The sequence below is a fragment of the Labrus mixtus genome, chromosome 22 (genome assembly GCF_963584025.1).
Source record: "Labrus mixtus chromosome 22, fLabMix1.1, whole genome shotgun sequence".
NCBI classification, from domain to species: domain Eukaryota; kingdom Metazoa; phylum Chordata; class Actinopteri; order Labriformes; family Labridae; genus Labrus; species Labrus mixtus.
In genome coordinates, this window is record NC_083633.1 from 6,487,925 (window position 1) to 6,549,589 (window position 61,665).

The window sequence follows — 61,665 nt, forward strand, 5'->3', positions numbered from 1 at the left end:
CTTGATTTCTGCTACATTTAAGTGTGAAAAATTGCATATTCTTCCTTTAAACAGATAAAAGTGTGAGAACGTGTGCAAAGCACGTTAAAAAGTAATGTATCTAGCCTTGTTTAAAATGTGTATTGCGGTGAGAATAAAATAGTTTTTGTTCGTTTTCTGAGCCTCAAACTGTGATTGGCTCAAACAGAGGAACGCCCCACAGAATATGACAGATTTCAAATCTGAAAGCCACAACTGATAATAGTTCAAAACTTGTATATAGCCTGCACCTGTCCAGTGTTTTCCTGTGCAACTTTGTATGAAACCATCTTCTGTTGAGAATCATCAGGAATGGACAGCCAGTCTGAGTCTTTGCAGTCATCTTCAAACGTACAGCTAGGAGGAGAAAAATTAAGTTTTTAACAAGTGTTTATTTGCATGAAGACGTCAACTGCAGATGTTGTTTCTCTGACCTTTTTTCAGATCCGCACCAAACACAATACGGATCCTGTGCAGACCAACACTCCTGCAATGTTTTGTAAGTGCTGCACTTTGACACTGGAACACGATTTATCTATTAAAAAGAAAACACAACACAATACAAAGCAACTTAGCAACACTTTATAATATAGCATGCATATGTCAAAAAAAGGTACCACAAATAAATCCAAAAGAGAAATAAACCTACCTGGTTTTGAAATGGCACGTACACATGTTTAAGATCCACCTGATCGAGATGTAATGTCTGAAACACTTTGCGGTCGTCACTGGTTTTGTAGAGCACTCTGGAACATGTGGTCTGGTACTTCTTGTCCACAGCAAGCTGAAAATAAACGCGTAGCTTTGAGCTGCTCTGCTGACAGATATACTTGGAAAGTTATTTGCAGCCACAGTTAGCGGCGGCTGTGATAATTTTTTTTCACTTCTGACACCATGAAGTGTTCAAGTTAACCCTGCATTTAGTGTAGAAAAAGTGTAAGAAAAAGAAAATGGCTCCAAGTCCAGCGACATCAACGCAATATTTATTACAGCAGAACATTATTTTTTGTTTGGCATCGAGGCTCAGAAAATCTGTGGGAGCTGCTCAGGGTTGGGGTACCCAGAACCTTATTGGTGAAAAATTGAAAATGTTAACCTGAGGTAGTGTGTGAGGGGTCAAACTAGGATTTTTTTAGGATTCTGAATCCATTGCAAGCATGTTTTTGCACAAAATCCACTCCTTGGTGGTACATTGGTTAGTGTGCGAGCCCCATGTATGGAGGCTGTAGTCTTCCAAGCGGGCGGTCCAGGTTCAATTCCCGCCTGTGGCTCCCCTCCCGCATGTCATTCCTCACTTTTTCTCTCTCTGATTTCCAACTCTATCCACTGTCCTATCTCTCCATTAAATGCACAAAAAGCCCAAAAATAAAAATCTTTAAAATCCAGTCCTTGGTGGGAAAACAGCCACGCTCACTGATATCAATGTCTCGAATACTAGTTAGAAAACAATACTGCACCACAATGTCAAATTAGAGCTTCGATTGGGCCCGAAATATCCAGGCTGACCGGACCCAAGCCAGACCTGGCCATCCAATTTGCTGTATCTATGGGCCTGACCCAGAAGAAAACCCAACTTTAAGCAGCTCTTAAGGATTTTCTGAACACATTGGTGAAGAGTTTTCTTGGTATTGAATTCATTCCTATATTTATTTTACTGTAATGCTCTCCTTTATGGTCTACCAAAGAATATTCATTCAGCTCCAATTAATTCCTGTGATTTTAAAAAGGATTGTATTAGTTTATTAAGCACTGCATGGCCTTGCACTGGACTACGTCTCAGAGATGTTTTTAGTTTATGAACTAAAGATCCTCCAGCTCTTCTCTTTAAATTATTCCACAGAGAAAAACAAAGATTTTAGGTGACACTGCTTTCAGCCACTACGCTACAAGGCGCTGGGACGGTCTGCAGAGGATCTGGAACTATCAATACTTTTAAAAGTAATGTTAAAAAAACATACCTACTCAGTCTGGCTTTTATGTAGGCTAATGGTTTTATTTCTTAGTCGTATCACTATTTGTATTTGTTTCTTTAATCTTTTATTTTCTTAACTATTTTTATTTTTCACTCTTTACCTTTTTACATATTTTTTTATTATTCTTCTTGGTGAGCATTAGTCTCTACTTCTAAATCCATTTTAATTTTTACCATGTTTTGTCACTATTTAGTGTTTTTTCCCTCATTCATCAGCTGCTGTAAAGCCCTTTGAATTGCGTTTGATTTGTATGAAAGGTGCTATAGAAACAAAGCTTGATTGATTGAAGCATCATTATTGAACTGAACTAGATTCCCCTCTCTGCCCTCTTTGCTGTCGTTTAACTTCTCCCAGTCTGCAGTAATGTTGGCTTCCAGACTCTTCTTCTTTCAAAGTAATTTCCTGAGATAGTGAATGTTCACTTTTTACGCTCACCTTAATGAGCTGCCCATCTCCCGTCCCGATGAAGAAAACCATCCAGTTGTTCTGTCTCACCGCCAGCACAGAAGTCATGTAGTTCTGCTTGAAGATCACCTTCTTCGGCTTCAGTGTCTTTGGCTTTAAAAGAGTCAACAAATACCTCATCAGATATCACAACAGTGTTTATAATAACGGCCAATTACGACTCATTAATGTCAGCTTCCGTTCATCGGGTTGTTTTTATTTTATACTATATTATTATTATATATATTGATAAATATATATATATATATATATATATATATATATATATATATATTGATATATATATATTTTTCAAAGACATATAACATTACTCAGACTCATCTAAAATGAATTAATATCTAAATGGGTGATATGAATCTGCAAAAACAGTCAGGACAATTTCCTGACACGTTCAATTTTTTTTTTCCATTTTGAAATAAGTCAGCAATGCCTTGTTCCTTTCGAAAAAGAACTGACAACCAGACAAGATTGCACTTTGAATTAACTGTCAATACTTTTTACTTGATTATGAAAATGTTTTTAGATGCAGAAACTTCCCCTAAGATTATTAGTAGTAAATATGATGCAACAAAGTGAGCTTCTTTTCCTCCGTGCATTTGTTTCTCTAGCTTTTTAGAGCTTGCTCATTTATTTCAATAAGGATTCCAATTAATGATTATGCGGGTTCTTTTTGATTCTGGACGTGAGATTGCTTGCACTTGAAATGGAAGATTGTTTCAGTGTGGTGTGATAAACCTGGAAATACTAGCTCTGTGTTGAGACAACTTTTTATGCTCTATTGAAACTTTTTGTACATTATGACGAACCTCCTCCTCTTTCTTATCACGACAGTCAGAGCAGAAGTCCGGGTCCATATCTTGCTCTCTGGTGAGGTCAGGGCTGATGTCGAACAGCACCAGCTCGGTGTTGGTTTGTCCTCCGTCCACACTGAACACGCCGCACCAGAGCACCGGCGGACCGCCCGGGATCACCGAGGAGGCGATCAGTCTGAGTCCTTTCTCTCCATCAGAGACTCTGAGAGTTGCGCCCCGGAGCGACTTCAGAGTCTGATGTTTACCTCCTTTGCCTTCAAGCCAAAGGAGACGGACTTTGTTGTTTCTGTCTTTTGAGGGCAGATTGGAGAAAAGATAGATGATGGAATTCATCTGAAATCCATCCACAAACTCCACATCGTCTTCCCGTGTGATCGCAGGATCTATGTCTTCGCTATTAGTAGAAAATATTAGTCCTGGTTGATTGTTATTCGTGTTCCAAAGGTTCACTGCATCTGACAAAGATGGGCAGCCTGTCTTTGTCGGCTCTTTCTTGTATTGCTGCACGGCGGTGAGAATGTAAGTCTCTGCCCGGGTCCGAGTCTCCACACTCACCAGGAGGCTCACGGACGCACTGCTGCGCCACAAAGAACCTACCTCGATTTCTTCCCAGTACAGCACATTGGCAATGTTCTTGAAGTCCAACAGTTCACAATAACCGCACCCCTTATCAATAACACCGCAAACTATCACATTTTCGTCTGCAACATGCGGCAATAACATGTTGACACTGAACGTAACGTTCCCCTTATCAGAAGATCGGTTTAACTTCAGCTCAGATGTGCCAGGAATGTGTGTCAAGAATCCTCTCTGGCTCAGACTCCGGACCAGAGTCAGGTCGTGGTTTAGTTGGTACAGCATCTCCTCAGTAGCGATGTAAACCGTGCCATTGGCCACGGCGAAGTGACGGAGGTCTCCCTTTAAGTTAAATCTTCCATCCTCCTCCAGGCACTGAGCCGCTTCTCCCCAAAGAATTAACAGAGCAGGCAGGATGATCATCATCGTGCAGAGATGGCAGCTTGTCGCTCATACACTGACGGTCCTCATGACACTCTGCACTGCTATAGAAAGTCAGTGGAGTCGTGCGTAAAAGCGCAGTGCGCCTAGTTAAAAGGAGAAGTGCAAAAAGTAGGAGGGCGCGCGCCAAGCGGAACCAAAAAGTGACAGCGTAATATTCAGAGATATGATGATTGACATAATTTTACTTTGTTGTATTTGTCCCACTCTTATCTCGTTTTTAATGAAAGTCATGAATGTATTTATTAAGTGCGCTCCTGGAATGATTCCAAGATTTCACTTGACTAATCCGGTGATATCCCAGAAGAAAATAAAGTCCGGGGAATCAGGTTGAGGACATAATCACCCCCATTCAGCATCAACGCATCTACAGCTGGTCTGCCTTAGTCCTGGACAATGTAAAGGTTGACATCTAGTGTCCCCTCTTAGAAGTGCATCTAAGGTTTGGAGAGGAAGCGGTGCACTGTGCCATGTACCAACCACCCTTAAAACACATTTATAAAGTCTTTTGTTTGTCCCCCATCTCAAACATGTCAAATGCAGAGTCCTAAGAGAGACAGACAGCTTCAACACAGCTTTAAACCATGCCTAGGAGTTACATGCGTTACAGTTTATAACTGAACAGAAGTGTGCAGAAAATAACTTTTTAATATCAATAAACTATTTGATTTACAACGTAAACATAACTTACTCTTGGACATTTGTCAGATAGATATCATTAGATCCTGTGCGACGCCGTTTTACGTCTTTTGCTAGCTGAACTGTGTTACACCTCCTGCAAAGTCCAAAGTTTTTTTTGGTCTTCCATCATGAGCGATTTACTGTGGGGAAAAGGCTTGTTGTGTGAAAGAAGTGTCCTTAAAGATTGTACACAGGATGTATCCTGCGAAAGAAGTGCCAGACAGATTTAAACTCGACATAGATTACTCTTGTGTTATTTGCAATTCAGTGAAGGAAACTATATTCCATTTGTTTTTTTTTCAGTGTAAACATCCAAGCTCATTTTTGGACAAGACTATGTAAATATAAAAACTGGAACAGATTAAGTTGACGTTGTGTTATATTTTGATTCAAATGGATTTTCTGTTAATGTAATTTATATAATTCAAATCCTTATAATCCTTGGAAAATTTCACATCCACAAATCAAAATGGACTACCTCGAAACCCTGCTTTCATCGTTTTCTTGTCGAACTGAAATAATACTGCACCTCAATTGAATATGTTCAAAACAGATATGTCGTATGTTGAAAGGAATTTTGTTTGAATAAAAACTCATGCATTAGGGACATCGGTCTCCCTGCTGGCTTGTTCAGAGTTTCTTATATTTCTATTTCTATACATTGTATATGGAATGATTAAAACTATGACTGTTTGTCAAACCTCTTTGGTGCTCATTTTTTTTTAAAGTCCGTTGCTTGCGTTATCGCCTACTGCCGCTAGAGGGCGACATCTCTCTTCAGTTTGGACATATGGAGGCATGCAGCAGCAGCAGCAGCAGCCTGGTCAGGGGCAGCAGAGTGTCGACAAATCCAGCAGCTCCGCTCCGTATATTTCCACTGACCCTCCGTCTGAGGGATTCATTCATCCAAGTCAGAGCTGCAGCGTCCGTTCAGACGGGATCACAGTCTGTCAACAGGTGCGCTGTGTCCACATCTGGGAAGGTCAGACGGATCTTTTTTTTTGTTGTTGTTCAGCGGAACCTGGCAACTTTTGGTGCGTTTTAATTTCTCTTCCTGATCCGCGTTGCACTGCACTGCAGCGTGCATTCAGCTTGGTGAGTCTTGAGTGCCAGTGTTTTCATCTCAGGTGTAGACTACGTTATTTTTGGGGTAGAGCACTGCAACACTAGTGAGGTTAATATTCTAAATATATAATGTAACAACAACGGGAGGTAATGCATGAACTGTCTGTTCACTCTGAGATTGAGCTGTTGAAAAAAAATGCCCATCATCTTTGTGCAGCATGACATTTTTTAAATCCTGCTCTTGTGTTAAATCATTTTCACATTTTATGTTTCCAGTAGGATGGACAGTAATGAAGTGATGTAGTATAAAAGCCGGACTTCTTCTTTGACTTAAAACTAAAGAAAAAGGAAAGATAAAATAAAGTGCAGGTTTAAGTGTGGTTAACAGTTTTCCCAGCATGCCGTATTATCTTACTTTGCTGCATCTTCTGCCTCATCCTTCCCCTGTTGGGTCCGTGGACGTAATTGGCATTCATGAGCCGCTCCGAGTGTTGCGCAATAGCACCACATCTCAATGGGATTGGGATTTAGGGTCAGTCAGCATGTCCTCCTCCACCGGTGCTTGCCAAACCAGGGTCCAGGGAAACCCAGGGGTCCCGAAGAAGCTTGTGTGGGGTTGATGCCAGCAAAATGAAGATGGGTTTTGAGGATGGAAAAGGAAACCGCAGTGTTTTACTACTGTTGCTTACAAAAAGGTCTCTATTCTAAATATTTGTCCCACCTCAGAAGAGTCGTTTGTTCCCCCACAGAAAGAGAAAATCTTCTCAGACAGGAGTGTTTATAAGAAGTTTTGATTAAACAATGGTCCAAAGTCCATCAGTATGAGGGCTGTCTGTCAGAGACCCGTCTGCAGAATGTTTTTAACTAAAGAGCACAGGGAATAACCATAGTATAGACTTATTATATGACTCTATTGCTAACTTTATTGTAAGGCCTATAGGTCGAGAGTAAAGTAACTAAAAATACCTTTCAGATTTGTATCATTCTTACTGGTTTCACTGGTTTCCCTCAGAGGCAGTGCACCAGTCCACTGTATGTATTTTGATGACAGGCCTGTGGGTTTGCAGTCTTTCTATAGCCTGTGGTGCAGCAGGTCTCCTCCCTTGGTTTGGAGCTCCGAGGTCTGTAATCTCCCTGAACCGCAGCACCACCACCACCCAGATTCATTTCTCAGGTTAAAAATGACACAAAAACCAGCTGGGCACACGCACTGGGAAAAAATATACACGTGCCTAGTGCGACAGTTTGGAAGGAGTCCCTTTAGAGTAGAGGTCAGCGAGTGAGAATAGCTGTGCAGAGGGCACAGGGTTCATCACATGGACACTGGACCTTAATACTCATCTATTTTGCAAATATTTCACATATTTTAAGTTACATAAGAAGTTGAATTATTCCGTTATATGAAGCTGTAAATCAAACATTTTTTAAAGTAGTACCAGTACATTTAGTTTCCCTCATTTGACTGGTTGAAACTTGATTTCTTTTGAGCTTTTTCTGTGGCCTCAGTTTAGAATTTTTGTCCTCTGTACAAGTTTGTTGTGTGCTTCCTTTAAATCAAGTACCTGCTTTTGATTTTAGTTTATCGTAGCTATATGTTTTTTTGTATGACTTCTCTTAAAAGTGACATTTATCAATATCTTAATGTGTTCTCATTCTCAATTCTTCACACTCTTAATGCCTTACCAAACATTTTGCGTCTTACTGTGATGCCATAGGTTCCCTCCTTAAGCATCTGAGTATGAGATGTCAGCCTTTCAACTAACTGACATGTATAAACATCAGCTGCGATATTAGCTGAATGTTCAAAAATATTCTGTTAAAGCTCCTGTGAGGAGTTTTAAACGGGTCATGAAAAACACTGAAACTGATAGTGATGCTTCTAAACGCCAAACAAAAGCAGAAATGACCATCAGGAAAAACACCGATCATTTCTATATAGTAGTTTTAAATGGTTGTAAACGCCGCCGCAGGGTAGGTGTCAGTCTTAGTGAGTTACAGCACACTGCTGCTACAGCCATTCTTTGCATTTTCCACGGCAAATATTCTCCGCTTGTGATCTAAATGATAATTTAAGGGAAGCAGGATGAGATTTTTTAATCAGAAAACACCACGCGATGAGCAGAGAAAATACTATGTTATGCTTCGTCCACAGGGGGCGCCAATCAACACAACCCAAACGTTCCTCACAGGAGCTTTAAGTGGAAAGGTAGATGAGATTGTTTGGATAGCAGTCGAAGATTGAAGGTTGGGCCAAACAATGCCAGGGTTAAAGTCCTTTATGAAAAGATTACTATTGCCTTTATTTGATAGGATGGATTCAGAGAGACTGAAAATATTGCGGGTGAGAGCGAGGGATGACCAAACTTGCAACCAGTGCGACGAGGACTGCAGCCTCTGCACATGGGGCGTCCTATTTACCAAAAGAGCCAAACCAACACCCCACCCTTCTAAAACCTTAACTCAAAAGCTGAATATTTTTCCAACACTCAACCATGTAGTATGTTTTTGCCGACACCTAACCATGAAGTTTTTATCCCTAAACTTAACAAAAGTAACATTTTAAGATAACACGATAGAGACTTCGAAAACAGATGCTACATGTGATACTCCATTGCTACGTCTGTGATAAATCGTGGTTTTTGATGACCTGGGATTTTGATGAGCACTGCAGACATATCACAAACCCCTGTACCTGCCTGTCCGGCATACATACTGTAGGTACAGATAACGCTAGAACCGAGCTTATTTGCGAACATATCCAGCAGCAAGAGATTTTTCTCAGCAGTTTTTGAAAGCTTCGTTGCAGATCTCTCATCGGCTGAGAAGATCAATATCAGCTTGATTGTGGTTTTGAAAGCAGTTCCCCGTTGCATCAAGACACAACACATGTGGGTGTTTTCACTTTTGATAACGCTATGATAACAGAGTTTCCAGCCTTAGCGAGATAGTGGTGATATAATCACCTCGTCAGACCATGCAAAGATGGCAAACAGGTATGCCACTGTTCATCAAAATACTGGTCTGTGCCTTTAACAGTTAAACTGCTGTTGAAGCAACATATTCAGGGACTTAATATAACATTGTTGTGACTATTTAGAAGTGATGCTTTGTACTGTGTACTTTGAATAAAGAATATGACACAATACAGTAATTTATTGCCCTCTAGTGTGGGAGTCTTTGAGTGCTGTAGTTGGCAGTTTTTCAACTTGCTCTCAACCCTCACATGGAAAGTTCCAGATGTATTGAGCTATTTTTTTTTGTGAATCCCTTTCATGTCTGAGGTGTGCGACTGTGAGACAGAGAGTCATGGCGGTGGGTGGAGTGGGTGGAGGCCACTGTGAAGAGTAATGACCACGTCAGTGCTAGGGAGACACTGCTGTGCTCCTTTCTTGCTGGTGTTTCCTTTCCCTTCTGCTGCGTGGGAGAGCAACACTGCAGTGGCGCGTGTCTGCTGACAGTGATATGTGTGTGAAATATAGACTCTGTTGTAATAAAAAAAAAGAGGCGAACAAGCTGTTACTATTCCATTAATATTCTGTTTTAAATTCTACTCAACGTCTTAACTTTTCTTCTTTAGGGGTTTTCAACCTTGAACCATGTTTCTGGTACATTGCTAAAAGGTTTCCCTTGTGACTGCAAATGTTACAAAACACATGGTTCATCACGGACCGACTGATTTAAGAACTTAACATAAAATTGACTCATGCAGATCAGGATGTTTGTGCTCTGGAGACACGTGTTTAGCTTCTTAAAGTGACGGAATAAAAGCTCAGGATGTAAACATTAGGTCGTTTTGAATGTCAGTAGAATCAGAGTTTTATTGAGGTCCATGATTTTTTTTAAATGTCATTGGACATGTCTTGGCATTTAGCAGTCTGTCTGGTTCATTTCTAATCACTGTGGAGAAGCCAGTGGTCAGTAGGGTTCTTTATAGGGTCTTGTAGGCAGCTAATTGGCTGAACCTTTTCAAGGAGGATGAGGAATATTCCAAAGCAGTTTGTAATGGTTTGACATTAAGAGAAAGCTGCGTCTTTTGTAAGATTAAGATGACAACATAGATACAACTCTAATGTTTGTATGCTAGATATGAAACTAACATCCGTAGCAGTTGCACAAAACAGCCAGCGTTTTCCTGCTAATAAGTGTGAAAATATGGCTGCAGCCGAGACATAAGACCCGCCTGCCGGCGGCGGTGAGGACGAGGAGCCGGGGCCGGCTCGAGCTGGGGCGGACTGGTAGTCTCGGTGCTCTCACTGTTTGTCTATGAACACAGACATAGAGTCTGTTTTCTGGAAGGAATTTCCAATATGCCAATTCCTTCTGGAAGAAATCTCGGAATCAGTTGAGGAAACGGCCTTATGTGTTTCTGCCTTTTCTCGGCCAAGAACCAAGACCAACTTGAAAATTTATTTCACATTTCTACTACATATATGACGCAATGTCAAGACAGATTCATGTTTCAACGGGTGAAGTATCCCTTTTAAGAACACCCACAAAATGACTTGTTTTGTCGTTAGTAAGTCAGAGACGGGCATAAATGCAAGACTTGTGTGATGAAAACACTTCGTTTTATCTTATGAGAAACTTAAAGGTGCACTACAGAGTTTTGGTAGAGAAATGTGAAAGTTGGAGAAGTGTACAGATTCTGTGGTATATGTTCATAACTTTAAACACAAACTGTCTTCAGAGGAAAATTTGGTCTCTTGAACTGTTTGAAGATAAACTGCTATACGAGTAGTTATGGTGGGGGGCCCGCAACAGTGAAACCGTAACTCTCCTGGTAGCTTTTTAGCTCCAAACTGCATTCAGGGACCCATTTTTTCCTTTGAATAAGATTTGCATATTTAGTTCAGAAAATATAGCATAGCATTCTTTACTTCTCCAACTTTCAAATTTCACTCCCAAATCTACAGAGTGCACCTTTAAGAGGCTCTAGCTAACAAAGGTTAAGTTGTGGCCTTCCCTGCATGGTGCACAATGATTCACCTTAGAAGGAAAAAACCATATCAAGTCTCTTAAGTGCTCGAAACGCCTCCAAACTAAACTGACAAGATGGAACAAAATGTTGCTGTTGTCGCTGTTATAACCATTACCACGTCACTGCAATATCATGCACTGTTTTGACAGTGCTGTCTGGTTTTGCGGAATTGAGTACACATTAATAATATTTAAAGACGCCGACTGTTTCCTTGCTGAGAGAGACACAGTGATGGATGGTCGACCTCCACATGAGCCACACCAAGCGGCACACAGCAACACCATATATGGGCATGTGTGTGTTGGTCAGAAGGAATAAGGTTAGCTTAAACTCTGAATGTGTGTTGGTGCTGCAGTGGATGAGAAGGGAAGGAGCTGGAAGTTTGCCACTTCATAACTTCAACCAGTCTGAAGCTGGCTAACATGTTTTTGGCACTGCAACACAGACACACACATTTTTTGCTTTTATTTATACAGACAGGGTGTACTGAAGGTCTGTTTTTGGTTTTCTCACATTTTTCTTGGTATATTTCATTTCAATCCTCAGCAGAAGAATGAGTGGAGACATTTTGTAGACTGGTTTGAGTAATGACCACCGATGATAGATCATCTCTGAAACATGGCTGATACATCTCACAAAACATCAAATACCAGGAATGTTTGGATGCCAGTTGTGTCACCCTTCTATGATTGAATCAACGTTTCCTTATTGTGAAGATAACACGGCTGGAGGGCAGTTTGAAATCAGGACTCTGAAGTCTCAGCAGGAAGTGAAGTGGGAAAATGTATCCCTGTAAACTTCAACGCACAGTATGTAAAATACAGGGGGCTCTCAATCAAAACAATAACAAAAGATGACGTCGAGGCTAGTGGGGAATCATGGGAGTGATTCTCTGCAACGTCCCATTACAACTATAAAATTAAGGATTTTTCTGTCTTTGATAACTGATGGAAATATTTGAGGTAATGTAAGTTCACCAAAAACAATTATATATAACATTGGTTTTGTCCATTTTTTAAAAATGTAGATATTTGAAAGTAAACGTTAAACGTAAGCATTAGTGTGTTTTCAAAATTGCTTCTATTAAATCCAAAGCTGCTATTGGCAACCAATGAGAGAGGCCATATAGGATAGAATTATCACCCTAACCAGCTTTTTATTTGTGTGGTTAGTTTGCACAAACTGTGTTATGGTACAACATTTGTCATTGATGGGAATATTGTGAACTTAAAAAATAATCTCTGGTTTGCATTTGAGGAGGAACACTAAGAGCCTGCAGCAAAACAGAAAGAAACCAAAAATAAGAAATTGAATTGAGCCCAAGTGTTCCAACAATAGAAGACTTTTTCACTGCTCGCATGCAAACCTGAGGTCGCATGCAAGCTCTGACCTGGGGTGCCAATACGGGCTGTAATGGTGAACATATCTAGCTAGAAGGATAACCGTTTGTGAACTTATCTGAACACAATGTGCTGAGGAAATTGGTGACGTTCATGTTTTTGTTGATACCCGTCTTGAGAACATGGGAGACATTATGTTAGAATGAGGACAACGACAGTAGGGAGACATGAGAAGATATGAAATCCTGGGCCAAAACGTCAAAGCAGAGGGGTGCAACGGGTAAAGTGGATCAAACTTCAGACTGCTATGAGCTATAGTCAAAAGGGTATAAGAAACCGTTTAAGAGGGAGCTTCCCTCTGAGCTTCATTTTGTTCTTTGAGCTTCTATGTCTGCTCCTTGTTCTTTTTCATCACTGTGTTTTTGAAAATTAACAGACAGAGTGAGAAAGAAAACAACATACTAGTGTTTTCTGAGTTGAGTGTCTGAGACTCTTTGACGCGAGGAGTTCAGTGGATCCAGCTGCAGACTGGCTACAGTAAGATAAGGTCGAGGTGGAGCCAGTAAACCGATCTGATACCATAATGTCTATGATGACAGAATGAAGGAATCACTGTTTTTCAACGAGGATGTAATTTTTTTTAGTCAGACTGGTAATGAAGATTTGAGACAAGACCAAGACATTTATGGATCAAGAACAAGTGAGGACCAAAACAAAGGCAGGGCAAGACCAAGACATACCAGAGACCAGAGTGCTCTGAGACATTTAGGGATCGAGACCAAGTGAGGACCAAGACCATAAATATCACTGAAAAATCTCACTCACTTCGACTGTAACACCGGGAAGGTTCCTGCAGTAACCGGGGGATAAAAATCAAACTACAAATGAATTGACATTTTTTGTTCTTTTAGAAAGAGGCGTTTTCTTGGAAGCACAGTATGACTTGGAAAAACATCCTATCAGTTTAGGTCTTGACCAGTCTTGGTTTCAAATCTGGATTCCACCCAGTCTGAGACCGAGACAAGACTGAGTAAAAATGCTTGACCAAGACCTTAAAAAAAAAGTCTCGAGACTAAGACCGATTTTGAGTACTACAACACTATGAAGACAACTATTGACAAATAAAGGTTTTAAATCAAGAGATACTTTTTCTTTATTTCTTAGCCAATACAGGCAGAAAAATGAAAATTGATTTTAAGTAAATTTAGAATATTAATCCCTTGACTTGTGGTTTCTAGTGTTTCAGCTACAAGTGTGATGTTCACATGGTCTTTTTATTTTAATTAAATGTACGATTTAGAGGATTTAAATGTGGGCTTTTTGTGCCTTTATTTAAGAGACAGGACTGTGGATAGAGGCAGAAATCAGGGAGAGAGAGAGTGGGGATTGACATGCTGGAAAGGAGCTACAGGTTGGGTTTGAACCCGAGCCGCCAGTTTGGAAGACTTCAGCCTCCATACATGGGTCATGCAAACTAACCCCTTGTCCACCTGCACTTTGAGGTTCACGTATTCCAGTGCAGTTCAGCCTCTGAGGGAAACATGAGATTTCCAATCATCAATCACTTCTCCTTCTCAGGCTGCTGCAAGCCGTGCATAAATGTAATGAAATCCCAAGGTTCAGCCTCGTGTGCTTATCATCGTATTAACTCAGTCAGCATTGCCGCTAATTGGAAATGAACCATTGGAGGGCCAGAATGTCTCGGGCTTCCTCTGGAGCCTCTTAGATTTCAATGAGACTCTACTGTAGGTATTTCTGGTGAATAGTTGGAGGGCAAAGAACAGTTGGTTTAGGCAAGAAGATTAGAATCAATTATCCAGTGAGACAACTTCACAGAGGGTTGTTTTCTCATGAAACAAACCTGACTTTGGTTGTTTTATCTGGTTGCAGTTGTGTTTTCCTTTCAAACGACTCGAGCTCTTTAGATGCTGACAATCCCTCCGTCATCTACTCTCTCTCTTTCACATCTCTCACATGCCTGACACCACTCGCCTCTGTATTTCAAGTGGCTGAGACAGGTGTAAAGCGGAGGTCTTCTTGTTTTGGGACCTGAGTGTCTACACTTATAAGACTGGTAGGTTAGAGATATGTGAGGCTCCTAACCATCTGATTAAATCTCATAAGCCAGAAGACCACAGCAGCAAGGACACAGTCTCTTTTTATAAAAAATCTTCCAATTTGATGGATTTTATTTGCTTTTCAAAATGCACAAGACTTTCACAGTGTGGATGTTTCCATTAAAGTAAAAGTGTACTAAAACAACCTAAAGCCCTGTTTGCTTTGTCGTGATATATTGTACTGGACTTTGAGGCTATTTTAGTCCAATCATTCATATCCTGAAAAGTTTTACTAAGAATCACGTTTAACTCATAAATGGTGATAAAAGAAACACATCCTTCAAGAAATGCGACCAGCGTGAAGCAAATTACAGAATTCAAAAATCGAAAAGAAGTTTAATAAACTTGCCTTAACGATTAAGTTGTTAGCACTGCCATCAAAGCTAGGAGTCGCATATGAACTGGTCCTGCCTGTTTCCTCAGACGCTGCTTCCTTCTACTTGGACGAGAGGATGAATGGCTGACCTCGGAGCTCACTGATTGGTTCCCTGATCCTCCCTGATCACAACTGCTGTCATGGCGAAAAGCCCGGAGGTGAAGCTGGCCGTCTTCGGCAGAGCTGGAGTGGGAAAGTCAGGTAAACTGCTTTGTGTGTGTGTGTGTGTGTGTGTGTGTGTGTGTGTGTGTGTGTGTGTGTTTGCATTTCTCACATGCATGGTGTTGCATGAGCTTCTCTCTATAGTCTAAAGTTTCCAAAAGATTTTACCAAAACGTTACCAAAAGAACTGGAAAAAAGGCTGATGTGACAGATTTGTCGTTTGGTGCATGGAATGATCTTACATTCATTTAAATGAACATTTACAAAGTCTAAAATTTGGCTTTCATATATCGGCAGGTTTCGTGGACTTTACTTTATTCACATTTTTCTGCCTCATTTGTTATTACTGCGCTCCATCAACCTGTCAGTGCTTTAATACTCCCCATCATTTCTCCCCTTAATCAGTTTGTTTTCATAGCCGACATTACAGTAGGAGGTTGTTTTTGGTCTGGCTTAAATATCTTACAATCTACACTCCCACTGATACGTCAGTTGTAGACATCATTTTGGTTTCGGCCGTCCTCTACAAACAGCACTTCGCTCTGCCTCAGTTGGCTGTCTGTCTGTTTTCTCCAGTAGCTAACACAATAACACAGACCATATGTTTCCTGCGGACTACAAATCAACAAAGATTGCTTCTCCGTCGCAAAAGCCTGTTTGGAAACATGCTTTGGGATCTCTTCCATGTCGAAAGAGGCCATTAAAATGCCTGAGGAGGTCAGCTTAAGTACTTTACTGAAAAGTATAATGACCGAGGAGTTCGTAACCTTCAGCTGAAGAGTGCGGTTGTAAAACATGGTGTTGAGGCCGGCGATGGCTGACATGCATGTCTGAGCCCTTGTTCAGGAATTCAAGCTTCAATCTATGACTTAACTCCTTGAAATAAGAGGCGTACAGTACAGTTAGCCCTCCCTGTCTCCTTCTGATGTAATGAAGTTCACTCCACCAAAACCTTTCAGTCATCCTTGTGGCTTGTCATGCCCTGACCTAACAATCTGCCAAACCCAATTCCTGCTAAGACATTTGCCATTGCTTTTTGCATGAACTGTGTCGAAGCGTTTTCTTTCTATTAATAAAACAGCACTAACATGGCTGATGATTTCTAGTTAAATATTGAATCACATAAGTTGATAGTGCACCACAAAGCATCCAGGGCATGCGCTGAAAAAAGCCCCATCTTTCAGCCGTCATACAGTATGAGGTCAATTTGGTCAGATAGCATTTCCTACAAGAACTGAAAGTGACAAATACATGCAGGTACTTACAGCCTGTTATCAACCAAAGGGGTTCATGTTGAAAGACCTTTCATGTTCACACGGGTTTCCAATTCCAGTTTCCAGTATTCAAAATGCTGGAGATGTACATTGGCTCTGGCACAGGAAAAAAAATGATTGCAGACATCTGTTGGTTCAAATCAAGCAATGATTGAGTATTTCTAACCCCAATTTTTAACCCCACTTTTATCTAGTTCCAGTGATGGACATGTTACCTGCTTGCTGGTAATTCACTTTAAACACCAACTGTTCATGTGAACATTTGATTTCTACATACTTGATTCATCCAGCTCTGATCCAGCTGCATGACTCCTGTAGCTGTTTTTTTTCCCCAGCACAATAAAAGGCTGGCACAAAGACAGAACAGACAAACAACAGGACAGCAGTCATTGTTGTCATATCTGAACTCCATGTGGCCCTGGTGAACCCTTCAACAATGAACACCTCACATCCAAACATAGGCCGTTAGTGGATGGAAGACTACAGATGCTAATTAATTGGTCCTCTTCTACTGTAAGTGTGTGAACATTATGATTCAGGGAGTAAAATACACTCAACTAAATCCACAATATAACAGATATATACCATAATGTAAAAACTCTCTAATTCTTCTTGAATAGAAAATATTTACTTAAAAAGAAAGTACAAAAGTTAAAACTGTTAATGTAATTAAGGAATTAAAAGAGATAGTACCACATGGAGTAATTTCTCTAATCATAAATGCTTTATCACATAACTATAGGTCTGTTATAAATGATAGCATAGCGCTTTATTCTTTGTCTTGTATTTATATTAAAGCAAGATTTTTCTGGGCTGCCCCTAAAGCTGATGTTCATTGAAGACTTTTTTTGGTAAAGAACTGGATTTTTATCTTAAAAGTCACATATTATGCAAAATACAATTTACCATGTTTCTCTAACACTAATATGTGTCCCTAGTCTGTCTACAAACCCCCCAGTTGTGATAGAAGTCCATCCTCTCCGTCTTTTACCTGCTCCACTTTTCAGAAAATGTGTGCTGATTTTCCCTTCATGACACCACAAAGGGCAGTAACCCCTCCCCCAGGTGGGTGACACTCCCACAGCTAGGTCTTTGTTCTGCCCTCTGAGTCTGCCTTCTCACCGTAAACAATAGGGCATGGAGCAATAATAACCCAAGGCACACAAGCCCCTCCAGAGAATAAACAATCCAAATAAATGAAAGACAACCCCTTGAATTTCCCAAATGGTTAACAGGAGGCTTAGACTTAACACTTAAGTAAACAAACATGCTTTCAACTAATGATAGGGCTAGATGGAAATTGAAAGGACAAGTAATTCAAATGAACCCTACAGGGATATGCACATGTGTCAAAGTGAGTTACAATGTTGTCTTCACCACAATGCTCCATGCTCACCGAGCTGTCAATGGATTACATCCTCTAGATTTAATCCTTTACATGTACCATTGTCTTAAGGGTGTTGTTCAGACAACGGTTATCAGAGGCAGCTCCAGCCTGGCAGGAAAGTGCTTTACACCAAAGACTAGAAATGTTTGCCAGATTTTTGTTTCTTGGCAGGTTTTTTCATTTGAGCAGCATTTCATCAAAAAAAACAAAAAACGTATACAAGCTTGTTGCTAGTCAGACTCCATTCCACATTCTCTTCACCAAAAGTACTTTTGTTTAGACTTTGGACACTAGTACTTGTGCATGTGATGCTAACAGTATATCAGTTGGACTTCAGTGTATTTGTGCTTTTGTAGAGATTATTTACCTCCAGAAGCTGATTGTAAACCCCCCTGGATGGAAAAATGTGTTCCCAATAAGACAACCTGCTGGGAGTCTTGGCATCACTGGGAGTTTGCTGGAGACTTTGTGAGGGTCTGACCTGGACTTCTGCAGAGCCATCCAGCCCTATAAAGAGCAGAGTATATTACCTCAAGTGTGGCTCCTCTGGCACTCTGCAGCCTTTGGTTTATTGAGCAGTGAAACTGGGGTGAGGAAATAAGAGAAATTATAGCTATTCCCTTTGGCTTAACCTGGCCCCTGCAAAACAAACACGTCTGTTGAACAAACATGTGCAATGAGTTGATCCCGATAGATACAATCTTTGAGCAGAAAGCTGAGTAATTACTCCCACATCCATTTTGAAAGATAGAAAGGGAAAAAAACACGTCAGCTGATGATTTACTAATTTGGGCTGGACTGTTGAGAGTCAATATCTTCGATTGGATTCATGCTCTACCTCATATTGTTTTAGCACCATTCAGTGTCGTAAGGAAGACAATATTCATAAATTTTATATGCTTGGATTAACACCATGAAAATGGAATATTGATCTCCTACTGTAACTGTCTGACATTATTCTTGCAAGATATTGAAGAGTGACAGTGGTTACTGTTTATATTGTACAAAATGGCAATGTTGTAGTCAAGACGGGAGATGTACTTCTTTCAACAATAGATCTTTGTTGATGATATAGATGCATTACAAATCTATATTACAAAGCTGTAAGCAGCACAGAACACAAGACAGGCCTTGCTGTCTTTATCATAATATCATCAGACTGTCAATATTAACCACGTGAAGAAGGTCAACATGGTGGTGCATTTACCAGCAAACCGCCAGAAAATGTGTCCCAGTAGATGTTCCAGACCAAACAGAGATTAAATGTTGAGCTTACATTTTGTTTGGGAGGAGATAGACATGACTCCATGTGAATTGGACAGTTGTTTTCCAACATGTTTTCAGCTAAGCAGTGCCACTTCTAAATGATTATTGCTAATGGTAAACTAAATCCCTCCAATCAAAACAAACTCAATATCCTTACTTTAAACACAAAGTCAAGGGGGACGCAAGGATACAAATCAAACACTTGCAGACATTGCAACAGTTAGGCAGTCAGTTGTTTGATATTGATCATTTGAAATATGGGCCGCTGTGGCTCAGTTGGTTGAGTCGACCGTTTGAGTCGATCGTTTCTCAGGTTGGGGGTTCCAGCTCCTGCAGCCACATGTCCAATGTGTCCTTGGGTAAGAGACTTAACCCCCAAGTTGCTCCCACTGCTTCGTCGGTGGAATATGAATGTGTATGAATGGGATTAGTTACTTCTGATAGTCTCTAAACCTAGCAACTTCTGCCATCAGTGTGTGAATGTGTAGCTGTGACATGCAGTGTAAAAGTGCTGTGAGTAGTCAGAAGACTAGAAAAGCCAAGTTTACCAAGTCCAAATCCCAGTGGTATAGAAGGTTCCCCCGGAAAATTCCACAGTGGCTCTCTAGTGTCAGATATTCTAACATTAGTTATGAACTAAAAATTAAAGGGGATTCTTGCTCCTACTTTCTGCTAGAGTTCAGTAGAATATATTATATATATTATTATAGATTATAATACATCTTGGATCTCGTTGTGAAAACAATGGGACACATATAAGCACATGCAGTAAATAGTGTGTTTAGATATTGTTTGGATGTTCTAGGGGATTGGGAAAATGTAATTTACTGGGTGTGAAGCTCCAGCTCGTAAACATCTTGTCTGCTCGCTCCTCAAACATTCCTCCCCTCAGCCTGTCTGACTGCCAGAAAGAAAAACAATAACAAAGGCCCAAGCCAACATGTGTCTGCCTCAGAAATACTCCTTACCACCTCCGCGCTGTGCAGGGACCATGAATCAGCCAAATGTATGCGTGGGTCTGAAGTATGATGTAAACAGTCATTCAGAGGGCAAGAAGCCACAAAAACAAACACAATGCTGGACAGAATTACAGCTACTGTGTTGGACTGAGAAGTTACTCTCAACATATAAATAAAAAAGTTTTTCCATTATAAATGTTGACCCTTACATTTAGCTCTACTTCTAACTGATCACTTCTCAAAACAAACTTTTTCAGCTGAAGGCTCCTGAAGTTCTACTCTAGGTTCCTTAGCAGCTATTCTTTATCATTTAGAAACAACAACTGGAAATTCTGTTGTTATGTTTCACCGGCCTCTCCACCTGTATCCAGAGATCGGTAGTTTAACCAAACGGAGGTCACACATGGTTGAAATATGTCGTACAGCAGAGGTATTAATCCAAAATAAACAGGTTTTTGCCTTGATTTATTTGCAATAAATTGGTCTAAATGATGCTTTAATTACAACATTGTGATGCAAATTAGTTTGAAGTCAAGCTTTTTCAGGGATGGCAGCAAGATGGCCAACTTTTCTTTGGCTCAACCATCTTTGATACAGTGTCAGGTTGTCAGCAGAATTTCAACTATGTTATTGAAAATGCCAGTGATGCAAATTAGCTTCTTCTTCTTTTTTTGCCTAGCAGGAGTTTGTTCCTGTATAATCCTTTGCATTGTCAATGTTTTCCAATACACCAGACCTATGCCATCATGGCCTATGTGCATAAGTTGTCAGGTTGAATTTGAGCCAAGAGTTAAGCACATGCAATAGTGATTCTGTGTGGACTTTGGAATAAATTGGATTAATATTGTATTTTATAATACGCCTCTGATTGCTTCTTAAGTCATACAGTGTATGAAGAAGACGATGTACAAGATAACAGCTTGTCTCTAAATGGTTTTGACACTATAACAATGTGCGTTCATGATAACACCTCTGAAATAGGCTTCCCGCTGAAAAATGGCACAGCCAACCTTTTGCACTCAAATTATTGTTGCACTGATCATGCTGCTTCCAAAATCAACTTCCTGCGATGCCTGTCGGAGGAAATGAAAGTCCTGGAAAATAATCAAATAACATCAAGCAGGCCTTCTCCCCACTCTGCATGGCCAAGCAATTAACGGGATGCAGAGGCACGGCGACAGACTGCTGCTCAGGTTTCCAGGCACATGTTTGTCCTTTAGCAGCAGAGAGATCCTACAGCTGTGAAGTTGGCTGCCTGTTTGACTCACATTCTGTGTTTGGGACCAATAAGCAGCAGTTAGATGTGACTCATCAAAAGCATTATGCTGTATAAGTGCTCTAATCAGCATGATAGAGGGAGATTTTACTCCTTTAGACGAGAGATCTGAAAAGGGCCTCGAGAGGCTTCAGTAATTGGAGTTATGTGAATGTTCAGATGAGGTATTCGTCTGCTTTAAATAGGGTGACATACTGTATGTACCATATTGTGTTACATAAGACTTTCCTGGAGGCTTTTTTTGTTTTAATTTGTGCTTATTTGTTCAGTTTGTTCAGACTCAGAGCTCATGACGTTCTTAGGAGCATGAACTGTATAAAAAGATGGATGAAACTCCAGCCCCCTAGAAGTGAAGCCAAAAGTTTTAGAGATCCATGCCTCTGCATCCAATTTATTTGTTTGGCCGTGCAGAGCGTCGAAAGGCCTGCAGTATTGAAGAATCCGCTGACAGATTTGTGTGCGCTGCCATCTTGCAGTGGCCGCCATTACTGCGGTGGCGTCTCAACGTCTGCAGCTGCTGCTTACTGTGAAAGCAGCATTCATATAGTAGGATTTCAAATGTTACAGCTGCTGATGAAGGTACCTTAATCAGGTGATCTAAGGTTTATTTTGATTTGACAAATTAGACATCGTTAACAAGAAAAACAACATGATTACACAATGGAGAAATATTAGAAAAACTCAACCATTGGTTCCATGTTTGTGATGAAGTGCTGTGTAACATAACAGTGTATGATGCCAGCTAGCTTAATCTATTAACTGCTGAATTTAACCATCAAAGACTAGTTGCGTTTTTATAGATATTGAGCCCATATTAAACTTTGCTGACTCTGTGTTTTGGTTAGCAGAAGGGTCTTGATGTCTGCTTCCCTAGCCAGATCCCTTCCTACGTCAGCCTTAGTCTCAGGTTTTTTTTGGCTTCTTTAGTGCAATGGAAGGAGATGGAGACACAATGTCCATAAGTCAAATTCATATATGAAGAACCCCTCTATTGAGAAATGGAGGAATGAATGAATAGAATTCATATTCATGTCACCGTAGAAAGGCAGTATCAGAAGTTCAAGTTGGTGAGTGTTGTGATAACATCTTGTTGGGTTGTATCCCACGAGTTGATTTAAGTGGAAAGTTATTACATCGCATTTTGTACTTTCAAGGTTTTTAACATTATACAGAAGGTTAATGCTACTTTGAGCTTCGTTGTTAGTGAAGAGCTCATCTGGTATGACTTGGGGCAACTGCTCGTCCTTCAGCCAGCTGTGTCACAAAGAAGAATACTGACATATTGCTTTTCCTACATTAGCATATTCTAAAGTGCTAATTTAATTAGCTAGTGCAAACAGGTTGCTGTTATGGACTATAAATGACTTGATTAGGTCAAAATAATAATGCACAGTAACTGTGACTTTTATTCAGAAGTGATTGAATCCTGAATGATCTGACTGATTTAGAGTAGCTCATATGTATAGGTTGTATGTCCTCTCACTCTTTATTCTCACGGTAATATACTTATCTGAATAATGACGGATAGGAGGTTAACCTTTGGAATCGAGTTCAGGTCTCCAGGGGCAAGGGAAGAGAAACTGTTCGAGAATCGGGAAGTGCGGGAGAATCCAGAAGGCAACAACTTGAAGAGGTGTTTTATCAGGGCGTGAAGAGTCTTGTGTTACGTTTTTGTCTCGATGTAAACATCGGATTTAGTCAGTGTCCTCAAGAGAATGTAACTGTGAGTTGGTTTAGCCCTTGTCGCTGAGTCGATGACTCTTTGCAGAGCCTTTTTTCTCAGCTGCTGTGGAGCAAGCGTACCCCACCAGGAGGCTGTGGGTGGTTGCAGTATGCTTTCAATGGAGCGGTGGTAGAAAGGCACAAGCAGCTGCTGAGACAGGTTTGTTCCCTCAGGAGGTGCCCTCAGGAGGTAGACGCTGATGTGCCTTCCTTACCGGAGACCATGTTTGCAGTCCATGTGAGGTCCAGAGAGATGTTTGTAGAAACGTAATGTGGTCACGCTCTCCAATCCTCTGATGTAAAGGGACGAAAGATCCTCTTTGTGCTTACGGAAGATAACCAAACGGGTATAAAGTGCTTGTTTATGTTACACTAACAACGAGCAGGAACACCACTTTTTACCCGTCATATTGAGGCTCTCAGTCTGTCACTGTGTTATTGCAGCCTGAAGCTTTGTTAAACTGTAAAAGAACTTGAATTCCCTCTGTGTTGCTGCACTTTACTCGCCTTTCCCCGCGCTCCTTCGCTTCCTCCATTCTTGAATTATCTGCTACCCAAGGCTTCCTTTTCTCCTCACAAAGGAACAGTGTGTGTCTGTCACCCACATATATGTGTTTGAGCACTCTGAAGGCTATTTGTCTGGTTTAATATTCAAACCTAAGACTATTCACTGCTCTGCACACACACTCACAGGTTGAGCTAAGAGAGGTTTTTATTTCTGGACTGAAGAGCCTTGTAGCTCATGTTTTCAGCCTCTAGACTGTATAAATAGCAAATTAATCAGTCTTCCCTTTACAAACACAAAGATGCAGTGGAACCATAAAGGGTGCTGATTGTGCCGCAGGGAGGTGGGCTTCTTGAGTGGTAGTGCTTATTCCTACTGTTGAACTAATTTAAGTGCACACCTCTGACTCTCCAACGCCTCCACTCATTGTCCGTGCTCTGTCTGCCGCCGCTGTCCTCAAGCGGAGTGAGTCACCGCTGGTTATTTCCCTCTTTGCTTTTACCAGTGTCGCTCACTGAGAGATTAGGAGTGCTTTTAACATTTCATGTTAGATCCATTAAGTTTCACTTCCTGCTTCTGAAGTAATCAGCCAAAGTTCAGTTTAATGTTTAATATTCAGCTCTGGTTTCAGCACGCTCCCCTCCTACCACTCAATATTTCTTAAGATCGGTTACGCAACACTTGCTTTCTTTTAGTCATCAGCACTTTGATTTTAAATGACTTTGCAAACATTTGTTCATCATAGGAGTGCCAAATGTTAAAAAAGATAATTGGTGAGTGGTGGCACATTGTTAATTTCCACGACAACAAGCTGAGCTGCAAAACCATAATCATTCAAATCGGTTGGGAAAAAAACTCTGAAAGAATAATTAAAATGACTCAGCAAAAACACAAATACGATGCCACAAAGGGAAGATGCCACAAGGAGGGAGAAAGAACAGTGACAGGCATTCATCTCCTGTTATGTAATACGACACAGACAAAGAGAAGGTACTCAAAGGTAACTCCAGTTTATAAGTACTAAAGGAGGAAAACATTTTCAGCTTCTGTCACAAAGTAGACCAAAGATTGTAAACACATTTACTGAGGTAAATGTAGATGAAGTGTATTAGGGCTTTCCATGGTGGCTGGTGGGGCCAGCAGATGATGTGATCCCACATGTTTAGATAAATTGTGCTACATTTTTGGTGGCATTTTTTTTCCTTTTTTTTTTGATAGGGCAGCTCAAGAGAATCAGTAAATGTTTGGGAGAAGACAGTGGAGTATGACAGCAAAGGCCGAAGTTGATTTGAACCCCCGGCCACTGCAAGAAGGACTAAAACCTCTGTACATGTGGTGCACGCTCAAACCTTGAGCTAAATTGAACTGTTATATTATTTTAACAGTGTGAGAGACAGTAAAGCTCATCACATATCATATCTACCTTGTTTCATAGGGAGAGTAGAAAATCAGTGTTGAATTATTTTCTACAGAACATATCTTTTTTTGGTGAATGACTAGAAGTAACACAATTTCCACAGTGATGTGCTTTAAACTTTGCAGAGCTTATAGATGCTTTGGGAAAGGCCACTGTATTAAAGTGATAATACCCAGGTGGAAAATCTCAGTTGTAAAAACGGCACTTTCCTTGTTCTGAGCAGCTTTTTGTACAGTGATTCATCGTTTTGTGTGTTAAGATCCCTTTTCAAGGTGTGGTTGCCCTCTTACGGTGTCACTCGTGGCTTCAGATGAATAGCCCTGCATTGCTATTGTAAGAGACTAAATTAAAGGGATGAATGTGGTGTGAGAATCCTTACGCCCTTCCCGTTCTAACCTAGCAACTGCAAGCTTCTGTCCACTTGCATCTTCAGAGACGTGAAATCAAAGCCTCTCTGGTGTCCCATTTTACCGAGCCGCAGGGCCCTGAGGAGAATGACTGACTCTCTCTCTCTCTGCCATTGTGTGTTGATGGAGCTCGTCCAAAGTTTAGAAAAGGGGAACTCTTCTGACCTCTCCAAGGGATGCATTGATCTCATCCTGGTGTAGGATATCGGTCCGATCCTGACCCAGATAGCTAGATTGGGTATCAGTGACAGTAGGCCGATCCATGTTGCCGATCTTCAAAGCCAATCTATACACCTCAGTTCTACAGCAAGCACTTTGTGTGCTACGTCACTAGCATCAGTGCACTGGTAAGGCTCTGCGGAGCCAATATAGCATGGAGGATGCTAGCAACAAAGCCCAAGTAGTTTGAATGAATTTCTTGTTTGTAACGCCAACAACTTCAACGACTACAAGCAACTTGTACACAGCTCATGTTTCAGGGGGTGGTGGTTTAATGATGAGTTTAAAAAAACAAAGAATGCAGAAAAAACAAAGGGGTTTACTTTGTCAGCAGGGTTGCAAAGACAGGAGAAACTTCTCAGTGATGTTTTGACATCACGTAAATCATTTCTAAAAGTGTTCTGATTCTCAGTCTCATCCTCACAGTGAGGAATACAGGTTGTTAATTTAACACTGGAATCGGATTGGATCTGTATCGGTATCGGTTTATACCCAAAGCCCAGATATCAGATCGACATAAAAAAGTTGGATCGGTGCATTTCTAAACTCCTCTGTCATTCAAAGTGAACTTAATACATAAAGTGCTCTTTTATGCTTTAAGTGGAACAAATAAGTTCCAGTACTTTCCTTTTTCACAAACTGGTGTTTGTCTAGGCCGGTATGAGCAAATCATAAAGCATTACAGTCTGATTTTTTACACTGGATATAAGGATATTAGGACAACAGGGCAACCAATTTTAGTTCATCCAGTAAAACATTACTTACTGGAAAGTAGAATTTGAAGAAATTAAGGTCCTCAGTTCAAGATGCCCTTACTTTCCTTGCAGAATCATGTGTGCTTCTGCTTCTGTGTAACTTTTTATAACCCAGAGGGTGGACAAAATGTGCACATAAGCGATGCGTAAGTGACTTTTTGACAATCGTTAGTCTATATTAAGCTCTAGTACTATTTATCTGTCTAATGTCTCAGCGTTAGCTTTGTCCTCAGGTGTTCCTGGAGCTTTTCTCTCTCTCAATATAAATGAATTAAGTAGACAAACTGATGTGGGCATCTGGTGTTTTTATCTCATATTTATAGCAAATCGAAAAATTGCTGATGGCCAAACTGGACAAGGCTAATTGCTTAATCCTTGAAAGGCTCTAATAAGGTTACTTGAGATTAAATCTTTTCCATTATCTTGTCTAGCCCCTGTGGTCAAATAGTTATTTCCCAGAGATGATTTTAAAGAGTCATTTCCCAGAGATGGAGCTGATAGAAAATTGAGTCAAATCTCGGTGAAAAATGATGAAATAGAGGGACATTCAGCTCTGGGCTCTGATTTTCTGAAAGGAGATCGTCTTATTTAAATGAGGTGAAACGGCAAGTTCTGAAAACACACTTGTTATGTTTAACTATAGCAAATTCTTTAAAACCATAAGAACAGATGTGATGTGCTTTCAAACATTAATGATGGACATTTTGGAAAAATATTCTTTACTCCCACATCCTTTCTCCCTGCAAACATTAGCCACCATGACATTTTTGGTGTGCTGTTTTAGTACCAGTCCACACATAGGCGGGTATTTTTCGAAACGTAGGTTTATCTGTGCGCTTTGGCCTTTGGTACAAATTCAAACTGCATTTAAGGTAACTGAAAACGCACGACTCTACCAACTGAGCCACAGCCACCTGATGCTTATATGCACTCCCACTATGTTGACGAGCAGAGGCGCCTGAATGGACAACTTTGTAAATGAAATGGTCATTGCAGGGGATTGGCGAGAACATTTTCACATGTCAAAAGGTAAGGACATCGCTTGCTGACTTGGCGTGCTCATGACAGCCGTGACAGTGCGTTTTGAAGTGGACAAAGATGTTTCTGAGAATGTAACGTGTGGAGACGGGATCCATTTTTTGAATCCGAGTAGGAAAACCTCTTCGTAAAAGAATACCCGCCTACATTTGGACTAGGCCTCAGTCATGACTAATCTAGCCTTGAGCAGAAACGAGCAGAAGGCCACAGAGATCATGTCAGATCACTCGTCTAAAACTACCAAAGCCCAGTCATTCGTTTCCTTTCTCTCTCTCTTTAGTCTTCATTTCCTGTTTAGGCTTTAAAGGCTTTAAATGCCCACTGAAGTAAAGAGGGGGTTCATTTTTTAGTGTTAGCATTATCATGTTAGCAAACAAATGCTTGTTGATGCATGCAACATCTATGTAGAACCAGTCGGAGTTGTGGTTCTGGTGAGCTTTGTAGGCTTTTTGGCAAATAGTAAATAAAATGGTTCCCTTTTTTGATGGAGGAGATCTCCAAAACAAAGAACTGCAGTCAGCTTTCTCATCACTATGAGTAGCATCATTTTGTAATCACACTTTATATAAAGTATTGAGAAGTAGAGGTGGGGGAAAAAATAGACACCGAAAGATTCCCGGCCCTATTGAGAAGTGCAACCCTTTTAACATCATAAATGTTTTGAATTCTACGTCCATGTTTCCGTTAAAATAAATCTTGTTTCATATAAAAGGACTCTTAATTCTCTTACAATCTGTCAACACAATGCAAAGAACAACATCCCCACAACGATACCAGCTAAGCTAATTACAGAGCTCGTGGTTGCAGTAAATCCCTCTGCATTAGAGATTTATAGTGGAATTTATTTCATGGCTCAGGAGACAAAAAAAACACTCCGTCTGATGGTTTCATTGCAGCTTGATTTATAATGAGAACTTGGCTTGAGGCAGAAAAAACAATCTTGCGTTCAGAATGCCAAATTGTGACACGGGGAGTGTGTTCACTGCACAACCAATGAGGAGGCTACTCACACTGATATTTAGGGCGATGTTTTCATTATTACTGCTGAGTTGTCATTGAGTTAAAAGCTGATTTTTGTTTATGTAGATTCAATATTGTTATATAGCTCAGGTTCTTATTCAATTGGTATTTTATGAACAGGTTGGGGTAAAGGATATAAATTGGTTGATTAGGTATTAAAAGGAAACCTCTCAGCACTCATTGGCTGTACATGTGTAATATAGGTTTTGTAATAAACTAATTCATAGCTAATAGTTAAACATGACTACTATTCTCAGAAGTGCAGTTGCACTGATTATGCCCACATCTCCTTAATTTAAATGTTGTAAGATAACCATCTGCTCAGCTCAGTAACTAATGAGTTTACAGGGAGAGAGAAGAAGAGTGATGAGTCGTGGAATGATAACTTGCTCGATCTAATTTTATCTGGAGAGTGAGACATGATGACATTATTGAAACACTGGATTTTGTATTCTGGGAAAGTCATAGTCCCCTAATGATGCTTGTTACTCACGCCTGTTATTTTCTCCTTAATGGTAATTGCACTGTTTTCAATTCTTCTGGATCACGCTGATGATCAAATTTGTGGGGCGTTGCTAAGCAGCATGAAAAGCAATGACTCACAACAGAGCAAAGCGATAGCCAATGGCTCCATTTGTCATTTGGTAAGCACCTTCCCCTTCACTGCTGCAAAGTTTTCGTTGTGTTTTCTTGTACAATAAAAGTAAAGTCTATCTATCAACCTATCTTCAGTCACTGTTACCAAAGATATCAAGCTTTCTATTCCGACAAAGCTAGAATGACTTTGATGATTTTAAACGATGGGCTTTTGATTTTAGGCATAGACAAGCAGGTCCATCCTGTCTGGCTATCAAAGAGTGTAGTTTAGTTTGTTACCATTGTTGTATGGGGTTAACATAGGTTTGGGACACAGAATGTACTCTGGCCACCAAATTTAGGGGTTTGGCTCTGTTACTGTTGTTGTTATTTTTGCTATGGGCTAGGTAACAATACACAATGGCATCCTGCCACCTAAATTCCCTTTGTAATCTTTGAGTGTTTTTGATAAATATTGAAGTGTAATATAAATGTTGCTCATGTATTTATTTTGCTCACACTTTGCACTTTTGCCACTGCACCTCAAAATTGAAAAACCATTATCTGGCTAAAAAGAGAAACACAACTGAACCTAGCGCCGCACAAATGGAAATATTTGTATCCAATTAGTCCAGACAGTGACCTCACCACTCGTGGGAGATGTCATATTTATCGTTGCCTTGTGTGTTATTGTTACTCCTCTCACTTCAACCTTCCCACATTCTTTCTTAAAGGATATTAGCAAAATCCCAGAATAAATATGAATGGAGTCTGATTTGCGTGCTGTAATCTGATGTGAAAAGGGTCTCAGATGATGAGAAGTCTGACTTAATACTTTCATATTTGGCTGCAGACAGACATTGAATATGCCCCCTGGTACCTTGGGGAGTTCCAAAAGTCCTCGTTCCACATGCATGCACACATTTCCTTCAACTTTACATCAGCTCAGCGTTTCCAGGAGGTCTTGGTATTGGGATGCAGAGATGCCCCAGGGATTGACTGGAGGTGAAAGAAACTCTGGGAAAGTTCTCAGATAGGAAACATTGGCCTGACCTCTTGTTCAGGAAGTGGTTTTGGTGTTTTTGTAGCTAATTTGTTTGCCTGTTTGAAGCATCTGGGCTGTTACTCCCTGATAAGTGTGTGGAGAAGCTTTCATACTACAAAGTGGATATTTAGAGAAGAAAAACGACGATGGAGAAGCAAAAATGTGTTTCCATCTGCCCTCTCTGGCAAAAAAATAAAAGAAATGGGAACGTGCAGCTGCCAGCATTTAAACAGATTTATCACAGTGCTTTGAAGTGACTACCCCATTAATAAAAAAGTTGAATAAATCTCTGCAAACTCTGGACAACACCTATATTTTATCCTCTTTGGAAGCTGCTGCCCTTTTCAGTTCACTTTGAGTTAAACCTTTTCAAATTGATATACTCCAGGAACATTTTTTTTTATAAATAATGAAGCTCTACAGATGTTAATAACCAATACTATAGCTTTGAAAACACCGGCTCTGAAAATAGACAAGACCATAGTGTCCTTCACAACTCTTAATTGCCTTTTTAACGACTGAGTGGATTTGCAGGAAATCACAAATCAATAATCACTGCACCAAGCACATCAAGTCTGTACTCAATTTCCCTGGTAAGAATAGCAGGATATTGATTTGAGAGGAAGCCTGCAATAAAAAACAGTGATTCTATTGTCATTTAAAGCAGTAATGAGTCTTACAAACTCAAAGTGCTGGCATGATTAGAGGAAAGAAAGTGCAAATGTATACAGTTTGGCTGTACAGGGAATAAGGTGCACAACATATTCAAGAGCCCTGTTAACATATTTCAACTTCCTGGTCCCTAACAAGCATTTGCGGCGACATCATTTGAATCTTCTCGTCTGCCAACAGCACAGCAGCAGGTCAGTGGTTGTCTGCATTATGTCTGACAGAACTGCAATAAAGCCTCCGAAACAGCAGGTTAATGATTCACCTCCTTTCAATCTACACCCAACATATGAGAACAACAACATTCCCTGCCTGCAGAGGAGCAAATTCAGAGGTCTGATGACATCAATTAGCACAACTGAATACCTTCGTCACTCCGGAAAAGCTAAAGACTGAATTCTTTGTACAGCTAAATAAGATGTTGCCAGGATTCATTTTACGAGGTCATGCTGGAGAAATTCTGTCTCTTATGTGTTTTTTTGTAAAAAATTTTCCATTCTTAATATTTCTGACTCATGTATACTGACTCGCGTAATAGAGAAATCGTTTTCCGTTAAGTGAATGAGGATTCAGTGAGAACATTCTGTATGAAGTATAAATAGTGTACTGCAATAAACAAGACATGTTTTAAAGGCAGAGTGCATTAACAGGAAACAGAAAAATCAAATATAACCTCTGCATTTTTGTATTATCGTCATTTTTCTAGGTGTCTGTTCAGCTACTTTTTGCATTCATAATTAAAGCAATATTCTACTTAAATTGTCAATTTAATATGTGCAAAATAAAACGGTAAAAACACACAAAATTGCATGAGTTCCACGAGGGCCAGAGGCTAATTGAGTTAATCTGCTTGCTGGCTATGTTACCACCTACTTCCAACAGCTAAGGTATTGTAGCTTTTGTTAAGGTATTAAGACCTTGGACGGTTAAAATCCAGCAATCTTTGTCCGATAAACAACAAATTCTATAATCAAAGATTACGTCAGCAGTAGGGGTGTTGAAACTGATCGTTCCTACGATGCATCAACATGTGGACATGGACGGTTCTGCAATGCAGTGACGGAACATAATCGATTATTGTGTACCAACGTTGCTTGTAGATTTTTTTTCAGTCGCAGCTGGACCTACACAATTTATGTTGACATGGATTTCTAAAATAAAAAAAAGGAGTTGATATTTACCTGACTGCTTGCCTTCATTAATGGGAAAGGAGCCATGTATAGTAATATAGAAAATTGAGGATGTGATGTGATGCACTGTGATATCAAATTGAATCAAATCGCTGACAGGATAATCAGAATGGGATTGTTAAACCAGTGAGGATGCACAGCCATAGTAGCAAGCAACAGTTTTTGCTAAGTGATTGCAACAATCTATTGCACAACAACCTAAAGACATCATAACATTTATCCAAAATCCAAGGTCCCGTTTTAGTGAAAGCATTTTTTTCCCTATTTATGGCCAAATAGTTTTTTTTTTTCGATAAAATGCTGGTTTTGAATTCTCCACTGTCATGTTCTTCCATCAGACCCGCTCTAACAACCCCTCCTTCCAGACTTATCTGCACAGCTGGCCTGGGCGATATGAACCGACTTGACATGAATACAATAGGTAGGCTAAAAACTTGACTGCAGCTGCACAGCACAGGGAGAGCTCTACTTTTCAGCCAATAAAAGAGGTGTTTTTGTTGCTGAAGGGAACCAAAGAGCAGTGGGAGTCCGTCTGATGGCCGTGGGGAATCAATAGAGACTTTTACAATCAGTAACACAGCACAGGCTCAGAAAAGGTCCATGGGCGCCGCTAATTGCTCTCTCTTTGTTTGCTACTAGTCCAACATTCTGCCGCTAATGTGATTAGGTCACTTTGGACAAAAGCAACTTTGGGCAAACACCTCCCATGGATGATGTGTTCAATGTAAATTTGAAACCCCAGAATGGGTCTGTGAGATCTGGGTTGGAGAATTTGATAGAATCCGATCATTATTTTTGCTCAGCCTTTTTTTTAAAAATTTCTTTGGAAGAAAACCAACGTGCAGCTTGGGAGTGTTAGAAACACAGGAGAGATCTCCTCGAGAACATACCAGATATTATATGGCAACATCTCCTGAGCAGCAACAGGGAAAAAACAATGTTCCAATGTTGAGTCTGTAGTCCCTGCTAGTAATCATATAATGAGGTGGAAATTATTCCATTTGGAAATACATGATTCTGTTACTTGTCAAGTGAAAAAATCTTTCCTTGTGTCAGTGGGTGACCGCAGGAGACGTGTCAGCACAGCCTGCTTTTAAAAGAGTTCTTTCTGAGCTCCCTTGCTTATGCTGCATTGAAACCTGCCCCCAAAACGGTTAACCCTTTCAACAAACATGCAGCGATGTCAACTTTCATCCACATCAGGGACCATTCAAGATGATCATTCAAAATCATGAAAGGAGGAAAAATATGACCCATTTGTCATCTTTATAATATATATATATCTATATAATATATACAGACGTCTATCGTAGTGTTTTTTCCGATCTCTTAGTATGGTTCAATTGGATTTAATTTAGCCTCTTTGGGGGATTAGATACTTTGTTTTAAGTGTTAGCAGAGCTTTACAAAGTTTATGAAGTAAGGTGCACAGAAAAGCTGAGATGTCCTTGTTAGAAACAAATGATGTTAAAATGGTTAAACTGGTTTCATTTTTCTTTCTCAGTTCCATAAAGTGAAGTAGTTACTTTGGATTCAGCTACCAATTTGTAACAGATCAAAGATTTTAGCGCTGGATCGTATATCTTAATGAGTCGAATCATAGCCCCCTATAGAGAATTGGATCAGATCGTCTCGTGAAGGAAAGTTTCACTCCTCTTATATATAAAATATTCTGAATATATGAAGTTTCTCCTGCAGTGATGTATGACAGTGACGGATGCAGAGAGGCTTCCCCTTTCTTTTCAATCAGCACAGTCATCAGCTTTCCTGTCACTGCACACAGCCAGGGAATTGCCTGCCTTTGTAATCTGGTCAGCTCTGTTATACAGTCCACATTATTCCCTCGGCAAACCTTTAGTGAATTTAGGTCACAATGTCCATATTGATGCTTGTTAACAAAGGCTCCTCTCTTCTATGTGTACATTTCTTGTGGCAGCAGTGAAAGGCTGGAGATACAGTTACCCCTAATGAGAAAATGGCCTTCACACCCCATTGGTTGTACCGTCCACCTGGAATCCAGGCCACTGCAGCCCAAACACGACTAAATAACCTCAGTGGGAGACTGAGTGCCTGACAGGAGAAGTGAATGTGCCCTGCAGAAGAAACATGCGTGCCAGTCTGCCTTCTTTACAGCATGACAAATTATCTGCCGCTGCTCTGCTCTCAGTGCAATGGGGGGAGTAATTGAAAGTTGCATGACACACTCCTCCTTGGGCTGGAAACACATTAAGTGTGTTAGGAAAGAAAGAGAAATGTGGTTTACTGAGGAGCTCACTCAACAATACGAGGTTACAAGAGGCCATTTAAAGAACAAAAGAAAACTAACAAGGCAATGGGCCTGTTCATGCCACAAGAAAGACCTGCCTCTCTCTCTACATGTTGTTTAGTGGTCATCCGCTGGGCTCATGCTTATGGACAGATTGATGTAATATTTCCACAGCTAGTCCTCAAGTGTCATGGATAAATAGTAACTTGAGCAGCAGACTCTCAATCTTCATCAAACACCGCCCTGAGCTCAATGCCAGGACTTAAGTCCTTTAGAGGCGTAATGAAACGTTGCAGTGACACTCTGGCCTACATAATGGGTTTTCCTTTTCTTTCCTTGTCATGGCTAATTATGAGCTGAAAAACAGCTCAGGGTCAAGATGGATGTTTTTTCCCTCCCAGTTCAAAGCCAATGCCGTTTCCACATTGTCCCTTTTCTACACAAGCAGCAGCTCAGTAAAGCTGACAAGAGGAAACAGATCCATGCCTGGAACTCAAGTGGACCACTCAGGCCCATTGGGAGTCACTCAGGCACATGACAGCCCCGGCAGAGAACATGGTTGTGTTAAGCAACACGTGGTTGTTGGTTTTGTGTTCGCAAACAATTAACAAAAAGGAAAATAGAGTTCCTACAGGGGTCTGCCGAAGCCTAGAAGTGTGTTAAATGACTCAAAGTTTTAAAAGTATGGGCAGAAAGGTGCACATACAAAAGCAACGTCATTACCATTTGTCTTTTTTTGACATGGTTGCTTGACCCATAGACGGCACAATGTCCAGTATTTGGCTATTTGGTTTCAAGATAGACTTCAGTCCGATTTCTAAAGGCATATCCTAGCTTCTTACACCTTCACTAACCTACAGCGATTAAGGGAAACTGACCAGATGAAGTGGCTATCTTTATATGCAAAAGGAAAGGATGGGAGTGTTTGTTTCTTTCTTGGGCTCTTTGTGACTTTGTTGTAGAGATAGGACAGTTGATAGAGTTGAATGTCAGGGAAAGAGAGGGAGTGGGGAATGAGGTGTGGGAAAGGAGCCACAGGTTGGATTTGAACCCGGGGCGCCCTGAACCATAAGCGGGCACTCTAACCACTGTGCCACCAGCGCTTGGGGAGTGTCATCTTAACCAATATGCATCAATGTCCACTGTGTTTTGAGGAAATAGTAGGAATTCAAGTCATACTGAAGACAGCCATGTCTAAGAATAGATACCTGTTGCCTACCTTTTTATGCTAAGCTAGGCTAACTGCATCATAGCTCCAGCTCAGTACCTCATGCACAGACATATTAGTGCAATGTCTTCCAAGTTTCTGTGCCTTAAATTGATTAAATGCATCTCCTAGAAAATCAAAGTAATCTTTTGAATGGTATATTTTCTTTGATATACTTTTCCAATAAAATAAAGGAATATATGGTGAATATGGGGGGTTGAACATGCCCATTGTGACTTATATCATATTTTTATATGAGGTCATTGACTGGAGTCTGAGTATATTTGCTCTCTCCAGAAGGACTGGGAGTCTCAGCTGCATCATGTCAGCCCATTAAACGAACTAAAGGAAGAAAAGCTGCAGTGTTTATTCAAACAGCTGCTGAACTGAGGCACTCACCTTCTGCAGGAGGTGGGAAAGGGCACGAGGCTGTAGTTGTGGAGTACGGGGGAATGATTATTTTAATCAACAGCAGAGGAGGCATGGGTGTTTTTGTGACTCTGTTGATAAGACAACCCTTACTCGAGGGCTTATTTCGGCTTCTCAATGACGCAGGCTGGCAGGATTTTCTGCCACATTTTGATTGGCAAAATCATTTTTGAATGCAGCTCCTGTAACACAGTTCCACAGTTTTTAGTATCTACATTTAAAATATGTGTTTACAGGTGCATTGACTCCCACATGCAGCACACAGACATTTTAATGTGTAGCTGTGTATGACAAGAAGGTAATGACCTCCTAATTCTGTCTAAATAAAGCACATAAACATTTCTCTGTGGCTGAATAGTTGTTGATGACAAACCAATCAGATTGAGTCACTGGCCTGCTGTGGTTGTTTTTCATGTATAAGAAAAGCAGCTAATGGTGAACTTTGAGAGATGAAGGCTATTTGATTTTTCCTCATTTTTGTATTAGCATTTAGATGAGAAGATAATTAACGTGCGTGTGGATCTTGGAGCCTCACATTGGCCACAGCTGATTAGCTATTAAAGCAGACGTATGTTCAGTGAATGTACAACAAGTGGAGCCCGGACTCATATAATCAGCAGTGTTATTAGCTGATCATCATGCAATCCTAGTTCATTTTTCAACTACTAAAATCCAGACTCAAGACATAGGCAGTATAATTAAATCTGGATACGCTTATCTTCACTTTATTCTACAATTCAACAATTTATTTAGCAGATGCTTTTATCCAAAGCGACGTTCATCAGAGAGTAAGTACAACACAAGCGAGGATCTAGAAAAGAGGAAACAATGTCAGTAAGTGCTAAAGTCGTCGTTATCAAACAAAACCATTGTCCTTTCCATCATCAATAATGTCGAGACCATCATCATCATCATTAAGGTCGTTGGTATTCATGAAAGAGCTGGGTCTTTAGCTTTTTCTTAAAGGTGCAGAGGGTCTCTGCAGATCAAATGGAGTTTGAAAGTTCATTGGAAGTTCGACTTCATGAAATATATTTCTCAAAGCTTGCAAAGTAGTTTTGTCTTTTCTTGTGCTTGCTACACATTATGTATTATTGAACTGGATTCATTTCTCTCTGCAGCTTTGGTGGTGAGATTTCTGACCAGACGCTTCATCTGGGAGTATGACCCAACACTAGGTAAGAGCACCCACCACCCCTCTGCTCCGCCGTCCTTATGTCTTTATACTTTCATGTTGATTGCGCAATGGGGTGATATTGGTGGTCCAGTTTGTAATTTCAAATTGCTTTTGGAGCATTGTTGGAAGAACAACGTGTAGAGAAACAGCAGGGGAGACTCAGAGATGCTCACACACACAGCGCTGTTCTCCCTGCTAGCTCTGTCAATCAAAAGCTCTGTCGATCAAATCTTGTCCCTGACACCTCTTTTACTACCTCTGATGGTGGCATAGATGTGGGATCACTTCATTCCCCCATTACGCCTCTGTGACATTTATACTGTCGGCGAGACATCCCAGGCATATAAATATAGCATGCTACACTGTATAGGGCTATTGTCAACCAGTTACTACAGCTGCCTTCCTTTTCTTTAAGATTACCCCAATAATCTGTGCACTCCTGATACTATACTACTACTACCATGGGTGTAATCACCATTTCTACTACTGTCAAAACTGCTGCTTACTTCCAAAAATGGAAGTTTTCTCTCAGATCAATAGTGAAAAAAATAGACCAGGCTTTTTATTTTTTTTTTGCAGCTGATGCATTCAGGGCCAATTCCCTCCACTGTAATTACAGGGCACAAAGGCATCACATCTCCTCTGTGAGGGGGCTTTTCATTTCCTGGCTGTACATGGCAGGTCAGAGCCTCCGCATTGCTCACTTGATGTTCTCTTCAACAGCGTGTCTGTTTTCGGTGATAGGAGGTGCAATCATCGACATGGGAAGTCCACTCTCGGGAGCACGCTCTCCACTTTTTTAATCAACAGCCTCTACATTTAAGGACATGATGAGCACAATCCTGCAGCTATAAAGCCAAAGGGTTCACACCATATGGATATTTAATGGAATACTTTTCAAAACTGGAGCATTCATTGGAGGCAAGAGGAGCATGTGTAGACACATATAACATGTTACTATTAATAAAAGGCATGCATTTCCTTTTCTCAAAATATAGCACAACATCTTTTGTTCATCTTCCAAATACATGATAATTTTGCACTTTGATGATCTGAAATTTAACGCCAATAAAGCCATTAAATAAAACTTTAAAATATACCCAGTAGCTTTCTAGCGTTAGGGTTAGCTTCATACTATGTGAGTGCTGTTTAAGGTTGTTTGGATCATTTAGTATAAAAGGGGAAAAGCAGAGGAGAGTGATATCTGCCTCCTTGGTTACCACGGAGTTGGCGTCACTACTATGAAAGCACAGCTTGACGTACATAATGGGAATAACAGCACCGTTGGAGGGTGTCTGTGACCAATAGGACTGCCCGGATGAAATTCCCCATGGAGTGTTGGACACGTTATTAAAACCCTATTATGGGCACATCACACAGGTGGGGGGTGAGCGTGCAGAGTGCTGGTCTCAGAAACACAGGAGATCTGGCAGAACGTGGGCGGTACTTCATCCATCTCAATGTGCCCGCCAGTGTTTACGGTTCAGCACTCATCTCCCTTCATAATTCATTAGAAGTCTACCTGTTGAGTTTGATCAGGGCCACAAACATGCTCAGATGTTCTTTTCCATTGTGAAGAAACAGTTGTGTGTTCAGGCCGTCTGGGAAATATATTTCTCTTAGTGCAGGCCAGGGACATGGTGAGGCTCTCGGGGGGGGGGGGGGGGGGGGGAATTTGCACACAATGCTTTAGCATATTGTGGGTCTCCTGAAGCAGGGGTTTCTCATACACCTCTGAAGGCATGAAGCCAAACACGTCAACTTGCCCAAGTAACTCTCACAAATACAAAAATCAGAATCAGAATCAGAATCGGCTTTTATTGCCAAGTACATTTACACATACAGAGAATTTGACTTGGTGTATTGGTGCTAAACAATTAACAAGGAAATAACGCAGAACTAGCAACCACTTAAATAATACAGTATAAGAAGCTATTACAATATATCAAATAGAATTTAAAAATGTAAAATATAAAAAATAAAAGACACAAAATGTAGAGAAAGGTGCAATGTAGGAGCTGTGCAGTGGACTATGAGAAATACAATCTTACAAAGACTTTAAACTGAAGTTTAAAAGACTTAGTCCAACAGCCTCTCACACCTAAAGATATTTAGTCAAACTATATTTTAAAAAGGCTGGGTATCTTGTTTGACCATGGTTTTAAAGACTATGGTTGTTTTAGAAACTGCCTACTATACTAGTAGTACGTACCGATTTGGCCAAAATGCAGAATGCGAACAAATGCGAGTTCTCATGCCAAAAATACCTGGATGTTGTACTGATAGGGAAAATATTTACAGTAAGCATCAGACCAGTTTTCCTCGTGTATGGTTTCCCACAATTCAAGACGCCAGCACCAGACATCAATGACGGACAGCAACAGCTCTCATGACGCAGAAATAATCACAATCGGACCGAATCACACAAAGATACCAACAATTATCTTTCTTGATTCTCAAAATCATGAAAATCTAAAAAAAAATCACTTGTCAGTTTTTTTTCAGACAGCAATGCAAGTTGATGCTACACTGACTGTAGCGGCGTTTGCTGTTAGCTGGGCTGTTGTTTACTTCCTCCTTTTAAGACCAGAAACCAGCTTAGCCGGGCCTGTCATACTGCAACAAAAAAAACTGGCAGTCAAACTACATAATACTGTCAGTTTGTAGTCGGCGGTTTCAGAAAAAGTAAATGGTTGTGTTCAAAATCACACAGTCCCTTCTACAACTACTACTACCTACTCCCTTCCCTGCTTCCTACATGGGTCAGTTCTCTGAAGAGCATTATATAGTGAACAGATCAGCACAATAATAAAAACTGTTGGACAGTACTTGCAGTCTCACCGGTCGCCTATTGATGTCATTGATGTCACATATCTAAAACATGAATCTCAGTGATGATATTTCTAGGGCTGGGCAACGATTAAAAGTTTTAATCGCGTTAATCGCATGAGTTCCTGTGATTAATCACGATTAATCGCATTGTTATACACAAAATCCAATAATGAATTAAAAAGTAGTGTATGGCACACTTTTATTGTAAATGTACTTCTCAACTTAAACAATGTAATCAAAGCAAATACATACAAAACTAAAGCTTATTGCCACTGCAAGGGCATAATGTCATCCTGTTTGTTATATAAAAAAAAAAAACTTCCCAGAAAATCCTGAGCCACAATCATAACATTAAAACAGGCAATTTCTGAGGTAACAGCAGAAACATTTTTCTTTTATCAGGGAGCAGCATAACCAGTCTATGTTCAGTACCAAATGTCCCTGTTAGAGCGAGGTGAAGCACAAAAAAAGTTCACTGCAGGGATTTACTGTGCAGGGGACTAGTCTGTAAAGTCCATATTTATACTAGATTTCCTTTGTAGAATCTTACTCAAAAAAAGAACCAGAAAACGGTGCAGTTTGTCAGTGCAGTTTGTCAATTCCTAGAATTTGACTTAATAAATTCAAAAGGGTGCACGTTGTAAAGTTGTCTCGTTTGCAGTCCCCTCCTTTTCATACAACTCGTGTATTCTTCTTGTGATGGTGCGTCTTGAGGGAATCTCATACCTGCTGTCATTTGTTGCAATTCTGAGAACGTTTCTTAGACTGACGTCTTCCACAACACTAATCGGCCTGCAGGCTGTAGCTATCCACTTCGCTATAGCATTTGTTAGCTTCTCTTGTCTTTGTTTATCTATACTTCTCCCACACGCTGCATCTAACGTAGTCTGCCGAAGCCTCGCTCCACTGTTTGTTTCGTTGAATGATTTGCTGGTATCAACTGAGTGTATTGCATTTAGGTGGTATTTCAGACTGGAAGTACTCCGGTGATGAGAAAATTCAACTTCGCAGTGGTTACAAATAACTTTGGCTCTGTCGACTGCGCCGTCTGGAAGAACTTTAAAATGAAAATGGCCACGTAAAAGTTCCGTACCCTTCTCCATGCTTGATTATCCGCCAGTTCTTTTCTGACTGTTTCCTCTTTCCTGTGAGCGCCGCAGCAGTCATGCGCAGCAGTAAGCAACATACTCGGCTCGCTCACGGTGGAATTTTACAAAATAAAAGCCAGTGAGCAACAGACTTTTACAATAAGAAAATAAATAATAAAAACTGCGTTAATGCGAGATAAAATAATTGTCGGCGATAATTAATTAATGAGTTAACGCGAAAATAACGCGTTAACTTGCCCAGCCCTAGATATTACTGAGCCTTTTTCAAAAACTAAGAATGACATAGAGTGGACACAGCTGCATTTTAGAAAACATTTATACAATTGGAAAGCTAAATATGATAAGCACTTCTGAATAAAGAATCAAAAAGGGAAATTGGGAGCAAAGTTTAGCAATTTTAGGACAAAATGTTGCTGTGTCCTTTTGCCAGATTCTCAACAGATTCCTGTTAGATTAGAGCATGGGATGAAAGCTTGATGCATAAAAGGCTGAAATGAGAGAAATAGGAACTCACTATTCAGAACTTCAAATCTAAGCTTGCCAAGTAAAACAACCCTTAATATTTCTACTTCTTTACAAGGCCAAAAAACATGATCTCAATTAGCTTAATATCAGTAAGCTTTGGCATTTGGAGATGCTGGTAATTTATTTTTATTTATTTAATTGTACATTTAATGTGTTTTACAAGTAAACCTATTAGTGGACTTTTTGCTAGTTACACTATTTCCTCCAAAGAGTAATAGTGCCTCTAATGAGATCATGTCGTGCAGTTTGGAGTCATATTTTGGAACTGAAGAATGTGTTAAAATCAATGTAACTTGAGCATTTTAAGAGGTCATGTGGATTAATTATCAACACCAACAAACTGGAATCTGTTTTGTGTTTGGACATTATAAGACAGTCATGACAATTTCTCTTCCACCTTCAACCAAACAGCCTCCAGACAGTGAGAGGGGTTTGAATGATGAGGGAAAGATTGCTTGCTGCCAGGAAAATAAGTGGTTTTGTTTCTCTCCAAGGGCTTTAGATTAGATGTTGATGGCTGGTTAAATCATTCTTGCCTTGCCCCCTGTCAGTGCATTTAGAAACAAATACACAGAGGGGTGGACACGGACAGATCGGGTGCTGTTTGCAGCTGACAGAGTGATGACTCTTGAAATAGGATGTCCCACGGGTGGCTGTGTGAGACTCTGGTTCTCCTCCTCACAGATGCTACTCATGCCTCCAGCCAAACTGCTATAAATCGTCTCTCTGCTTCCGCCTCCGGCTCTCTGTGGCATTTCGTTTACGTCACAGGAGGCAGTTTGATCCCCCCCGAGAGGTGAGCGCACCTGGCACACCACAGGGTGGACGTGCAGAGACTGCAGTGACGACTCACGCCAGAGCAGTTATTTTTAAACTCCAGAAAAGCTATTTAAATCTCTCTCTGTGACAATGAAACAAAGTCACTTAAACTCTAAAGAATTACAAAGTAACATGATAAATTTGAACAAGGTTTTCGGATCAAATTATGAATATATTTTAATTTTTAAACTGCAGTCTGTGTGGGAAAAGTGAGCCTTGTTCACCTGAATATTTTACTACTTACCCGGACAATTCATTAAGAAACCAAGAAGTGATTTCAAGATAACTATGTAAAAGCCAATATTTTATTTTACTGCCACCATCTGTGTCTTGGAAGTCTGGGGTTTTCCTACTTGATAAGAAGTTTTAAGATGTGTAAACAACAAATGTCCTTTTTTAGACTACATTCTAGTCAGACAGCTGGCAAGTTGGATCGCCACAAGGGGTTGGCATGATACAAGAATTTAAAACTAGGATAAGATACTAATTAAAATGAATCGATGGAGCGCCGATAGCCTAGCGGTTATGTCGTGCACCCCATGTACCGAGGCTATAACCCTCGTCGCAACGCCCGTTTGGTCCAACCTCAGCCCTATTTCCCTCCCAATATTTCCTGTCCTTCTTCAGCTAGCCTATCTATGAAGTCAAAAGGCCCAAAAATAACTTTAAAGAAAAGGAAACCATATCAAACCTGTTTTGACTCCACAGCAACAGAAAGAGAAGTCCCAGTAACACAATATTGTGAATTTCTTCATTTTAAATTTACCTAAATTTACATTGCAAGCAAACTCCTGCACAGTGTCTAAATTACACAAATACCTTGTCACCTCCTCTGCTCTCTGTCTGTTTTTAAGAGATTACGTTCCCTCTGCATCTTTATGAGATGCTCAAAGGACTTGAGAATTATTAGTATTTCCTGTGAATTTGAATGGACCACCGTCGCTCTCTCTGGCTTTAGGCAACCTTTGGTTAAAAATGGATTGAGTATCTTTTTTTTTAAGCTTTAGTTACAGTGATGTCATCCATTGGTTTCTGAAGCTGAGTTTTGAAGCCCAACTATGGCGGTCGCCAGGTTGTAGAAATAGTCTCAAACAAATTGGTCAAGTTTGTACCAGGCAAAGACCTGGAGCTTCCTGGTGAACTGTTACAACACACCTTACTGTCAATCAGATCAGCCGCACCTATTGTGCAGAACTCTTAGCCTTCAACCATGCTGTTAACAAGTTTATGTCTGTTGTCTAAACGGGCATTTCATTGTTAGTGTTAATGCCACTTTCAGGGCTTTTGAAGACAGCCTCAAGTGGAAACTGCAATATTTTCAACTTCCACATAGTCAGAGGTTTTCAACAGAGGTTGTCGGTTGGTCTTTTGCCTTTTGACTTTGCTACAATCTGATAGGCTGTTAAACATGTTAGGTACTGTATGTTGTTCAATGTATCAACGATCTAAAGCCATTACATGGAACCTTAAAACAGTTGTGTCTGTTCACAAATATTGGTCTGAATTGTGTTCTTGGAGTGCATGTGTCTCAGTGACTGTGAACAACAAGGTTTATGACATCAGGGAAAAACCGTCTTAAATTATTGCATACATGTCATCGTGATTTTTATGTTTTACAGATGATTCTATATTAATAGATTTCAAGATTTTGCAAGTTTTTTGTTTTTGTTAATGAAGAGATCATATGGCAAAAGGTAAAGGCCTCTGTACATAAAAAATATAGGTACAAGAAAATCATAATAATTTAGTGTGTTTTGGTTTAAGGCATCCAATGAAATGCTTTACAATTGGTTGCATGTGCTGCTCAAGTTGAAAATGATTGACTGATGGGAGGATAAAGATTAATTAAATTTCATAACAGGGTGTGTTGTTTTAAAATTCTGATTTCTTGACATCAAAGCTTCTTTTTTTTAAAACCCCTCCTACACCAGAGAACCAAGCATCATAAAGAAAGCATAGAAAGGAGATGCGGAAAGCAATTGTAAGGCTAGAGTCACAAAGTCAAAAAGCTTTGACAAAGTGCCGGCTTAAGCCTCCTGGTTGAGGTGAGCGCAAAATCTGGCAGAATCCCTTTTCTTTTTCAAGGAGGGTTTGAGGGGCTTCAGTGCTTTCTGCGAGGTGTTTACACAGATGTGATTTTTACAAGGGGGCAATTCAGGAAGATAACTCCTGTGCTGTCCAAGGTGGAAAAAAAGGTCAGGGTCACAGTTCACACCTGTGTTCCTGAGCCAGGAATAAGAAGCTGTTATCCTGCTTTTCAAAGCAGCGCGAGGTGAAGCACAGGGTGTCTCGGGTCACTGCAGGAGTCAGCCATCAGATAGCAGGATGATGCAAGAGAAAAAAATGAAGCCTTTGGCTCTAAAATGCGAGATAATGATTTAATGGAAAAGGAGCAAAAGAAAATTGAAACATGATGTCCTTTGGAACACTTTGTCTATCTGAGTCCAGACATCAGTGAGTCTCCTTGTTGTTACATCTAATAAAAGCTCCCATTGGCTCCAGAAAAAAAATGGAGGTCAGTGATGTTCATTTTCATTTTTCATTTTACCTTTATTTATTCTCGAGAACTCATTGAGGGCAAGCCCTCATTTACAATGACGTCGAGAGTACAATTAAAACAAATAAGAGACAAAAAAGACAAAAAACAATGAAGACAAAATACACAGATTATAAGTCCAGAAGAATAAGCAGTAAGCAGGTTACTACAGTTAATAACATTTACACTCATGAGTACAGTTCACATCACACATGCAGCTCTTAAAAGGATCTTCTCTGGCTTTTTTAAACCAGGTAGTAGACGGAAAAAAAAAAGGACAGGTATAGATGGGACCAATCAGATCTCATATTGGTATCGGGTCTGATATGAACATAATTTACGTATCGGATATCGGACTTGCGGGGCCGATCCACGTCACTGATCAAGAAATATGGTTGGGAACTTTAAACATTCTCGCTCCCCTTCTATATGTTAAAAAGTACAATTCTTGCACTTCAGTTTAAAAGATTTAAACTCGACATATTCACGGTATCAATACAAAGAAGAGCACAGGTAACATACGTTTCATTATGTGCATGAAGACCTCACTGGACGGGCGCATGCAGTCTATGGTTGTCATGATTCACAGGATATAAATGTCATCACCCACTCCTGCTCACGTGCTATGAAGTTTTCAGAATATTTCCTGCTCATTCTCACATCGGCTCACTCTGACTTCACGCCTCAGAGAGCAATTTGGATGTTGCCATTTAGACATGTAGTGTGAACCTTTTGCGCCGTTCTGAAAGTTTTATGAATTAACATTCACTAAACGAAGAATTCTAAAACCTGTGTTTCCTTTTTTTTGTCTTACAGAATCAACATATCGTCACCAAGCCAACATAGATGATGAGGTTGTTACCATGGAGATTCTGGACACTGCAGGCCAGGTAGGACATATTAAGGTTGTTTCCAGAATTCATCTTTGTTGAAAAGCGTTTATATTTGAAGAGTCTAATCAGAAACACCAAACCTGTGTACGCTGTTGGTGTACTGTAAGCAAATAAAAACAGGTTAGTATACGTCTCTACAAGTCATGCTGTCACTGTCTTTGAGGAGAAGTATTGGTTCTGAACTCAAAAGCACCTGCCCCACCCCCTCCCCACCCCCCCCCCCACACACACACACACACACACACATACACACACCTCATCAGACTATACTTGAGAGGTGTACAGTCCCAGCACGACTAAACTCTGAGTCAACTCGACATGACATCATCAGGGACTTATTATTGAAACACCTTCCCTCCAGTACCTCTAAGGACGCAGTGTACACACGCAGAGTCCTGCTTTTCAGACACTCTGACTGACCTTTACGTTCCAAAGATCATTGGCATAACCCTTTTAGTTAAATATACACAATGCTTGAAAAAAAAAAAAAAAGACAAAAAAAGGCATAATGGAATGCTAGGGCTTTTTCCTCACTGATTGCACCAAAAATGGCACACGGCGTCTGAAGGAACCATGGCAACAACAGGCAGAATACGAAAGATATAAACAAGAGGAAGTAGCTGCGGACCTCCAGCATCCAAGGAGAGGTTTTCTTTTATTTAGCTTGCTAGTTGTCTTGCGTTTGTTGGCGAGTGTGTGCGTGGGAGAGAGTGAGAGCGTTTCTCACTGCGTTTGTATTTGAGCCGTGCATATGAGACAACCTAAATACACATACAGTAGATCGGCCTTCAACTCCCTCTTGAGCTCTGCACCAAAAAATAAAAAAAATAAAGGAAGATGAATGTAGATTTCTGCATTCCTGATTATGACATTTATCAGAAGGCCCAAAAGATCCATCAGACCATCCAATAATCAACCTCTGCTTCATAGCAAGTGTTTGACTTTTCCTTTCCTTAAGGTATACTCCTGCACTTGCTGTCTCTTATATTTGAATAGACGCTTGGTTTGAGAATTGTAGGAGAGGATTTGAGACTGAATGGCACTTTCAGATGCTAATTTCCTTTAGTCTGATAGAAGCATTCAGGGTGCTGGCCATGAGGGACAGCTTGCGTAAGTCCTCTAGCTGAAGATAGATACACTGCAGTGCTGTGTAGGTGTTCTGCTGATTTCCCCTGCGACACTCGAGCCAGTCATCTCTCCGTCATTACACCGTAGTCTATTTTCTGCGGGCACGGGCGAGGTCTGACTGATCCCAGACACGGCTGCGTTGGCAGTCAGGCCCCTCCTGACTCTCGCTGTATCAAACTTTGTGCTTCTTCCTGTAATGATTTGTGGAGGTGGAATCTTCTTGGGTGCTCATATATTCCAGGTCCAAAAGCCGGTCGGGTATACAAACGTCAAACTTTCTCAGCTGAGACCGGGATGCGTGTGCCTCCCTTCAGTCGAATCACGATTTAAATTCTGCCACACGACCTGCTAAATCCTGTTATAATTGCCTGTGCTGATCAGAATGTTAATGTTCCTCAGACGGCTGCAGTATTTAATTTCTGAGTTATACAGCACTAAAAAAGAATCAGGACGGAAATAAAATAAAAAAACATCCATAAGGAAACTAAATGAGCTCGGTGTGTCTACATGGCTGACAAATCCCAACATGGCTTATTTTGTAAGATCTGTTTACTGGGTAGGGTTAGGGTAAGCGGCTAAATTAAAAGCTACAGCTAGCATCTTGTGAGGTTAGTTTAGCACAAAGCTCAATAATCCCGAGCACATAACTCCTTTGATTTTTTTTGTAGGATTAAACATTTATTTTATATTATTTATCAAAAGGTACGTTTCGAAAGTTAATTATAACCTCTGGACAGAGTCAGGCTAGCTGTTTCCCTCTGTATTCCGTCTTTATGCTAAGCTAATCTAAGCTAAGCTGCACTTTTTCCATACATAGCAAGAGTGGTTATGAAGTCATTCCAAGTATATCCCAAAATGTCAAACCATTTCATTAAGAAACTTTGACATTGTATGTAGATGTGATTGATTAACACAATATTTTCTGTTGATCTCAGGAGGACGTCCAGCAGAAGGAGGGTCACATGCGCTGGGGAGATGGCTTCGTCATTGTGTATGACATCACAGATCGGGGGAGCTTTGAGGAGGTGGGACCCCTACGAAGTCTCCTAGAGGAGGTGAAGAAGCCCAAAAATGTTCCTCTGGTCCTTGTGGGCAACAAGTCCGATCTGGACCACGTCCGGCAGGTCGGCACGGAGGAAGGGGAGCGGCTGGCGGCCGAAATGGCGTGTGCCTTCTACGAATGTTCGGCATGTGCCAACGAGGGCGGCGCCGTGTCGGAGGCTTTCCACGAGCTGTGTCGCGAAGTGAGGCGCCGCAAGGCCGTGCAGGGCAAGGCCAGACGCCGCAGCTCCACCACACACGTCAAACAGGCCATCAACAAGATGCTGACCAAGATCAGCAGCTAGGGAAGAGCCTCCATACTGTCATGTACATGTTTCGACCAATTATTGGCTGAGAAATGGACAAAATGTGACTGATTTCCTGTGGAATGTGTATTGATTGTTTCCTTAAAATGGGTACATGAGGAAGAAGAGAGGCCCGCATACTCCCTCAAATGCTACACAGTTTTAATTGATCACAACGTTTCTACCAGAGGTCTTCTTCAGGTGATAATTCTTTGCTTAGATGAGGCACATGACCCTTAATAAATGGTTGTTTTCTTGTCCAAACATTTGGGCTGGTAATCGATTAAAATGAACCCGGATACAGATGAGATTGGACTTGTTTCTGTAAAAATCATAAATATGGCTCTAAGTTCTCAACTTTTTGGTTTCTATTCAAATTCACCTCTCTTTTGAATCACTAAAAACAGTTAGACGGAAGGCTAATAATAACGCATGCAAGTTGTTTTTTGGAGCATGCAAAGAATGCAGCATTTACTTATATGGAACAAAATCTGTAGTTACCTCTCTGTATCTGTATCTGTAGTGGGATATCGTGATCTTTTTCAGCCCACATGTGTTACCTGTTCTGTCGGTTGTTGGTGAAGAAGAAATAAGATCAGAGAACTACTTCAAAGAAGAAGTAAATCCACCGTCCTTCACTTATGTAGACCAAACAAATCCACTGAGTTGTCAATGCGTGTTCCACAAACCTTTTAAGAAAGTCCACAATGTTCTGTTGACATTCAATGTTCCCACGGAGGCTCCTTATGTTTGTCTAGGATATGAGTATTTCAAGAATCCAAAAGCACCGGTACAGAGCATGTCTCAGGGCTCATGAGAGACCTTTTTTGGCCATTTTTCTGTGAAGTTAAAAAGGTCAGATTCAACATGTGACATTCCAGGGATGTTCTTCATGGCTGTAATTGTAATATTGTAAACAAACGTATATGTAAGATATGGTTTATAGCCTTAAGCACTGCTGTGTTTGAGGAATGTACAGAACCCAAAGGTATCTACAGTTGAAGATACTGTATTTGTTCAAATGTATTTTTTTTTCCTTTGTCGATGTGACCTGTACGATCGAAACAACCAGCTGTGCACTTGTAATTAAAACATGTGACATATCCCAACAGTTCATTTCAGAGTGAGTCAATGTGTTGTTGACGGCTTCATTGCAGCGTGCATCATGTTCCTCAGAAGCATTTTTTTTATGTTTCAATAATAGCCATTGTGATTGATATGGACGCCTTCAGCTAGACCATCAAATGCCACATTTACATAGTGGCAGCCTGCAGACGGGCAGAGGAGTAACTGTTTTACATATTATTGAAATCTGACTCCTAAAAAATTGTTTGTACCACAGGATTCATCTGGCTTTAGCTAATACTTTTAGATACTGTTTTTTAAAAACTCAACCTTTTTTCCTTTTGCGTGTCAAGTTATGCAACAAAAACCTTTACAAATAGAAGACATGAAAACATCCTGCCAGGTTTTCAGGCCTGTTAACGATGTAATGAAGAAGAAGGCAGACAACAGGGGGTAAGTGGTGATTTCATTAAAAAGGGTTACCATTCACTTTTGGAGTGCTCAACAATTGTTAACACTTAATTAACGCATTAGATTGAGTTGTTTATGTAGGAGTACTGAACCTCTCAGTCTGAAAACCTCGCAATTATTATCAAGCAGCCTGAAACCAAAACAAACTGCTGTTTTACCCGTAGACTGTAAATATGAATGGATGAAGCCTGAGTGACGTCACCCATCTGTTCCTGCAGGGGGCTCCGGGACTCATCTGCAGCAGCCGCCATGCTGGAGCTGGTGCTGAGGCGGGTTTTAAGCCTCCTGACAAACAGCTATAGCTACACACCTATGGATAATTCATATCGTTCAATAAAAAATAATAATTCACCCTCCGTACATTGCGTACCAGTGAGGACAATAACTAATCAGACTTCTTTCATTTTATGTACCAGGCTGTAAACATGTTTATTTAAGCTGTAAAAACTGGCTGTTTTGAATGAGTGTGTGTGTGACTTCAGGTGTTCCTGGAGCCAGCCTCAAGTGGACACTCAACAAACTGCAGGATTTTGCACTTTCGCATTGGCTTCATTTTTCAAGACCGGAGGTTACTGCTTGATTTGTCCACACCACTGCCATACTGAAGCATCAGCTCTCCTCCAGCGACACACCTCCAAAATGTGAAGACAGTATGAATTAATTCTATCACATGTGAAGGGCTGACCAATCAAATCAGCCCGTTTTAGTGCTGCACAGGCTGCCAAAACTAGCAGAAGGGGGGCGCTCACATGCACGTCATGTTACTTTGCTGAGCAGCAGAAGGCTCCTTGCAGGACAGCGCGTTCTATCAAAGGGACAGAGAGAGGGCTACATATGGAGGACAGGGACTCAAACTTGCACGCAGGTGAAAGTCAGGATGTAAAAATCCATCTTTCCCTCATCCAGCTCATTCACAGTGATTGACACTTCTTGGGAGAGTGTCACGTCTATTTTCAAAGCCTCGGAGTAAAAACATTTTCTAAAACTGACAAATCCTCCAACAAAAGTAAAAAACACATGAAGTGTCTAACACGCACAGGTATACTTTCCTATATTCAGAAAAGCTCATGAACAGTCAGAGTAATGTGCAGCTCTTTCTCTCTCATTTAAAGTAATTGTAGCTCGCCCATAGAACATAGGTCTCTCTCTCTCCCCGCTATCAATTAACCAGATATAATCCACTAAGGTCGTCCAAAGGAGTCTTTTGTTAGTAGAAGTTATAAGACACTGTTCTGAAACTTTTTTTTAACAATTAGTCTTTAAAATCTGTAGCATTTTTGTGCGTCGGCTAAAAGAAGGTGAAAGCATTTTAACTTCTGATATTAACAGGCCCAGCCAAAACCAGGATCCTGGCTCCATGCCTGATTATAACTAAACTAAAATGAAGTTAATTTACTCATGAGGACCCCTGCTGGCCTGTTCAGGTTACTTTAACAACTTTATGATTTAACTTACATCAATCATCCTCTTTGTAATGAAACAGAATATCCACTCTGTAAATAATTTCCTCTTCATTTTGAGTCACACTCTCACAAAAACACGCACACACACACACACATCTGAGGGGAAACGCTTCCTCATCGTGTTACAGCCTTCAACAAAACTGGATTGGTTGTTGGCACTGCTGCAGCTCGATATTTCATCACCCAGCAGCATTTTCTGGGCACCATGGATCTCAAAATATACAACTCATACCAAACGTTCATTTCCATTCCGTTGAGGCCTTTAAACATTTTGAATCAAACTTTCTCTCACTTCCTCAGTCAGTAGCCGAGACAATTGAAAAAGTGACTTCAAACATAGAACTGCTGTGTTAAAAAAAGAAACCGCCCACTAAATACACCCTGTATTTCAAACAGATTGCTGACTCAGGGAAAAGAGGCAAAAAAAAAAAAAAAAGAGTTTCTTTAGTTTGGGTTGAGCAGGAAGGAGTGGCACAGATAATGACTGGAAGCAAAAATCCCATAATAACCAAGGAAAGGAGCCACAGTGCTCCTCCTCATCCCGACCAGTTTCAGAGCGTGAACAGGACACTTCATGATCTTCACTTCAACACAACTTATTGATTTTTAAAGATGTTTACATTCATCTGTTGTGCACCCCTTTCTGCTTTGAAATACATAACATCAACATGAGTAGATTGTCATGAATTATTTCCTCTTCTGATGTCCACTCTGAGTCCAGTAGCAGGACTGTCAGTCCCCATTGAACTGCAGTGATTTGGAATTATTCTGGGTAGCCTTCTTCTTTTTGGTGCATGAATAAAATAGGATAATTGTATTCCCATACAGTGTGTGCCCATGAGGACAATAACTAATCAGACCTATTTCCTCTTTTGGCTGCAGGACAGGATCAGGAAAAATCAACATGGGACTTCAAAATCAGCACAAAATGAAAGCTCCTCATAGTCGCTTTAAATAAAGATCCACTTCTAAGATCAGGCGTTTGGTTTCCAATGGTCCCGCTGTCTTGCTAAGGTTGGAGAAGGAAGTGTTTAAGACCCCCCCCCCCTGAAAGGAGGGGGCTGTTATGTGCATCATCCTCTCGCTGTCCTTTCATTCTGTGATGCCCTGAGAAGATGTGGGGTTGGAAGTTTGAGCCCTCAATTTCCATCACTCTGAAGACGAACATGTACGTGTTGGTGATCAAAGACTCTTTCTTCAGACAGGTGGTGGAGGTTACGCACATCAGCGTGGGCAAATGATGGCGTACAGCACAGAGGATACAGCACCGTTCTAATTTTCAGCGGGGGGTCTCTGCCTCTGAGTCAAACATGACGCATGCAATGACAGGCATGGAAAAATGCATGACTGCAACTTGTCGGGTGAGTTTGAGTTCACACAGTTCTCATCGCTCTCATCGATATAGGGGGAGTCAGCAGGAAGGGACACTCAGAGAGTGAATGGGGTCTAATGGGGGAAACAGAAGGAGGAGAAGACACTTCAGAGCCTGAGGAGGCGATCAGATATTTGGAGTGGGAGTGCCATACTCGGTGTAGCTGTGATTTGGCTTCTTGTGTCTCACCATCAACATGGTTGAACATGTGGAAAACATCTCTGCAAACAGGATATAAAATTACATCCTCTTTGCCCTCATGGGCTTCTGCACTTCTCCAAAACTGACAGCAAACATAGAAACTGTTGCATTATATTAGTGTGGGTGTCAACTCTGTTGTGGAAGGATCAAGCAACCTCCAGTCTCAAAAGAATTAGGCCAATGCGGAAGTGTAAATCCTGCAGTTCATCAAGTGTCCGCTTGAGGCTAGCTCCAGGAGCCCAATAAGTCGCATACACAACACAGCCAAAAAAGCAGTTTTTACAGCATGAATAAACATGTTTACAGCCTGGTACAAAAAACAAATAGGTCTGATTAGTTATTGTCATCATGGGCAAACAATGTACGGGGTGTGATTTTTTAAACAGCTTCGTTTTGATACATGTTAACAGAGTAAGGCTCAAGCTGACATGATTGACAGGTGGGCGGGATGTAATGGTTCGTCATAAGGCCTACAACCCGCCTCAGCTCCAGCTCTCAGGCTGTCCTTAGGTTGACTGAGACAGGATTTCCAGCATGGCGGCTGCTGTCGATGAGCCTCTGGAGCCCCCTGCTGTAACAGATGAGTGACGTCACTCAGGCTTCATCCATTAATATTTACAATCTATGAGGGAAGGAAAAGCAAGAGGACCTCCCGCCTGCTCCATCAGTTTCTTCTTTGACAACACTTTTCAAGAATTATTTTTATTAAAGGGATTTCATTTATTTTTTTCTGAAGTGTTTCTTTAGGATTTTTTGGGTGACACATATTTAAAGTTGTTTCTCTTTCAGTCCTAATGTCTGTGTATTTGATCCTATTCATTATATTATATCTTATTACAAACTAATGTGCACTAACTTAGAAACCACAATTACGCAAACAAAATGTACGAATCCACAGAAAAACATCATACCCCTCAGGTTCACTGGACAATCATTTCATAATTATTTAAAAGGCACAATATCATTTGAAGGTTCTGTATCTCAGTTTAGGTTACCATATTGGTGGCTTGTATGAATCCTAATAAAAAGGAACTTGTCTGTGACTTACTCACTGTTACTTGGTGACTCAGTCAGCTCTCTTTGGTGGAGAAATGTGTCCTGACTCAAGACCAGACGACCTCTACTGCAGCAGCAACAACCATCTGAATTAAACCATCAAATAATCCACAAATAGTCATTCAAATCTATTTTCTTCTTAACTTTAAATGTCCACATGATTTTTTATAAACAGTTAGTGGCCACACTCACTCACTCAGAAATATCGAGCTGGGGTGTGTTTCCAGCAGGCTACCTTCCTCTTGTATTGTGGGCTAACATTTGGTAGTGTACCAATTAACTCAGAAAAGGACAAAAGAAATACGTAATTCAGGCTAGTGTTACCGTTTTAAATGGTTGTAAAATGACAGAATGTATGGCTCTTAGCATAGGTTTAAAAAAAATAATCATTATATTAACTTTACCGAACTAACTAACACTGTTTTCCCGTTAAGTACTCATTGCTGATTGGCTTAATGGGCTTCTCAAGACAGACACCTGCCTATCAAATATACAACATGAAATGAAGAATGATAGATTCAGGGACTGCGCTCGACGTCGGAAATTAAATTAGCCACTTAGTAAAACTTTTATTTACCCATATGCCTACATGCCAAATAAATCATAGTAGGCATAGATAGTGTGACGTTATATGAGCTGGACTTTTCATAATACCACACAACTTGCTTAGATCTAAAAAAAAAAAAGAAGCTTGTTTCAGTTAAATATTTTCACTTAGGGATTTTAATCCTGCCATAATAGTGGGCTCAAATAAAAGGCCTCATTAACATTAATAGACAAACATAAAGTTGGCTTGAAGAAGTAAGGCCTGCTTTATTCCACAGCCAAATCGGGTGAGTGCTTGTTTGAAAGTTTTTTGTTTGTCTGAGCTATGAGGACCTCAAAATGAAACAGGTAGCAATTATAAATATGAGAACAGCTTCTTCTTACCTGCGCTCTTTCATGTTCAAGGTTTCTGTTTCTTTCATTCTTTGTCAGACTTTTCTTCTTTTTCAGTTGAGATGTGCAAGGTTGTAGGAAAGATTTAGCCCCTTCTAAACAACAACAGGTCTTCCGTCCACATTCAAGGAGACTCACAAATACTGCACATCTTGGTCTTCAGACTTTACGTATTTTGAGATTAAGTTCAGTTGTGTGCAGTGCATGAAAATACTCAAGGACAACTAAATCATCTCACTGAAGGTTCATTTTGTCACAATTGAGGAAAAAACAAAGAGGAGGACCCATGTGCAGAAACTAAAACATATTTAATACACAAAAAGGCAAAAAAACAAGGTATACCCGAAAGAAGTCCAACAATAATCCACAAAGAAATGACAAGGAGCCACCAAGAAATAACAACGCATCACAGGAAGCAGGAACAAAGGTAGGACGACGTAATGAATTGACAACAAGAGACAAGGTACACTGAAACTAAATAGACAAAGGTGAGACCAACGGTGGAGGGGATGACAATCAGGATAATGAAAATGGAGGAAACCCTACAAAGGGAGGACGTACATGTTAAATAGTAAATGGAATTGAGCTCGTATGGTGCCTTTCTAGTCTTCTCAAAGCGCTTCAGGTCACATCTATCCATTTACACCCTGATGGCAAAGGTTGCTATGTAAAGTGATTATTAGAAGTAACACATTCACACGCTGCCGGCGAAGCAGTGGGAGCAACTCGGGGTTAAGTGTCTTGCCCAAGGTAGCACCGGACATGTTGCTGCAGGAGCTGGGGATCGAACCATCCGGTTGGGAGATGACCGACTCTACCAACTGAGCCACAGCCGCCCAGTAAGTAAGAAGTAAGACAAGGCGAGAAACACTGAGGACAAGAATTACAAAATAAAACAGGAAACACTAAAGAGAATATAACAGTAACAATTCACACAGGACACGGAGAAGGACGAGGGTCTGACGTGACAAAATAAAACAGGAAACTTCAAAGACTGAACTTGAAACAAGCAACACAAACGAAGAGAGAGAGAAAATAAAACAGGAAATGAAATCCATACACTAAAATAAACATAGTCCTGTAGATGGTTTCTGATCTGAGCACTAAAAGGACTTTCAGTCGATGTTGTGCATTGAGGCTTTGTTTTCAGAGTCTACTCGAGTCAGAGTCGACAGAGTCAGATTTAAGATGTCAGATTTTTTTCATTTTTCTCCCACAAGAGGAAATGTGTTTCACAGCAGGAGCACACAACACATGGACAACGTCAACAGTGAAATCATACTCAATTCAAATATGACATAATGTGAAAAGAAGAAGATCGACAGAAAAATCAAAACTCATACAGAAATGAACATTTATACCAGGTGGAAATGTGAAAAGGTGAAATGTGTAGGTGTGCAAAAAAAAGAGTGTTGCAAAAACAAAAAGCTAGCATTTAGATTTGCATTAAACATGTGTATGTATTGCAGAGCAACATCCCTTCTAAGCAGCTTGTGAAAATCACGGATGTGTTCATAAGCATGCAGTAGATCACCAAACAGACCTCAAGGTTTTTTTTCCATTGTGCATATTATAAGCTTATATAATCTATAATCTTTTAATCTTTTCAAACACCAACCCATCGCTGCCAATTTTGATTACTAGTGCACAGTGCAGCTTTCAATGACTCACCTGTCCATGAACTGAGAATCTTTGTGACTGAACAGCCTATCACCTGACTTCCAGTCTTCAGTGACATTCTGCTCAGCTAAAAATATTCAGCAAACACGCTTGGAAAACATAAAACTCTCTCGCTCTGACAATGCCTATGACATCTCCAGAGGGAAACAAAAGTCTCCAGAGCGAGAATAATTTCCATATCCTTGCAGATGCTGCTATCCCCATACATCCTGTTTAGCTATGTAATCATGGGGAAAATGAGCTCGACTGTGATATGAGCAGAGTCACGCAAATAAGCATGGGAGAGCATTTTGACTGACAGGAGGAATGACTGAGAAAAAAACAGAGATAGTTTATTGTGGACCATCTCAAGTAAGTCAAGCAATCAAAGTCAATAAAAGTGACTTAGGATGTCTTTTTATTTCTGAACCTACTTGGTAGAAGATTTCTTCTCAGGACCCTTTTTGGTGAAATTATCCATTACAAAGCAAAGTAGGGAAGCATGGGAGGTTTCATAGCAGAGGAAATGAAAGGTGGGCCTAACAGAGAGGGGTATCGTTCACTCTGTAAACAGACCGATTCTCCGAAGCTCTTCTCTCCTTCTTCAGCCCAAACTCTTACAAACAACACATACTTCTTCCCTGAGTGGGCTGCGTACGCGCTGACAAACTGTTTAAATTGGACTTGAAGAGTTTATTTCCAAAGTGCTATACAGTACATCCGCTTCAGAGTGGAAAAAAAACCAACATCCCCCCTAAGTTCATCACTCAGCGCCTTTAAAATATTACAGTGTCCAGTTGTATTTCATCAGTTTTAGGAGGCTTCTTGACAATAATTGTAATTTTTTAGATTCATTTTCAATTTTAAAGGGGACATATTATGAAGAATCCACTTTCACAGTGTTTTTGAACATATATTTGGGTAACCTGAGTGTCTACTGACCCACAAAATGTGAAATAAACCCATCCAGTCCTTTGTTTGTGGTCTGCATAAGTCCTACAACACAGAGAAAAATGCTCAGTTTCAAATGTGCTCTCCTTGTGATGTCACAGTGGGATTCTTGTACAACAATCCCCTGCCCTCCCCTGGTATCTCCACCCATGGACTCCACCCCCAGCCTAGAACAAAACTTTTACGCAGGTCCGCCATTTTCATTCTCGCTCCAGAGGAGTGATGTCTACGGGGGAAAACTCAGGGGGGGTGCTCATTACATTTAAAGAGACACACACACCAAAACGGAGCGTTCTGAGAGAGCTGGTTTATACAGGGTCACAAACCTCCTCTGGTGCTTGATTCATGTTATATTTTGACCAAAGCACAGCACAGATGTTTCATTTAGACCACAGGGGGACTGTTTGAAAAGGTGGAAAAGGGCTTTTAATATGTCCTCTTTAAGATTAAACTAGTGGTCTTATCCACCTGTTCTTTATTGGGTTAACTATAAGATCTAAAAAGTAAAAGGGGAAACCCTTTTTTGTGGCCAGAATGTGCCTTTTAACAAACTTACTAACACAAAGAGAGGCACTCAACGGATACAAACACAAACTTAAATGGAGTGTTCAAAAAGACAAGTCATTTAATGCAGTCCATAGATCGGTACACAGAAAGGCAAACACATCTGCAAACAAATCCATTCAAATGTTCAGACCGGAAATGATGGCACATTAAAGACGCAAGTGTACATTCATTAATGTCTTTTCCATGAGAGATATGAGGTTAAAAATGTACTCTGCCATTTGTCAGACGAAATCCCTCCATGTGAACATAAACAAAGAACATGACAGCTTCAGAAACACATGGAACTGTGGAAACCATACAGTAGATAGAGGATTTCCACCACTTCATTTCTCTCTTTATATTGAGCTCGATGAAGCATTGCAGTTGCTATGACAACCAAGGTTTTTTTTCCTTGTTTTAAAGAGTCTCACTATGGTGACCAAGACCTTGTTGTACTGTGGACAGATTTAAAATCGGGGTGGGTTGGGAGGGGAGAGGAAGAGGGTTCCACACACTTAAAACACACACTCAGGTATTGTCAATGTACAAACACACAAACCCACCCACACGGTAATTAAACCTGTGGTGCATATTCAATCCTTCACGGTCTGACATATGGATGAAGGTGGATTGAATGATAGGACTTATAAGGTGTTGCCACTCTATCCTCTAAAATCAAGGTCTTATTCCGGTCGATCGGTTTCACACTTTAATCTGCAGCATGATGATGACACATCAGTGTAAATATGAAAATATGATTCATAGTCAACAGTGGGATATAAAAAAAATAAAGCTTTGATCCAATTCAAGTCACTCTGATTTCAACTCTGTTCATCAAAAACTCGCTGTCTGACAACATTTCCAACAGTGCACACGACTGAATTGTTTTCCTCAAGGCCTTTGACTTCCATGTACCTTCAGCTGTGTCACACCAGGTTCTCTGTCTCACTGTGAAGTATAACCTTCAGAGAGTGTTTATATTTCCACTTTTTACAAAATAAAGTTCCTTGTTGCCAAGCGACATCCTGTTGCATGCTATCTTTTCACATTTCCTGGTTTACTGGAGCCCCCCCCTTGAATTAATGGATTAATGCTTTAGCTTATTTTGTTTATTAGGGGGCAGTAGAGCACCTTGACATATACTATGATTAAAGCAATATAGCGAACTTGACACTTTGCATAGCAGCATCAGTGAAATGATAAATATGATGCAGGGGCACCGGTGGCTTAAATCAAGTTGCATGCCCCATGAACAAAGGCTGTAGTCCTTGTGGCAGCGGCCGTAGGTACAAATCAAACTTGGCCCTTTGCTGCATGTCATCCCCCACTCTCTCATCCCAACATTTCCTGTCACTTTCAGCTGTCCTATCTAATAAATACCAAAATGGACCCTAAAAAACGATCAAAAAGAAAAGGACAAACGCTGACATATACAGTACTGAACACACTTTTGAGCGGTCAAAAAAAGGCCCTTTATAAATCCAAGAGTTATTGCAAAAAAAACATTTACATCAGTTTGAAATGATTTTCTTCACCAGCTTTATACCGACTTTTTCTTTATGTTGTTTGGTCCTATAAAGTGAGTTATCTACCGTTATATTTGGGAATATTAGACTGACCGAAACAAAACATTATTGGCTGTAATAAATAACACTTATATGTTTATGAGAGCTTAGTGAACTGACACAATTGGGTGATAGTTCTTTATAAAACAAATTAAACTTTTCTCTTTATAATGGTTTAGCAGGACTGAAAGTCTCTGTATCTGTGATTACCATGGAAAGATAACAACCCCTAAACTTCACATATATACGGTTGTTAAACTTTGGGAGTGGACTGATACTGAATTAGAGTGGAAGAAAATGGAAAATCAGTCCATGTGAAACTTATATCTCCAAGACAAGCCATGTTTGTTCAATCCATCCCAAACTCACAGAGTAAATAACGTTCCCTGTAAAAAGACAGATTTTACAGACTGGCTTAAACAGCAGTATTTTCGTTTTGATCTAATCTTTATGTGTGCGGTTTATCACGCGTATGTTTTTGCTGAAGACTCATGAAACCTAGAGAGTAGCATGTCCAAGTCATGAAGGAGAAAAAAGAGGAAAAATGGTTTTGTTTGGGAGGACAGCTCCCCCTCCTGGTTTAATCTGTATATTGTAAGAGAGTGTACTCCCCTGCTATTCTTGTGCTTTCAAATTCAACAGAATTTATAGGTGAGAGTAAACTCAAACATTCAGATGATCATTTCCTTCTTTGGACCAGATATACACATTGGTATAGTGTGGTGAAGATGGACTTTCATGGAGCAGGTGTGTTTACAGAGATGGTGATTGCAGGCAGGCAGAGACCTGCAGCAGATGAAAGATTATGCATTCCAGCTTAAGGATGTAAGAAATCACTCTGCAGATTACCATCAGGCAGCCTGTTGCCTGGTATGTGTGTCTCAGAGTGAGAAAATAATGTGAAGAAAAGGAGAGGCTGAGGGGAGGTTTCAGGATTTAGAGCGTCTTAGAGCAGTGGTTCTCAACTGGTCTAGCCTCAGGATCCACCACCAACTCCTTCATAAGACCCACATTTTTGATATTTTTCAACGATTGGGATTTGTTGTATGAAAAATTGTGCAGTTTGGACCTCAGATGGTACAAAACATAAAACAGAGATCTTTCATCAGATGAAACAAAACAAAAATGTTTTAAAAGTAATCTTTTCACACTTTTTTTCCCCACACGCACACTTTAGCGACCCACAGAAACCGACTCCACGACCCACTTTTGGGTCCCGACCCACCAGTTGAGAACCATTGTCAAAGAGGGTAAGAGGTCAAATTATGTCGAGTTCTGAAGAACAGTTTTAAACCGATCTACTTCCTGAAAGAGGCATGGAAGTAAAAGCATAGAGTAATGTTATGTAATGATTAAAATACCTGCTGTCCAGTGTAGTCAGAATGGTCTCACTCCTCACATACTGTACAGTCGTTTGTCACCTCTTTATTTTTTATTTTTTAGGGGCCCAAAGCAGTTGCCTGCCTGCCTTGCCTGTTGACAAGCAGCGGCCTCTGACGTAATCTAAGAGAAACTCTGATGGCTAAAACGAACATTAAAATCAAATTTTTACTCTTTCTCTTCAAACTCTTCAAAGGATGATAACTTCGATAGCAGGTCATCTCTAAATTCTTTTAATAATTAACCGAAGTTGATATTAACCGATTGTATCAACATCAAAAATATCGACTTTTTCAATCCCAAAGGATTTGAATTCTTAAGAGCGGTGTTGTAGTGCAGGGTATACACAGGTATATGGGGTATACCCACTTCTAAATCTCCTCTGATAACACAACATTAATTGATTGACCATAGTCAGTAGGATTCTGCAATTCCTAGGATGGTGAAGGGATGACCCTCTCTACTCTGTCTCCCATTGGCTAGCACACGCACTAACTAAATATGAGTAAAGAGTAATCTTATGTCACTGGTAACTGAGGCCGTTTATCCTCCGCTGGACGGACACTTTTGGGTCATTTGGGAAAAAATGAAGAGTATACCCACATCTTCAAGAGGCCATGTGATGACTTAATAAACACAAAATGACACACGTGTCTGTATTGAAAATCTACAAATAACAAACGTTTTGATTACCACTGTCTTCACTCTTAGGGCGCCTCAGAAGCTCGTACTGTAACTTCATAAAAACAGTCCACAATAGAAGCGCCCGGGGCAGAAACAGGCATTTTGGCTCATTATTTAACCAGCTCTATAAAGTAGAGGAGGCGGTGTGCTCTTTACAGCCAAACTGCTCCCAAAGTGTTTTCTTCTGGTACAGTTAAGCCACACTCCGACTCATGTTTGAACATGTTTTTGGCAGCAAACACGGTGAAAAATGAAGCAAATTTTGACACAAGACTTTACGAGCACAAATAACTCTACAAAAGCTAAACAGAATGTCC

At 40.5% G+C, this 61,665-nt stretch overlaps 2 protein-coding genes across 3 annotated transcripts; one reads left to right on the forward strand and one right to left on the reverse strand.

Moving 5' to 3' along the window:
* Nucleotides 1–1,708: 1,708 nt before the first annotated feature.
* Nucleotides 1,709–4,402, reverse strand: LOC132956790 (uncharacterized). Its single transcript, XM_061030419.1, has 3 exons — nt 3,263–4,402; nt 2,427–2,549; nt 1,709–1,729 (listed from the first exon to the last, which is right to left on the reverse strand). The coding sequence occupies exons 1-3, from the start codon at nt 4,268–4,270 to the stop codon at nt 1,709–1,711; spliced, it is 1,152 nt and encodes a 383-aa protein (XP_060886402.1). The 5' UTR covers nt 4,271–4,402.
* A 1,399-nt stretch (nt 4,403–5,801) lies between these two features.
* On the forward strand, nt 5,802–49,105 carry rerg (RAS-like, estrogen-regulated, growth inhibitor). Of its 2 annotated transcripts, none has more exons than XM_061030052.1 (5): nt 5,802–5,948; nt 14,890–15,043; nt 36,753–36,809; nt 45,446–45,519; nt 47,586–49,105. In XM_061030052.1, the coding sequence occupies exons 2-5, from the start codon at nt 14,983–14,985 to the stop codon at nt 47,994–47,996; spliced, it is 603 nt and encodes a 200-aa protein (XP_060886035.1). In that variant the 5' UTR covers nt 5,802–5,948; nt 14,890–14,982; the 3' UTR covers nt 47,997–49,105. The 2 variants fall into 2 exon arrangements, with proteins under 2 accessions (XP_060886035.1, XP_060886034.1); XM_061030051.1 differs by having other exon boundaries at nt 5,803–6,061.
* The last annotated feature ends 12,560 nt before the right edge of the window (nt 49,106–61,665 follow it).

Excerpts from the sequence above, each read along its gene's own strand:
- LOC132956790 (XM_061030419.1), bottom strand. The coding sequence starts at position 4,270 with ATGATGATCATCCTGCCTGCTCTGTTAATTCTTTGGGGAGAAGCGGCT. Across the intron at positions 2,550-3,262 it reads GTGATAAGAAAGAGGAGGAG|CCAAAGACACTGAAGCCGAA; the intron begins GTTCGTCATAAT and ends ACTCTTTTAAAG. Across the intron at positions 1,730-2,426 it reads GAGATGGGCAGCTCATTAAG|GAATTAATTGGAGCTGAATG; the intron begins GTGAGCGTAAAA and ends TTAAAATCACAG.
- rerg (XM_061030052.1), top strand. The coding sequence starts at position 14,983 with ATGGCGAAAAGCCCGGAGGTGAAGCTGGCCGTCTTCGGCAGAGCTGGA. Across the intron at positions 15,044-36,752 it reads AGCTGGAGTGGGAAAGTCAG|CTTTGGTGGTGAGATTTCTG; the intron begins GTAAACTGCTTT and ends TTCTCTCTGCAG. Across the intron at positions 45,520-47,585 it reads TTCTGGACACTGCAGGCCAG|GAGGACGTCCAGCAGAAGGA; the intron begins GTAGGACATATT and ends TGTTGATCTCAG.